Here is a 72089-nt window from a genome sequence, read left to right as displayed (position 1 = left end):
GTGAATCTCCACTCACCTGCAACACTGGAGGCTTGATTATTCCCTCTCTTATTGTGTAGAACTTCATTACAGAAATAAAGCCATTATTTTCTGCAGGATTTCCCATGGCATAACATAATAAACTGCTCAAATATAGGAGGACAATCTGTTTTTTGGATAAATCCTAATTTGCCAAGAAATTAACAAGCACTCAAGAAAGCCCAAATCCTAAAATTAGCTCAAGCTAACCATGAAAGTTTCCAGTCCTAGTGACAGAATAATGTTATGCAATTAAGATTTTGAAAGAAAGTGTCCTATTCATTTTCCCCCAAGAAGAACTTTCTTTTTTTTCCCATTAAATGAAGGCGAGGTTTGGGGTTCTTTTTTACGAGAAAATGATAATTCCATTTTTTTCAATAATTCCACATACAAGTCTCCAGTGAAGTGCAGCAGGGTTTTCCTCCAATCCCTTGAATTCCCTCTTAACAACCACACAATCAGTAAAGCCTCTTAGGCAGCATACTATTTCACTTTAAAGATGTACATATGCATGATCACCTTTAGCTGGAGACTTAAGAGGGGTAGACTGACAAATACTTATTTTCTGCATGCTTGATACATAGGACTCTTCCTGAAGACTCACTCAATGTTTTAATGGAGTATTTAAAGGATGGGGTTGGACTAGATGATCTCCAGAGGTCCCTTCTCACCACAACCATTCTGTGACTTCACAAATGGAATTTTAGAATTCGGCTTCACTTCAGATTGGAACAAAGCATTTCAAAAATTGAAATTCTCTGGCCATACCCAGAGGGTGTTAAGATTAGTGAGTTTGAGAACTCTATGCCTATATATCATCACAGCTGTTTTTATCAGCTAAATTTGTTATCTCATAACAAACAGTATAGGAGTAGTTCAACACAGCTTTTAAAAATCTTTACGAAGCCAGAAAGGCTAAAATTATTATATGGTGATCATTACCCCTAATCTTGAATTCTCTTCTGACTGAAGAGAATTCTCTTCTCTTTCAAGACTCTTCACAGGATGTCAGAGTCCAGCACTCTCTGACCAGGTTCTTTTAGATATTCCATACACAGAGAGCGTAATGATTAATATAAGAGTCTACTTTGAAGATATTTGATGTTACACAGGATTTTTTGATTTAGCAGAGTATTACAACAATATACTGAAATTACAATATAAGTGTATACACTTAGCAAAATATAGCAATTACAATATACAGTTCAATCACAATACCAGTGTGATTCCCCTTACCAGTCTCTATAATATGCTCATTATCACAACACTGGGCGTCGCCAATTGCCAGGAAGGAATATATGGATTGAAGCCAGCTCAGGCCCCTCAAGCTCCCTTCAAAATTCTTTCATTAGTTGTTCAGGTTTTACACTCTATGTTGGGCTGAGCCACGCGTACACTTCCCCCATGCCGGTCTGGCAAATTCAGGGAGACATTCACATTGTTTTGATAAACTCAGGAAGAAACATCTGCACCAGTTGATCCACTTAACAGATACAGCTGCTTAACTAAAACAAAGGTAATACTCTGATCCCCTTTGTGTTGAGATAAAGTCATCTCTCTGTGCAACAGCTGTGGTGAATGAGTCATACACTACATTATTCCTGAGCTTCATAAGCACCTTGCCTTTGCTCATTTCCTCTGAGCCTTCTTCTGTTATAGGGGTTTATTGGTCAGTCACACAGGATCAGTGTATGAATGAACTTTACCAGATTTTCCTATTTATTTTTTAAAATAGTATTTGGATGATACTAGCTTTTTTGCCAGTTCTTCTTGCTTTTCCTAATTCTCCTATGTTTCAAAACTAATATTTATGGTTCAGAGAACTTCTTTGCCAATTCTGATAATACTCCTAGGTATAAGTTAGCTGACATTGCAGATTTAGAAACATTTAGCTTTAATGCTTACTGTTTTACATCACCTGTAGTTATTGATGTGATAGCATATAATTAGTACTGTAAAAAACCAATAAATCACCTTCACTACTAAGTATGTCATTCTGCTGCTTTCCAGCAGAGGACAGAGTTTCCAATAGAGAAAAGAGATATACATTTTTTAAATGTCTGTGTTTTCGAGGACATGGGTGACAAGGCTATTTCATGTGTTCGTGACATATTTAAGACCAAAAAATGTTTTGTACATAGTATTACTAGCCGTATACTTTTCCAGTGATAACTCTTAACAATCGTCTGTTGCTTTGTGTCCCTTGCTTATAGTTTGTTTATTTTTATGATTTCTTAGGTTTTTTAATTTCTGTATTATTAATTTCCTCCCATCTCCCAGTGTCATAATAAGGACATTTTTATTCAAGAAAGGGCATAGGAAGTGTTGTAATCATTTATCAGGTAGTAAACAGTAGTTTTTGGATACATTAGTCAATCAAATCAATATAAATAATAATTAAACCAAGTAGTTGTTCCATTAAATAATTTCTCATTCTTGTTGAGCATATGGGTGGATTAAATTTTTGGATATCTAACCCCTGCTGTAACTGAGTGCCTCTTGAGAGTGGTATATACTTGTTATTTTCTGATGTTGAGATATAAACCCATATTCTTAAAGGGAATTTGGATAAGGATGATTTTGAACAAACCTTAAAGAAGGAAGAAAGTTTATGTTTGGTAGATACTGCTGCCTCTCTGAAGCTTCCTGCCTGCTTCATTTTGGCAGCTTTGCAATGGTCCCAGATTAGTTAGAGCCCAGATTAGAGGGCTGTTTTTGAAGCCATTTTGAAATCAATTCCAGGTATTGTTAAAATCATTCTGGCATGCTCAACAGATCACTACAACCCAAAAATCTGTGAATCTCTCTAGAGGGGGGCTGAACTAGTTCTCCCCTTCTAATCCTTTTGATACTTGCTCTTCTTTTCATAAGTTATGAAAAATAAATGAATTTCAAATTGAGATAACTAATAACCACTGCCAGTCAAAAGGTCATCTGAGGAAATGTCCCATTTGCATTAGCTATATAAGCCAGCTGGCAGTACAGACAACTACTTCACAGCTAACAGACTGTTGTCTGCTCCAGAATGAAAAATAATAAAGCTACCTCTTTCATCAGGTGTTCTCTGAGTCACTTTCTTTCAGCTGAGTTCTTCTCCTCCAGAAATAATAAATAATAAATAACAGTCACCATACTGCTTAGTAAAGCTACTATTTTTAATCTGAAAAGACATTTATTTTTTTTACTTTCTAACTTCCTTTCTGGCCTGTTCGGATTAAAGGTGCCATATAAAGGCAAATTTCATTCATTTATTCATTCATTTATCCAGCTCCAGCTTTGATAAAGATGATAAGATGTCTCAGGGACAGAAGATAGGCTGACTGATTCCATTTCAGATTTAATGGTGTACTAAGAACTTCATGCAAAATTCTGAAGGAGCAAGCCCTTCAACAAAGAGGAGGCACACCGCTGCCATTTCCAACTATGTTTTAACACTAAGCAATGATTTTTTTTTTTGTGGTATATTAAATAAAATCAGATTTTCATAAAACATCATCTACAGATAATCAGGAATACATTTGCTTTTACATCTGTGGTGGATGTTAGTCACAACGAGGTCCTTAAATTCATATCTTTTAAGGAAGAGCCATATAGTACTGATTTTTTTTTTCATTCATGTAAAAAGCCACTGCTTTGTTTCACTGAAGTCTCTATTGGTTAGTTTTCTTTTTTAGCATTCTGACAGAAAGCATTCTCAGGATGTTCCTCATACCATTTGGAAGTTTTCTTAAATGTCCTGTCTAGTAGAATTCTTTTACTAGGGAATTCTTTTATTTTTATTTTTACTTTTATTTTATTTTGCTTTTAAAGATTTATCCTACATAGGCTGTAAATGAGACAAAGGCATCCTTGGAAACAGGTGATTAAGGTACAGAAATCCAGACTGATCTTGTGCTCCTGTAACCCTGCAGTTGCATGACTGAATCTGGACTTTTTTGGAGTTGGTGAAATGTGACTGTTGACTGAGAAAATACCTCATCCAGGTTTAGGTTGAAGCCCAATACAGTTACAACAATTTTGGCCATGAGAGTGGCCACCAGCTGAAACTTGCATTTCAATTTACAAGGAGAAAAACAGGAAAAAAAAAACAACTCTTCAGATCTGTTTGAACTCAGACATTGAAGACAGCATCATTTTCTTGGAAACACTTCTGTCTTAACAAGTTGCAAGATTCCTAGCCTGACCACTGGGTGAACCACCACTTAGTCATTTGTGGAATCTTGCAGAGTGTCCTCATCTCAGATTTTAGGACTCCTGTTTTATCTTTTTTAGAGTGCAAGTCTTTTGTTAAATGGGTTCTTGACCTACAGCACCCTGTGAAGCTGTTGATTTTATCCAGAAGGCCAGAAGAGGTTTGAAGATGTGTGATAAGTACCATACAGGGTGGTAAGAAGTCTCCTTCAAATCAAAGCATCATTTTAGTTACACAAGACAAACAAAGCATTCACAGAAAAGAATTTTTCAAATAATGTTGTACATGCACTTGTATCTTACCAGGTGTCTTATCATTGACTAATGCAACTATGCAGGATTAGCTTCTTCAGGTACTCCCTCTATTTAATTCATCTGATTCTTCCAATGATAGTGCTTCCTTCAGGGAATATGTCTTTTTTACTACTACTAACTTTGATATTTGGATGTCCAGACATCTCACCTAGGCATGGTTTTGTAGACAGTATTTACATGGTCATAGAGAGGAGGCCTTCCTCAAGGCAGTTTTTTAAAAACTCAAGAGCCTTTTAAATTATCTCGCAGCATAATCATATGGTCAACACCTCAATAACCATGTGAATTTTCAGAAAGTCTTACACAGAAGATTATTTTCTGTTGCAGTCTTTACAACTGATACCTGGAGGAAAACACAATAGCATCTTTCTTTGTCTGGTTTGTACTCTTTGGCCTGGGGAGATTCTATTCTGTTGTCAAGGACGGTGAAGATTAAGCCTAAAATCATCAAGCTAAAGTGCAAGATTTCAGCCTCCAGTTCAGTTTTCCATTGGAGATATATACAACATTGAAAATCCACTGGCAATGATGTATTCCAAAAATTTCTGTATCAAACTCCCTTCAAATCTTTGTATAAAGCTACTTGTTTCTTTGGTTCAGTAATAAATATTGCTTAGCATCTCCAAACAATAACTTTTCTATATTATATGATAATGATTGATACCAAATTTACTACAGTATCTTGCTGACCATTTGATGATTATAGAACACTTTTATAACCAGCATCCCTATTGACACTGAAAGCAAATACCAACATCACTGTTTTCAGTGGAAGTTAACTACTTCAGTCCTACTGAAAAGTTCTTATATAGCTGATCGAATTAACTAACAACACCCTCTTACAAAGTAGCTGCACTTATATTTTGAAGACGGTAAGAAATATGGGTATCCGGAAAAGATTTTTGTTTACAGTAGTCTTCTCCACTGGAGAGATTAATGACATTAAAAATCCACTGGCAACACTTTACGCCAAAAGTTTCTGTATTTCTGCTTTGAAATCTTTGCATACAGCTATATCTTTGCTTCTTCTGTCTACCCTAGTTACTCAAGAAAGTCAGGGATGTCCTCTGGCCCTAAAACGTAACTGTCTGTGGTGGGGATCTGCCAGAACTCTCTCTGGCCTGAGCCTGACCCATGCCAGCACTCTCCCAAATGATTTCTGAGAATTGTGTGGCAGTTGTGACAGGGAATGTTTGAAGAAATACTTACTTTGATATGGTCCTCCTGAAAGTCTCACCATCTCATGCCACACTGGATGAACACTCGCAATAAAAAATCAGCTACAGAGCAGACCTCTCCTTCATATGAGAATATAATTATGGCATCACCAGAAACAGTTGGGGTAACATGGTTGTCCCCAGAACAGAGCCATCTTCCCTATGGTTGTTGAGGAGCTACAGAAGCAAGGAGAATTCAGTTCTGGCTGGAATCCCCTTGCCATATACATAAAAATGCAAGAGGACAGAAGAGAGAGCAAGACCCAACGATGTGATGCCCAGCATATGTCAAGACTAGAGACTACAGCTAAAGACATGAAGTATGAAATCGATGACCTGAGGCTGGGGTCACTGGCCTCGTCTTTTTTCTAAGGTATCCTCTATACTGAGAGGGAGCCAGCCGCCTCTGGAATACCAGATGAAGGTAGCAGCGCTCCCAGCTGCCACAGTCATTGCCACCTTATCCTGACTGGTAGCAGAATCCACCCACAGGCCTCATCTAATGAGTGAAAGATGGGTTCTGTGTGTTACCTAGAGGATACAACATAGATGCCTTTTGAGGTTAGAGGCATGGAGAGTATAGGCAATCTACACAGAGCCAGGGAACATGCTGGGAAGGAGTGAAAAGGGAGTCCTACAGCTCCTCAGCTGACAATCTTTCACAAGGGCAGCAGCAAAAGCGGCCAGGGAATATGTCTGCCTGACAACACAGCAGGGCCCTTCCTTCAGACATACAGTTATGGCAAGCACTGCTGGTTTTTTCTGTGTCTCCTAAACGGGACTGACCTTGGAAGACACACATATATGGCCACATATGTCGCTATACATTGGAATCAACCCCTCTAGCAGAGAACAGAGGACTTTCATGTCCCTCCCATGCACTTGTGGAAGCAGCCAACTCAGGCAGCATAACTGAACCTTTCTGAATTTAGAGGGCATCTAGTGTGTGCAGTAACCACCATGATCACTTTCCTTCAGTGTGCCTTTTCTGAGGTGCAACCCACATTACACATCAAAATGATCTCTGTGCAATGGGAAAAAATAGGATTTAATTCAATGAGGAGAAATGCAAGGCCTAAGGAAAGACAGGACTACAAATACAAGATGGATAGTGACATTACAATGGACTAAAACCTGAGCAAGATTTAATACTATGCTGTTGCAGAAAAGAGAAGTACTCAAGTGTAGGTGCCGGAATTGTGCATATAAGACACATGACACTGTCAATAAGAAACTCTTCTCCTGTGCTCTGTTAGTAAGTCCTCCTAATGTATGTTCAGTTTGAGGCACCACAGCTCAAAAAAGCAGACCAGTGGGAGAGAGAGAGCAAGAAGAATGACTGCAGGTCTGGACAATAAGATCAGTCAAGAAAGAATGAAGAAATGGCATTATTGAGAGTGAGGAAAGAAGACTGATAGAAGACAGGGTGACTTTCTTCAAAAGCATAAGTGGAAGCTATAAAGAAGAAGAAAATAAACCTTTCAAAACACACAAGTTAAATAGGAATGGTCTTAAATTATGGAGAAACAGATGAAAAAGGCATCAGAAAACTTTCTAATAGTAAGGATATCCAAGCTTTAGAATGGTGTAATAAGGAGAAGTTTTGAATTCCTCACTTCAGAACTTTTTAAGAATAGGTTGGAAAACATCTCAGGGATACACAAGTATAACTGACCTTGCCTTTGAACAGGGCAATGAGCTGAATGAATTCTCAAGGTCCCTTCTGTTCAGATTCTATGATTTCTTTGAAAGTGTCAAATTTCTAATTTATTTTTCAGCCCAGACAAGTAAGTAAGCAAATATTTTTAAATGTTTTTCTGATACAATGCTCTTCAAGTATGGTAAAATATTTCAAAGTTAAACAATAAATGAAATATGACACGTACATGCACAATATTTCTTTTATAAAATGATCACAAGTTTATCCCTTCTAATTTCCCAGTGCAGCTGTAGATGAAAGAATTAAAATCAATTTCTAGGGTAATATTTAAAGAATGTCTCATCCTAAACTCTCAAACCAAAAAATAAGGCTAGGAAAAAAGTCCACATCCTCAAAGAAAGTATCATTTATGTCAGTAAAATGTGTAGGAACATGGCTGACTTGAGTATCTCTTTCCAAAGCATATGTAAGAAAGCAATTGGCCCTTTCAGAAGATTAAAATAACAAGCCAGGAAATAAGGCTTTCTCTCTCCTGACTTATGTCAGTATCATTTTAAAAATAATCTAAAATGAAGTAGCTTGATCTATCTTGCCAACTGCAAACTGATGAGCACTGAAAGTGTACAAATTATGATAAAATAATATAACACGATGATCTCCAGAATTCTTCTGTGTCTAGGGGAAATATCAGCTTTAAGAGTTAAGAGGAATGGAAAGTTATCCTTTCTCAGCTCTATTGTTTTCAGCTGTCAGAAGACTCTGGCTAATATCAATTCCATGTGAACCATATTTTTAAACTTTTATGTGAATCCACAAGAGACAAAAATTCAGGGAAATTTTTGGCTCCATTCAAATAAAGAGGAATTTGTGTTACTATGTATACAAGCAATCCCACATATTTTTAAACAATGAAAACTGAGATTCTGACCTCAGTATATGACCCAGAGATAGGCATGTCTCCATAGTGCCCATGCCTTAATTTGTCTTGGAGCTCAAGTACTACATTTCAGTGCCAACGATTTATTTATTTTTTTATCAAGACCACATCTTATCTGGTTGAATGTGTTCTATTTTATTATAAATTAGCTTCATGTGCATTAAATGCTTGGACCAGATAGTGTTAGCCTGCTGAAGTAACTCACTTCCAGTAAAAGCAGCAGGCCTTCCTTATGTCACTTCAGAAATATTTAATCGTAAACATTCACAAAGCAAGGCATGTGCCAAGGGGGCATAATTTGGGCACTGACGATTTTCTGGCTCTTATTTCTATTGACTTTGACTGCTCAGGACTATTAGCCAAGCTTATGTAAGAGACATGATGTTCCTTATGGCTGTTCCACTGAAGTTATGCCTGGTTTTATCCACTGAAAAAGCTATTTCACATGCTAATAGTATAGCCATTTCATCACAGAAAACATTCATTAGCATCTCTGGGAGTTTTGTCCAAGAGATAATTCCAAGATCTGACTCTAAAAACACCAATTTGTGTTAAACATCTGTCAGAAAACATTTAAAAAACACAATAATTCCTTTTCTTTTTGGATATTTCTATTAACATCACCTAAAACTATATTCACCTATAAACATAAACCAAGAACATAAAACTTCAGGTTCTAAGTATGCAAACACCACTTCCAAATATTTTCTTGGCCCATCCTTACTGAATAGATATAAGATTTCAATATGTTGAAGTTAATGGCAGTATTTACTGACCTATTGGCTTGAGATCCTAACTACACACAACAGCAGGGAAGACAATTCAAAGGAAACTAGGGTTTTATGAGCTCTTTATGATTCTGTTCTCTGTGCCTGAACTCACATCACCCACCTTTCAGCTTAAGAGTGCTGTGATCTTTTCTGTCACTACTCCCAGTCCTGTCTAAAAATTTTTTGATGAGCAATGTAGTTTCCCAGTCTACAGATTCATTATGAATGAATAAAAATGTTTTATTGAAATCCCATTAGACTTCTCCATGAATGTATCAGTCACCTGTCTTTCCATCATTCTCTTTTTAAAATAAATCATGACACTCAAGGTGCAGTCTTAATCTTATGTCTCAGCTCCGTCTCTGTGACCTGGTCCTTCTTAAAGGAGGTGTTGTACAACTAATAGGGATTTCTTATTCCTGTGATTCTCCTGAGTGGTTCTCTCCCCACAGATAATGCATTGGTGGTCAGTACCACCAACAGAAATGCTGAGTATGTTGTAGCCTACAGCACACGCCCGTAAGAACAGCCCTCCTTTTCGATGATGTTGTTACGCTGTGGCAGGTAACAGGAGTTAGGGGAGGAAAGCAACCTCTATATTCTCCCTGCTATGAATAACTGCCAAAATGCCAGTTTGTCACTGGAAAATACTGACATTTCTAGGCTAGGCCTAATGGGTAGCTTAACAAAGCTTCACACTCTGCTCTCACATATAACTGTCCGTAGCTCATTTACAGATTGAGTTCACAGTCTGAGTTTGTGCAGTCCAGGGACACGGGGCCATCACTCAAGACAAGGGACCTGACTTTCTGTATCACCATGGTGCGGCCAGAAAAAGGAGTCCTAAGGAGCATATCCTTCATACTCATGCTGTGTTCACATGTACTAAATAAGGCCTGCTCATCCTGTTTCTTTTTGTTTGTGGTACCAAGCAATATGAGTATCTGGAAGCCAAGACACCCCCCAACACCTTCCTCCCTCTACTCCCCACCCCATGTTTTAGATCAATAGACTATCACAGTCTTTTCACATGACTGAGTGCAAGTCATTCAGTGTCTTGATAAAACCACACAGGGTATTATGTAGGTAAGACATAAGGAAGAAGAATTGTAGAGTTATTAAAAATGCACAGAACGTTAATTCTGTTTACAAAAAAAACTTTTCCACCAAAATCCCAGTCTTCATTACCCAACCTTATAAATGATATAATTGTCTAATGTCTAATGTTAGACATTGTTAATGTTAATGAAATGTCTAATTTTATTTCATCAGGTTTTCCAAGATTTTCCGTCTTTTCCAGTCTGCATATTTCTAGCTTTACATCTCTTGAAAAATATTTTCTCCCCATCAACCCATTCAAAAAATAACTTAAATATGGAAAAGTTCTTCATTCTCTAACCTCTCCACGAACATGTCCATGAACAAGAGTTTCTCGTTCATTATTATTACCTTGTCATGTACAGCACAGAGTGACCTGAGAAACATGGAGCTTGCTGTCCTCATAAACACCCTGAATACCTGCAGGGAAACAGCATATTCTCCACGATCAGTGAAGAAATCTCTGAGAAGACAATATAATATATAATACACTGGCTGTAGCAAGGAATATGAGGAATGGACACATTTCATGAAAATTAATTTCAAATCACTTAGAAGTCAATATTAGGGATGGTTAAGAACCCAACAGAACATAGTAACCTTGTGGATGTTTTCACCTGTTTTTCAGTGCCTGTCTGGGTTTAGTATAGCATTGCATATGTCAAGGAGGTACACCGTCATTATTAGCCAGAAAAAAGGCTACTGTGGAAATGAGCTTACCTTTGATAGTTCAGACACAAGATTACAGTCCTTGAAAAACAGAAAACCAGCCTGAGAGCTGAATGGCATGTCAATATGGAGGCAGTCCCCATACACTTGTATGAACACAAAGCTATCACTTAGTGTTCCGCTAGAGCTGAAAGGTATAAAATCTGCAGAGAAAACATCTTAAGTTCTTGTTTCACAGCTAACATCAGGATGAGAGGGAATGCCATTACGAAAGACTGAATTTCTTTCTTGTTTTTGGTCAGACTGAAATATTTTCTTTTACTATAGTCTTTGGCTTTATTTAATACTCTATTGATTTCAATTAAGTTCTCTCCAGGTTTGGACCTCCAGCTGAGGGTTTTCTTTTTCCCTAGCCAGTCTGTTTTTTAGACTGTTTTTCAAGGTTTCAAATCCAAGAAAAACCCAAGAGAGCAACAGCAAAAATTGGCTATGTGCTAGGAAATGAACCACCTATAATCTATCACTGTGAGTTTCCATTAAAATCTCTTCCTTCACAGATGAGCAACAGTGAATCTAAAAAGCTGGTTTATGATTCTTACGAAATGTCTTACATTCAAAACTTTTTTGAAAGGTTAATTAAAAAAAGTGTCCTTCTATAAGAAGGTGATAGAGAGAAAAGATCAGGAATTGCACTGCAGCTTCAGGGATATATACTTGGTTAATTTTTGCCACAGACTTCCTGAGACCCTTGAGCAAGACAACTGCTCAGTGCCTCTCCTGTCTGTAAATGCATGATAAGGACTGCCTTGTTTCCTGAGGTTTTGTACAAATAAATTCATTAGTACCATACTGGTGAATGCCTAGGAAGGGTCTGAAAACAGACAGACAGTCAGTTGTGCTTACATAACTGTTTTTTCTAAATCAGCATCAATACTAATAATGACAATATTGTACAAAATCTTTCCTTAGATAACTTAGACCTGCTTTCAAAAAAGGAGAGTTTTTTGACTTTGAGGTAGTTTGTTCTATTGTAAAATTAAATAACCCAAAGCACTTGCACCTCCTCAGAAATCTTGAGAATAGTGATATTCAACTCACTAATTATAAAAATCCCATCTTAATACTTTCTACTACACCATCTGAACATATAAGTCCAACAACTCTTATGTCAAATGTTGAATTTTGATAACTCAATAACTTCTTTAATTGGGAGAAGTCTTCTAGAGGGGAGAACTGAGGAGAGGTTCAGTAAAAGGTAACAGCAAAAATCAAAAAGAAGGCTGGCTGAGTGGGATGCAGGCCAGAGGAATGGCCAGGGCAGATTACAAAGACCTGTAGTTTGATCACTTGTATACTGTGGAAATCTTACAGGGAGACTGCTTGCTTTTTTTCAGTTTTCTACAGCTTCACTGCTTATTTTGATCATCTAATTCCTGTACAGAGTGAAGTCATGAAACACTCAAGTGTTTTATACAGTCACACGGAAAGACCACTGCGAAATACAATTTGAGCCACAGTACAACCAGACTTTTTCCTAACACATTGTCTCTTATAATCTACAAATCTAGGGATTTTGTGTGTGCTATTCATGACTAATGTTAACATTTACTAGTATTAGAATGAGGAGTCTTTGCAGATTTTAAAAATAAAAAATATTTCTTCGTATACTCCCCTATATCTTTCCATCCCATAAAATATTTGCTTCTACAGAAGTTTTCAGATCTATAACTTCATACAACTTGAACTGAAAAACTTATTATGCTAACTAAGATCACTGCAATATTGTTCTTGAAAATGAGCCTGCATGGGAAATGAGTTTCCAAAGAAAAATAATTTAAATGTAAGGAAGATTCCTTAAAAATGTATTTTCTTTTTGCCTTTCCCTCCAACTCATACTCTCTGAAGAGGAAGGGTTTTCCCATCATGAACAATTTATAATTTCTATGTGTGTTCTGTTAGTGGTTGCTAAGGGCGTTCATTAGAGTTTCTGTTTTTTTAACTACAGTCTCAAAGGTTTGGTAAATTACTTGCACAGAGTTTCTTTCTGGCACAAGTCTTTAGCATACAAGACATCAAATAAGGGGCAATAAAGGGCTGCAAGAATTAAAATGAAAAAAAAGAAAAAAGACATTAAATGTCAGAGTTACTGTACTCAGTAGGTTTTTTGTGGCTTTCATGGATATAAATCCCAGTATTCCAATGGATCCAGACAAGGAAAATGCACAAAGAATATTCTCTGAAATTCTCTGAGATTCTGAGTTCTGTGTCTGAGAGCAATTCAATCTATTGGCAAGAACCTACTGATATTCCAGGAATTCCCTGCATTGCCGTTATTCTAACTGTAGGTCACTGACTGATTTATCACTTACCTCTTGCATATGTTCTCTGTGAAACCCTGTAAAAGTAATGAAATATTAGTGAAGGCAAGAAAGGGCAGTCAAGAGTCATTGATTTATAGTCAAATCCTGCTGCAGTTTGCAGAAGTGTTACTGCTGCCTTTGAATTCTGAACACCAGATGAATGATAGATTACTTGAAGTATTTCAGTTATTTAAGAATGTAGAAAGATGTATCTGAGCTCTGATCTCACTTAGCTGAAAAATACTATTCTTTTGTCACTGGAACTGGAAAAGATGTTTAACATGAAGTCCAGAAAAAAAGAAATCAAAAATAGTGTGAATCTATGACCTTGTCAAGTTTAAAGTTTGTAGTTCTCTTGTAGCTCTGCAGTGCTGGATATGGAAGAAGAACCCCATAAGTACTCAGTTCTGATAAAGGACAGGCAGCAGGTTGCAAGCACAAGGGTATCTCAAGACAGTGTAGCACAAATGTAACATGTCATCATCATTATTAACTAAGTAAAGGCATCCTGACTATAGTTTCATGCTAGTTATTCAAGGTCATTTATCATAAGACATTAGTGAAAAAACTTTAAGTAGGACTATGAAATAGAAGATAGTTTTTATGGAGAGTTTAATTTGATTCCATCTTTTTAGTGCTCATTAAAACAAGAGCCAGAAAAGCTTCACTCCCTTTATTCACAGGCACTGGCTAGCCATTAGTCATTCCTCAGATGACAAATTTGCCACTAGCCCTAGACCTATATTCTTCTACTACTCTGTTCTCTGTGCACACCTCTGTAATATTAGCGTGTGTGTTCATAACAAAGAAGAATCAGGCAAGCTGAGAAATATTTTGGTCTACATGGCTTGAGCCAATATACACAAAATTCACTAAGCACATTGGGTCCTTTGATATTACAGAAAAGTAGCAAGACGCTAAAATGGCTGTCTGGAGCCAAAGGTCTGATAATACATCTGCTGAAGTCAATAGCAAATTCCTTCTTGGTTTTAATCAGAGGCGGACACTGGCCAGACCTGATTGTGGTGGGTCTCCATCTATGTGGTTGAAACTACATTGTGTAATACATGCAACAGCTGCAAATGTTAATGAGACACTGTGTGAGGAAGAGCACAGGAACAGGAGGGCAGAGGAAGAAAGCTGAAGTCCTTCAGCTTCTTTCATGTAGTTATATTTGGTTTTGTTGGCACAAGTATTCTCACTGTGCTCCAGAAAAAGAACCATCCCTGTAACAATACTTTACTTAGGAATTTTGCCTTATAACTTCCCCTATTGCAACTTGAGACATACATGTTTGCAAATCTATTTAACTGAAACTAGTGCAGTATATACAAGTGAGACTAATTCATTTTTAATTGCATCTAATAAGCTTATTTAGGTCCAGATGCTACAGATATGAAGTATCATGTGCTTTCATGAAGATAAATGACTATACCGTGAAATGTCTGTAGAACTACTCCTCTGTATTGTATCAGTAAATGTCTAATACAGTGTAAAGGCAAGCTCCATAAAAGAATAGGGCCAAACTCCCAAATCTGGATGTTCAAAAACCCCCAGCCCACTGCCACCCAGCTCTAGAAGCACTTTCTTTCCCTACACATTTATTATTTCACCAGTAAACTTCTCTAGTTTCTCTGCCTGCAGACAGGACTGAGCTGGATAGATAGGAACCTCAGGCTTTTTAGAAGACACAGAATTCTGATCTGACTTGTTAAGAAAATAAAGTCATGTCTTGACCATTTACACCTTTGTGGTGTTCACTGTGCTTGTTCCATTGAACTCACTGGGAAGTCATGGACTACAATTGTAAGTAGATCAGACTTCATATAGCTGGCATTTTCTTGAATAAGTAGAAAATAATGACCAAAATATAACTTTGCAAAAAATAATGTAGAAAAAGTATATTGCCTATATTAATTAATCATTGCAATTTTTGAATGGAGTCACTCATTTGGTCTTCTGTTGCTACTTGGTGATCTATGATCTACTTGATGAAAAGGCTTAAAGCCTCTTTGAAAATATTAGGAATGTTGTCACACTGCCTCTTTAACTAGGACTTTAAGGAATGGTCAAGATCTGTCTGACAACCCTTGATTAAAGGAATAAGGGTGTGGATATAAACTGATAGTAATGAGCTTGTATCCCAGTATGTTAGTGGGTATTAACAGAACACAGAAAAATAGTTTTATGAAAGTCACTTCTCCCTCAGTTAACTAGTTTCTACTCCAGTGTTGTAAATCCACAAGTTCTCCAGTCTTCCATATTCTTCCTGGACAGGCACAACTTGTAATGTAAGAAATAGTGACAAAATTTCAGCATATCCAAATAATGAAGTGGAAAAGAAGACAAAAAAGGAAAAAAAAAACTTTCTAAGTGTCCTTTAATCACTGAAACTGAAACTTCTTGATGTGGGATGTGACCCCATACAGCCTTTCACAAAAGAAGACTATTTTTTAAAATGTTCCAGAATTTCTTTTCATGCAATACCTTACATTGTAAATTTAAAAGCTTTAAGGGCTTCACAGTGTGTCCACGTAAGAGATTAAAGTTCTCCAGTCAAGCTGGTTGCTAAAAGGAAAAAAATCCTAAAGACAGTTTCATTTCTATTGTGAATTACCAGCTACACTAATTGTCTGGTATCTTGAAAAGAAAATCACTTTGTCTTATGTATTTATATATATCTATATCTGTCTATCTATCTATCTAAAGATAAATTTTGACTTAACATTTTTCTCTAATCATTATTTTGTAAAGTATAAATTAATATATGCAGGTTGAGGGAGGTGATTCTCCCCCTCTACTCAGCCCTGGTGAGGCCACATCTGGAGTACTGCGTCCAGTTCTGGGCTCCCCAGTACAAGAGGGATGTGGCACTACTGGAGCAAGTGCAGCGAAGGGCTACAAAGATGATTAGGGGACTGGAGCATCTCTCTTATGAGGAAAGGCTGAGAGAGCTGGGCCTGTTTAGCTTGGAGAAGAGAAGGCTGAGAGGAGATCTTATCAATGTGTACAAGTATCTGAAGGGAGGGTGTCAAGAGGATGGAGCCAGACTCTTTTCAGTGGTGCCCAGTGACAGGACGCAAGGTAACGGGCACAAACTGAAACACAGACGCTTCCATCTGAACATGAGGAAAAACTTTTTCACTGTGAGGGTGACAGAGCACTGGAACAGGTTGCCCAGAGAGGTTGTGGAGTCTCCTTCTCTGGAGATATTCAAAACGCACCTGGATGCAATCCTGTGCAATGTGCTCTAGGTGACCCTGCTTGAGCAGGGGGGTTGGACTAGATGATCTCCAGAGGTCCCTTCCAACCTCAGCGATTCTGTGATTCTGTGATATGAAGTTATTGTACCAAAGGAGTTTTGTTTAGGTACACTTAGTGTCAGTGCCCTTACATATAAATGCTAAAACATAGAAAGGTTTATTTGGTTTGTGTAGTAGCCTCAAATAGCTGATTAAAAACAGTTCATCTCTTCATTTTTATTATCTGGCTCTTTCTATTTATATGGTTATTATCTCTGTTCATTAGGGTCAGTGCGTCTTGTCCAAAATAATCATTTAAATTTTCTCTAAGCATTCCTCATCTCAAGACAGTCTGACCCTGAGTGACTGAGAACTGAGAGAGAAATTAATTAACCTATATGCTGTAAGAACTTTTATAAAGATTCTGATGATAGGATAGGAAAACATGATAGGAAGCTAGGTAGAAATTAGTCCTGATGCAAACACAGATGAAACCTACAGAAACTCCCGTTGTCTTCAGCAGGAACTGGATTCAGGACTAGGAAGTTTTGTAAGAGCACTAAGACTTGCAGGATCACATTTCTATCTCCACTTCCTGAAAGTTTCTCACCCTGTACCTAACAGCTCACTGCAGGTGTTTACGTCCCAGAGCTATCAAACCAGGCTATCAAATAGAATTTAGATATCTTCCCCTTATTCACCCCTCCAGGCATTTATTTTATCATAATGGTCACTGCTGAAGAAAAAAAAAAATCTATGAAGTTGTATGAAAAGGCAGAAGGCCATATGGAACACACAAACTAAAATATTCTCTTCTCTTCCATTTTCACAAACCTGTGTTTAGTGGCCATCCTAATGTGCCATGGCATTTGCATTATATTAATATAACAGGGTGAATTCCATGGTTACATGGAATATGCAAAATGGTAAATTGCTATTATGAAGAAAAGAACTTCTGTGTGAAAATCGAGGGCAACAGCCATACCCCAACCGTAACCAAATGACAACTTAGTCAAGAGGCAGGTAAGTTACAGTCCTGTAACTTTTCATGGAAGTCTTCTGTATTTCAGTCTCTAGACCTCATTTATATCTGTAAATAAAGTCTACACAAACTAGGTGGCTTTAAAGAATACAAGAATTCAGTTAAGAAGTTCATCTGTGATTACTACATGTTAACTCTTCCATGCCACAGTGTCTTATATGTTGAAATTCCAAGAAAAACATAACATTGAACCATTCAAGAGCTCAGCATGTATATTTTTTATCTGAATATTACTTCCAGTGAAATGAGAACAAAACAGTTTCGCTATATAAACTCCAGTCTTGCTGGCTGACTTGGTTTCTCCACTGAATCAGCTTCTAGCTAAGGAAAAAGTTTTCCCCTGTAATGGTCGTAACATCTTCAAGGCGTTCTGGATTAGAATGAGAGAAATGTTGCAAAGTTTCAGGCTCCATCCGGCAGTGACTATGAACAGTGAAAATAGCCTTAAAACAAGCTAAAGTAACACATTTTTTCTCAGTTCCCCATTTGACTGAAGCAGGAAGATCTATGGACAAACTCTTGTAAGATGAAGCAAGACAAAAAGATTGTCTTGCCTACGAAAAGATTTCAAAACTTCAAACCATTTACACTACCTCATTTAAAAGGAGAGATCTGTTATTTCATGTTAGCCTAGAATGGGTCTTTCTGATCATCTACATCAGGTAACGAAGCTCAGGAATACAAATCACATCAGTTCACTGGTAAGATGTTTCCAGTTATGGCAAAATAAGGGATATTTTGTCAACAGAATCATTTTGTACCCCTTGAATTAAGAAAGAAAGAAATAGACCTAGCATAAGCAATATTCCTAGGTAACATTATTCAGCTGTAAACATAGAGGGGGGGGAAGCAAAACACTGGCAGCAAACCCCAAAGAAATTACGTCATTTTCATGTTGATCCACTGTATTTTAGTAAGAGTATTTACAGTTACATAACAGCCCTTCATGGTTAGCAGCAAATGTTGTTGGCTTAAATACAGGAAATTTAATTCACCTCTCCAGAACTGCCCACACCTCTTAAGATAAAAATCTGCAGCCTGACAAAGCATGCATGACAATTACAAATGAGTAAGTAAAGTCCACAGCAGAGCTGGCAGTACTTGTCCTGCACAGAATCCATTTTACTAGAGCAGTTCTTAAGCCACGTATGTCAATTGTGCTATCAATGAGCACAAGACCCTCATCCAACTGCAAGCCACAGAACACAGTCCAAGCCAGGCACAGGCTTGGATGGTGAGGAGTGGGACAACAAAAGGGGCTAAGCTTGTCTCCCTTCACCTGATCCCCATTCTCTACCACATCAGCAATTGATGCAGCTTCCTTCCAGCTCCTTTACTTTACACGTCAGGTCTGGATGCTGGAGCCATCGAGAGCAAACAAACAAGCAAGAGAAGCAGTGGTAGTATGTACCAAGAGAGTATGTACGTTGCTTAATACAGCCTTGTAACATCCCCTCCTATCCCGTGCCCTTTCAAAGGCACCTGGAAGTGCATGAACACAGCTATCACTGTGCCAAGCAAGAGCTAATGAGCCCTGCTGACTGGCCACGGGTATCAACTCCAATTCAGTGCTGCAGGAGCCCTAGCCACACAGCCTTCTTGCAGAGGGCCTTATGCCTTCATGCTCTGGGCAGGGAGACTCGCTGCTAGGGAGGACTACACATCACAGATTGCAAAAAGAGTGAAGCCCCTGATATTTAAAAATCTAAGAGCTCTCTTGTCCTGGCACCTGTTTCCCACAAGTCTAGCAACACAGCAAATGGTTAGTTCCTACTCCATTTTATCCATTTTCTCCTGAAAATCCCTCTTACCTGTTCACCCAACTAGCAGAGAAGCGTATTATTCCTTTTCCTTCTGAGAAAAGATGCTTTGTAACCAAGAGCATGCTGTGAAAGCATCTCTAGGCAATTTGCTTTCAATCACCAATTCACTCAAATCTTCTTCCAAACGTGGTTATAGAAAACACATCTACTATCCGGTGGCATTTGCCTGAAACCTTTCATTTCTATGATTACTTGATAATCACAAAAACAAGTTCTGCTGATCAATTTACCACAAGTCCAAGCCAGTCTTTCCCTTAGAAACATCAAGTCTAATGCAATCAACTCTCTTACCTAATTTCACTTCTCCTTCCCTTACCTCCCCACCCAAGATCTGGAAAACTAAGAGTCAACACAGCAGCTTTTCAGTTTTTAATAAGTATTTCATTGGCTCATAGCCCCATTACTCAGCATTAGGAATTGCTTTGTCTAATTGTTTTTTTCCCTCATAAAAACCAATAATTTCAATCATTCCTATGAAAAAGGCAGTACAGTTTGTATGATGCACCCTGCAGCTCAGTCATCAGTTTTTCTCTGAGTGATGGAGACCTGAGCTTGAATATGTAGTAAAATAGTTAAGTGTTTGCATTCTGGAAGCAACAGTCTAAAACCATTTTAGCTACTGTATTTGTGGCCCCAGAAGAATCTAATGTTTTATGAAGAAAGTGGTCTGCCAATAAAGATTTTCTCTTCTGTTTAATACTATATAATCCAGCACTGATTATTCCAAGCTTGTTTATAATAGAGTGCAGAAATAAAACAATTTATTTGGATTCCTTTTTCACATAATTGCAATCCATTTACTAAACCTGGGGCTCCATTTCTGTTTTTTTCAAGGGCAAGTTTTAGATCTTTCTGGAAATATCCAGATATGCTATGGAACTGGAAGTGTTTCTCAGTTCCTGGATCCAAGTGCAGTCCTCAGTCACACTCCAACTCTACAGAAAGGTCAGATCTGCTGAGATGCTATTCTCTCTTCTCCTTCCATTTGTCTTAATTACTTTAAGTGTTTATTATCTGAATTTATGTAAGTGTTTTCTTGTGAGGAAATAATGAATCTTATAAGATAAAGTCTTATTTCTACATTAGCAAAGTATAGTTTATTATGTTTTCCTCCCAGGACAGACAGCAAATGAACTCGCTCTAATTTTTAATGACACAGGCATTATAAGCATGCTGTTAGACTGCCTCAACAGTGAGTAAAATGCCATAGCTCAAGTTCAGTCTTACAAGTGAAAATTCAGAAACTCCTGAGGAAAATAGTCTCTCCTAACCATCTGGGAAGCTATATATTTTCCTGCCAGAATTATTATTTACTGAAGTGACAGTTAGCACCCAAATTCCTTCCCCCCATCCTGAATACACATGTTCCTATCTATCCTCTCCTTGCAAATGCTTTTCCCAGAAATATTCAGAAAGACTGAATTAAGGAGAGAGAGTCATGCAAGAGTAAAAGGTAACATAATACATCTCTGTCTATCTATGCTCATAGCTCTGCCCATGCAATGCAGAAATAAAGCTAATGCATTCATGGCTTTCCTAAAATATTTATTAGTACTTTAAAATTGTGGTGTCTCCATAGCAACTTTGGGCTTTTACTTAGCCTCAGACTGTGTCAAAATGACAGTATGACTTCTTTCAGTCATTGCAGATCAGAATTATCCAATACAGTTATCAATAGTAGACATACTGGCTCCAATGTCCCAGCAAATACAAAGCTAGGCAGCTATATTCCAGCTATGCAAATTCTCCAAACAGTTGCACTGAATAAAGCATTGTTATTTTTCATCTTAACTAGTTGCACAGTGACTACCTGGCATGTTTCACTGAAGAGGTGACAGAATTTTAAATGTGAATGAAGTGATCCAAATGAATACAGCACTGCTTTTGTGCAATTAGCAAAATAAATAAATAAGCTGTGTACTTCTGTTCTCTCTTTTTGGTGAAAGGCCCTATGTAGGATAGTTATCCAATCTTAAAAGTATAGATGATTATTTTGAGCGCTGACAACAAACAGAAAAATCTGGACTGTTTTTAGCCTGTTAGTACAGCAAGGCTATCACTGATAATACTATAGGGGTCATCCTACAGCTCATTCTTTCCCTATGTGGGTGGCTAGCAATCCTCCAGATCCCAAACCACTAAAATTACTTATCAAAGTAAACAAAAGCAAATGGCCAGCTTTGTGCTCAAAGACCTGCTTTACTTACACTACATTATAATTGTTTCACTGAGTCACCATAATGGTGCCTCTAGTAATATTGATGCATATACAAGGTCTTGTTTTGAAATAGAAATAGCTCCAGAGTTATATGCAGTCCTTGATTTGAAGTTGCTAAATGATTTATACCTTCCTGCACTAAAGCCAAGTGACTTTAGAGCAGTCTTAGAGCATGATGTGTTGTGCCTGTGGTGAGATCCCGTGGCTGAGGATATATACATTTGTCATTTTGAAAAAGAGATTAAATGAACCTGGGGAACAGTCACTTTCACTGTAATAAACTGGAACTGCACACCTCTTTTCTATTCTTCTCCCTTTCCTTCCCCAGATTATTGAAGTAATAGTACGTTTCTTAAAATGCTTGATTACTCTTTTTCTGTAATCTTCTAAGAAGGATATATCTTATCTATCTTGTCAGAAGTGTTGCTAGAGAACATCTGAAAAAATATATAATCTCAGAACTTGACAAAGAAGTGTCCTGAGTTTCATTTTCTCTACTGCTGGGCTCAAACTGGATGCAAGAGGCAGGTGTGGCAAATGGCTCTTTAGCCTGTCATCACTCTCTCTGTCTGGCGTAACTTGTTCAGTGATTTGCCTACAGCCTATTGTAGAATAAATTAAAAGCCTCTAGCTTACCTTTTGCTTCCTGAAGGAATCCCCTCATGGGCTATCTGTGTGGCTGACTAGCCCTTTGAGAGACTGGAAGATTCAGGTCCGAATTTGTTTGCCAAGCTACCAGCGTTTTGTGGAACTCAGAGACTGCATTCAGACTTCACCTGCTGGGACACATGATGGTTCCTCACTGGGTTGTGCACCTTTTTGAGAGAAACCAGATGTACGGTTGAGGAAAGGAGCTCAGACACCCGGGTGTCTTGCCTGTGTGGAATCTTCATGCAGCCAGGGCATGGGAACTTGGAAGTGCTCCTGGATCCTGCATCATCAGATATAGACAGAGAACCTACTTTTGTCCCTACCTTTTTCTTGTAAGATATGAATTTATATGAAATCTCATTTCGGTTCCAAAGTATCCTATCAGAGTTTTCTTCCACTGCAGTGCAAAAATGCTACAACACTGTGCCAGGTACTCTGTGTGATAACTCACAGGAAAAAGGCCTATGTGATTTCCGCTCCTCAGGAAGAATGATACAGCCCTTTGAAATTAGCAGCTGTGTAAAATTAGGAATGTCTTAAATGTCAGTGAAATGCAGGGCTTCCTTGTTTTTCTTGAACTTTTAGCTACCTGCATGCTGTGTAACTTAAATAAAAGGCTTGTCTTCATTAAAAACTACCACAGTCATGACCTGCAGAAAATGCAGTTACTGTGTTTTGTTCAGCAAATGAACCTCACAAGCAGCAGCAAAAGCAAAAGTGACTCAAGGGAATGATGGAATGTATATGACACTTTAGAAAAAAAATGCTCTGGGAGAAAAGCAAATCAATTAGTCAACCGAGAAATCAGGATGTTCTTCAGAGAGCAATTGTGTAGCTCCTTTACTAACAACAGTGATGTGTGGAAGAAAGGATCCATTTAACTACCACTTGTGAAGACATTAGGACAAAAACTGCATCAACAGATCGATCTCTCCCCTGGGTTTCCATACAGCCTTGTGTGTTCATCAATTACCAGCAGCTAATTGAGATTTGTACCGCTCTTCAATCTAAAAAAATTGTTAGAGTTCCATCAAACCTCTCTCTCCTGTGCTAGATCTCAAATGACCCCCCATTGACCGAGCACGTTGCCCTGGAGAAAAGCCTTTGTAAAAACAACCTAGCACTTACATTATCACAATTGTAATTAGATGTTCCTCGTCTGTAAATTGACAAGATAGTTCCTTTAACCAGACCGATGTTATATATAAATTTCTGAACCTTTTACATTTGTGTTCTTGCAAAGTGAACCAAATTAGTATGAAAAGAATCAAGCAGTAAGAATTTTTCAGGTGGCAGGCAGGGTAGTGATGGGAGGAGGACAAATGGACCAAGAGAGAAAGAAATGAAGCAGAAAGCTGGCCTCTATATTAAAAGATATGCTGTATTAGCAATGAGATCTCTAAGGCAAGGAGAGAGAGTGAAACGGGCTAAGGGCAGAGTCCTGTGGAAATCCCACAAACCAGTGGGTAGAGAATATATCAGGCAAAAGGTAACGAGTTGACAGCTGAAAGAGGATGGTCAGAAAAGACAGAGACTAGGACACTGAAGAACAAGAGCACAGTATGGTTCGGTCATAAAGAAAATGGTGGTAAATGCTGTAGGCGGAACTGTTTTGCACTGCCAGCCATTTAATGGTGAAAACTCCATAGCTTCTTATCTCAGAATACTCTTTAGTTCATGTCTTCTGCTACAAATGTAGCCTGGGTGTGTAGTACAGAAAGCTAAACCAGCAAATGTTAAGCTACCTGAGAAGAGCTGAAAATAAAGTTCATTGCAAAGCTTAAAATAAGCAGCTACTCAGGAGGCTGTTCTAGCTGAGTTTGCGGAATGTACTGCAAGTGTGAGTAACATACCTTGCATATTTGAGTTTATTGCTCTGTTTCTGTGTGCAAAGAAAGAGAACTGTTCACTCCTATTAATGAGTTTTAAGATATACTAGGATTTGACTGGGATTTTTTTTTTGGGGGGGGGAGGGTATTTTACTTTGATTTCCTGTCAAAGATAAAGTAGATACGTATGACAACTATTCATGATAACATCAATATGTTCTAGTATGGATTGACAATAGGCTTGAGTATCCATTTTACTAACAGAATATTCATCAAAATGAAACTCCTTTCATCTAAAAATGTTCAGGCTACACTGGAAGAAAAGTTTGATCAAAAAAAGTCAGAAATATATAAATATCTGAAAAAAAACAGAACTGAATTGCTTTTAATATTTCAAAAAGTAATATTTTTATTTAAAGAGTAAGATTACAACAGACCAGCCATTGGAATATAGGTTTGAAGGGGGTCTTCTGAACTAAATGCTTGTCCCTGATATCACCTAGTAGCCTATCCCTTTAATTAATTTTGCAAGATCCAACTTAAAAGTAGATACACTCTTGCTACTTCTTGTCCAAAATCTAATTTCTCTGGTGGTTAGAATGTTCTTCTACATCCCAACATAAACTCATTTATAGTTATTTTATGAATTTTTAGTTTCAGCATTGTCCTTTAGTTTAAACATACTTTTCCTGTTCTTGTGTTTGTCTCCCTTCTGTTGTTCTTCCTCATCTCCATGTGTCCTCCATGACCTAATCCCAGAAACAGTAATCACAACCCTATCAAAGGTTTTGTTTCCCTAGGACAAACAAGATAAACTCTATAAATCTGCTCTTATTAATTGGTATTCCATTCACGTGTTGATTTTTGTAGACCTTATCTGCATCTGTTGCTACACTAATTCATTTTTAACAAGTCTGAGCAGAACAGCATGCATTTTTCCAGATGAGATTTCACCATTTCCTCGCATAACTCATATTAGTATTTTCCAGCTCTATTTAATACATTGTCAAATACCTTTTAGGCATGTATTGTACTTTGCCTCTTTCAGGGCAATTCCCTGTTGGTGGCTCACGTTTAACCTGCATTTGATTAATGAATCACAGTTCTCATCTTTGTTTCCAGCTGCTTAGCTTCCATCTTGTAACAGAAATTCTTATTCATCCCAAAGAGCAAGATTTGTAGACTGCACTGTTGAACTGCACTCCTTTTCTCTTACTGCAATACTAATAGTCATCCAGTTCTCATGCAGGATTTTTTGACCATTATATATTGATGATTCCTTCCACATTTGCATCAACATATCTCAGCAGCACACTTTTGGTTTTTGTTGTTGTTGTTGTTGGTGGTGGTTTTTTTAATAGGTTGCAGACACCATTTGCAGAAGCCTGGAGTTTAAAATATCATCCCAGAGTAACTGCGGTTTTCCTATTTTCTTGGATTAAGCTATTCTCACTCTCCATCTCATATAATATTTTATATAAAATGATACAGCTACAAAAAGAAAACGTGGAGAAAAGCAAGACCCACCTTTCATTATGGTCAGATTGCTCTCCCAGGAGATAAGAAACCAGGATTTATATTCTTATTGATAGGTGAGCAAAGAGTTGGGATTTGTATTTGTCTTTTTCCAGTCTACTGGGAGAGACTCCTTTTTCCCTTCCTTCCAATCCCATCTGTTTTAGGAAAGAAACTTACCATGTGTAGATATAGCTTCTTTGCAGAGTGAAAATCATTTGCTCTCTCAGTAACTTTTAACTGTAAGTTCCTCCCAAAATTTGCTGTCCAGTAGAAATAGATCAAAACTTGTTTAATGAGAAATAGATCCATGTAGTGAGAGCAAGGACATCTGCTTCATAATAAATATGTGCTATTTATGTCTATTTAAATGAATATCTGGAAATCATCTACAGAGAATGCAAAGTAAAATCTAGGAAGTGCAGCCCCTAAAAGGCTTAATCCTAGCCAATGACATGCAAGCTGAGCAACCTTCCTTGTAACAGGGGCCAGAAATTTGCAGAAATTCCAACTGCAATGCTTCTATTTTCAGTCAGTTCAAGACTATGGCATACTATGTGGATATGGCATACTGGCATATCCTTTGGCATACTGGATGGACACCACAGCCTGTTTCATTTATTTTCATACCTTCCTTTTTAGCTTGTCAATATTGAGATGAGAGATTGAAGAGCTACTTTAGGTAAATTACCTGTTGATATTGTTTTTACGATAGCCTCTTCTATAAACTCTTTATTTGGAGCAAATAACAGTATGGCCTTTTGCTATTGCTGCCACAGGAACAGGAACCTTCTGCTGAAGACCAGTGTGACTGAGGAAGGCACGTTATCTTTTAAACGGTTGCCACTCTTTGGTAAGTGGAACTAAAGCCCTAAAGCTGCGTCAGACCAACAGCTGTGCTGACCAAGGATCTGGCAGCAAGCAATGTGCTTGGCTCTGTGGAAAGTCTGAGGAAGGCACTGGCAGTAAAAAGTCATTTTTGTGTCAGCCAGTACATTTGTCAAGGGCTGTCCACAGCTACAGCTTTCAGGCAGGGTTTTTTCAGATGTTTTAACATTAGGAGATAAGGATGCACAAAAGACAGTCTTTGGAAAGTTTGCTCAAAAATACATACCTTGAGAAAAATCTTGACAGCAACTAAGTTAGAACAAAAGTGGGAAAATAGGATAGAAAGTTGTTATTCTTCAGATTTGAGGAAATATTTTGGATTTTTTGCCATTTTTTAAACTGTCAAATTAATGGCTTTCTGTCCCTCATACAGTAGTTGACTCATTGTTAGTTTAGAACTTGGAACATTGAAAATCATAAAACCTTTATACAATCTGTCATTCCACGACTGCAGGCGGTATTTTACATGGTATCAAAGGAGAAGTAACGTTTAATCTAATCTTATAACTGCTTGAATCCCTAAGGCTACATTTTTTCTTAAGCTCTTATGTTTGAGCTGATTCTCTTTAATTATTAGCTATGGTTGCCTCTCTTTAACTGTTGGCTGTAGCATGCTCTAAAATATCCACTTACTTTACAATACTTACTGTAGGGCTGTGCAGAGTTCAGCATTGTGGGAGAAATAATTATGCTCAGTATATATTTGCATTAATGAGATTGAGCTGCTTTGTCATACTCTAGTGTTTGGAGAAAGAAAGAAAATAAGGAAATTATCTGAACATTTATAGATAATTTGCTATCAGAGGACATACTGAGCTCTCTCTATAAAGAAGATGCAAAACAGAGTTGAGTAGAAACTGAAATTCGTGTTTCCTTGGTACAGTCCCAGCTATTATAATTGTTTTTTTCTTGCAATTCTATACATTTATATAAAATAGAAATGTTCAGACAGATAAGAGATTGGGGGGGGGGGGCAGGTTGAGATCATTTTTGAGGTTATTTGGAAACCTGCAGTTGGTACTATGAAACCCTCACGAATAATGCCTGGCTGGGTCACTGAGTTGACAGTGCCAGCAAGTGTATTTGACAATTGGTGATTTAATGTCTCCCTTTCCCAAATGTGCCAAATGTCCCAATCCAAACAAAATAAGTCAGACTTCTCAACTCAAGAACACTGCCAATCCAAAAGGAGGATGTTCATGTAGTCTGCCTTTACAGAATAAAATACATGATGAAAGAAAGAGACTGACTTCAGAAAGAGATTTTAACTAATCTGATAAAGATGCACTTTCCTTCTAAGATTAACTCTGCATTCCAAATAAAAAGCAGACATTGTGTGGAAATTCATAAAAGCACAGTGTGTTTGCTCTTCTTTTGCACCAAAGTACACAGTACTGCTGGCAAAATGACCGGAAGTAGTTCTCTGCACATTATTTTGTGTCCTGGCCACTGAAAAATTGTCTGAGAGCCATTTGTCAGGCCTGGAGCATGAAACATAGTTCAGTAGAATGGCTGATATGCAGTATAGCGTGACAATTCCCTGCTTCACAGAGAACACCAGAGAAAACCACTGGAATACCCATGGCAATGCTCTAACACACAGACACAGACACATACACACACACAAGGTGTACCAGCCTCATGTCCACAGAATATGAAGCGTACAACATTAACTTAAAATCATCTCTGCTCTCCTATTTTGTATTCAAGAGTGGTAGTTAGGGAGTATCAGACACAGTTATAGCTATTTAGGGTATCCCCATCTCTTTAGTACCACAGATTCCCTTGTCTTTAAGAGTCAGTCTGGAAAATAAAAGTGTGTGTGCTTAATGTATTATCATGCTACTGTAAAGAAATATCAACTTTTCCAAGGATTTAGGCCCAGATATTTGTGAATACCACCTCCTAAATTATACCCTGAATCCTGTCTGCTGGAACTCAACAGAAACTTATCACTGACTTCAGTGTATGTGAGATCAATTCTGACCCAGTGCCACACTATATGATTATTTAGCATTTGTATATATTTTTGTATCTTATTTACAGAATATAGTTCTTCTGAATGCAGCCATTGTGATTTACCCTTAAGTCACCATTGGACACTATTTGGTCTTTTTATACATCATGGCATTCGAACCTCTTTGAGTGTTTTCTTTCTCATCAAATGCCCTGTCTTGAAAAGCTGTTAAAGGCCCAGATCTGCTGTAGCTGCATGACCATGCAATGAGAAAGGGCAATATTGAGATTGATACTGAGGGTGTGAAGTGTACAGAAATCCCCAGGATCTATGTTTTATGACCATAAATCTTATGAAACCACATTGGGGACAGTTGGCACCATTCCAGCTTGGTGGCACTTTATACTGTCTAAAAAAAAAGACCATGCAGACAAATGTTGCAGAGCTGATAATGATTTATTCTGCTGTTATTTAAGCCTGCCTTAAAAAAAAAAAAAACCTTCATAAATTATCTTGATCCAGACTGTCCCCACTTTTACATCTACCAAAGCCTGTCCTACAACTTTCCAGGGGCTGAGCGATCTCCATTGGCATTGCTTTCCTTGGACACTCCAGACACTGTCTTCCTCTGGAATCAAGGATGTGCCCGGTCAGAGTATTTGGAGATTCAGCAGGCTGACATCAGATTTGGGAAGATGTTGAAAAGCAAGGGAAGGTGGAAAGATCACCTTTTTAGGAGTAATTAGTCAGAAGAGAGAAAACTGTCCTAAGTAGTACTCTCTATTCTTCCTACCATTTCTTCAGTCAGTTCAGTAGGGTCTGGGGTCTCAGTGGATGAGAGTCAAAAGTAAGGCAACTTCAGGACACTGTTGAAGAACTGCACTAGCATGAGAATGCAACCAAAAAACAAAACCCTGGGATACCATGCATGGACTCAAGTAGTACTCCAGAAGAGCTTGTTTCTCCTATAGTTTCTGTATTGTATCTGGCAGCCCTGTGCAGATGTCTTGTGTACCCTGTGTCTCAGACATCACCTACATACATCTGTTCACACTTCTGTGACTCACCCAAATTGATTAGCTCTAGGTATTCCTGATTTAAAACAGAGACAATGTATTGTATGCAAGAGAAAGTGCAAAGCAGAGTTTTCTGGCCAAAGGAGTACTTGTTTTTCTTATACATTCAATGTTCAGATCCAATATTTACTTGCCTTACTGAAGTTTGAGCCAATTTTTTGACAAGGGTCTGGTGCATCCCAATTAACTAATAACTGACTTGCTTCACTGCTGCTGAGTTTCAGTTTTAGTTCAGTGTGGTCATCCACAGAATCTCCAAAATATTTTGGTGCGTTTTCTTCTTTTTTAAAAAGTAAAGCAGTCTGCTCTAGACATAGGACTACCAATGTGGCACTCATTCACATTTTTAAAGCTTCATTAAAGGCATCACCTTCCAATCTTCTGCAAAATTCTGTTGCATTATCACCATTGTGACTCATATTCTGATAGGAGCTAGGTTAGCATGGTTTCATGTACTTTCTGATTATGCTTAAATGTTACCAGGCTGCAGTCTTTGTGCCTTGACGGTTTATACCTAATGATTCTCTTATTGCTGAAAGCCTCAGAGCTGCCCATAGTAATAAATGATGCATTTCTTTTTATTTCATATTTTGGATCATTTACTTAATCACAAACCTAATTAAAAAAAAAGAAAGAAAAAAGGCAGAAAAAGAGAAAAAACAAAGAAGGAGAAAAAAGCAAAGAAAAAAGAAGAAAAAAGGAAAGAAAAAGAAGGAAAGAAAAAGGGAAAGAAAAAAATAAAAAAGAAAAAAGGACAGAAAAAAGAAAGAAAACAAGGAAGGAAATCATGGAAAGAAAAAAAGAAAGAAAAAGGAAAGGGAAATTAAGAAAAGAGAAAAGAAGGTGTCGCGTGAAAGGGAGGGAAGGAAGGCCCTTCCTTATCTTTGTAATTTACGTTTGCCTGCCAGAGGACTTTCCCTGAGTCAGTTTGACAAAGTAAAAAAGAATAAGATTTTATTAAAGCAACAGATACAACAGGTTCAGGAATTGCCATTGATAAATGCACTGGCTGCTACAAATTTTCTTTCTATGACCTCAAACTAACAATTAAGCGCTTTCAATAATAATATATTTTCCCAGGTAACGTCCGACATTTGTCAGAAGCACAAGTCTTACCAAAGAGGTGGTGTCCCTGTTTGGGGGAGGGGAGAAGGAGGCTCGCTCGTCAGCAATCTCCAGTGAACAGGTCGGGGGTTCAGTTTTCTTCCCTTCCAAAAACTTTAGTGAGCTATCCTCTGTTTTATAGTTGCTGAAGGTGGGATGTGGAAGTGCGGCAGACATACTTCATTGGCCAGATTGCCATTTGCGCAGTTGTTGGGGGTATGCCCCCCTTATTTACATATTGTTATGAAGCAAAGGGCATGTTTTTTAATATTTACATGAAATTTAAATTCCTTTAAGAAGATGACAAGTAACACCAAATTTCCTCAGCTGAAGTTAAAATGGATTTAGCTGGAAAACCTCGGCAGAAGCCTTTTAGATTCTATATCCTAACATTACTAGTCAATGTCATGGACCTAAGTCAGTTGACTCCAGTAAAGTTCTGGCCCTAAATACTTGAAGTACAGCTGATTTTGAACCATGGAAAGATCTGACATATCCACAGACTTCTGAGCACATGGTTCCTCCAGTTCTCACTGTTCCCAGTGCCTATATGACACTAGTCTTTTGAAAGGTCAGAGAACATGCCCTACATGTGGTCAGCTTTGTTATTCTGCAAAAGTGTATATCTGGGCAGCCATGACATATTCTGAGATTAATCCACTAGTCTTCAATGTCCATTCTGTAATTATGCGCTTGATGAAACATAATTCTTCCTGGTTGTTTTATATCTGTTGCCTGATATTACTTTCGAGAACTGAGGATATCAGATGATAAATAATCATTTCTTATTTCTATTCTCCATGTAAGCTTTTTTTCTTTTTTTAATATTCTATTTTCTTATGCTCTCTCTACTATCTCTTCAATCTTATCTTATAGAGGAGCCATTCTACAACTCTGATTATCCTTGTTGAGCTTTTCTATACTTTTTACTATCTCTTCCAAATTGAGACAACCAGAACTGTCCGCAATATGCAGTTACAGATTTAATCCTATTTCATATATATCACAACAACAATTGTCTCATATAACTTGTGTGAGAATTTTAAATTGAAAAATTGTCATCTGATAACTAACTGTTCCATTAACAAGTCGTTTATATGAGCTGTCAGCACACATACATTAGTATGAACAAGGCAAAGTCACGGATAGCTGTATTACAAGTGAAAATGAAGTGAACTGAGATCAGCTGAAGACCCTGCTCTTGAGTTTATGTTTTACTTTCATTCAGCATGAATTTGGCTTTCCGGAGTTTACAGATACCAGGAGAGCAGGTGTGCACAGTAACACATGCATTATAAGGCTGTGGCTTTCAGGTGGAATTCTGTCATAATATTGGCAGGCCTTCTCTGCGGTCCTACCTGTGTGCCACAAAGCCATGTATTTGATGTTGCTTTGACACAGCTGTTTGTGATGGTGTGTTACAGGACAGAACGGGGAACTGGTCAGACCCCAAAATCAATATTTTTTGTGCTAATAAATGTTTAGCCAGCTCAACTTCCTTAGCTAAGAGCTAAGCTGCACACAAAGCTCTGTTATCATGACTGAGTAGGTAGTAATAAACTGGGACAAGAGATGGAGAAGAAATGGAAAAACCTAAGCCAGTAATCCAACAAAATAGTATGCAGGACAAATCAAGGCCTAATCTGTTTTAAAATATGTCTGCAGCACTTTGGTGCATCATATATTTTTAATTTTAAATGAAAGTAGTATCTACCACTGTACCTTTTGGAGAGATAAAAGGAGACATTTTACTAATGGCTAAAGGGAAACACAAGACACACAGACTTTAATACTATGTATGTATAGTGTACAATAACACTGAAAAACATTTTTGTCTTAAATGTATAGCAGAACATAAGTAGTTTAGAGAAATGAATGGGCTGTAAGAATGTAAGGATTTATGTCTGAGATGCTTGCCTAGTTTTCCATGTAAGCATGGGATCGAATCATGGAGGTCCCATTTAGCAGGGATGTAGGAGTTTTCTCATGTAGCATGCCAAAGCGTGGAGTTCAATGGGGAGTTAAGCCACCTCTAGACTTGCCTGTAGCAGAGTTTTCACTGAGTATCTTTGTCAGTCTACTAAATACTTCTGGGTGATGTGGGAGGACTGATGTCTTGTTTGAGGTAAACAGACGCTCGCTTACAGTTCTGACTGAGCCACTGAACCTGGAATTATCTAGTAAAATAACCTGGAATGCAAATATATAAATTTTGATGAGATAGAAGTGTTAATGAAGCAGATGAAATGATCATGGATGAAAGACAAAAGATGAGACACTGTGGAAATGGGAGGAGATGGCATCTAGTAAAACCTGTGCTTGCTATGCATAGTCTTATTTTGTAATACATATTCATATGGTATCCATTTTCAACAGAAATATAGTGCTTCTGTTTAATGCCCTTGCGAAATATAACTGCACAAATCACTGCACGTTAAAATAGAAATTCTCACTATGTTTATCTGCATATCTTTTTACTTCATTTTATAATGTGAATTGAGTGCCTTACATTCTTTGAATATAAATCAATGATCTTGAATGAGTTAATATAATATTGCAGCATGCAACGGACAATTACTGTACAAGGGAAAACGTTTTACAGTGCACTATAAATTTGTTATGTGAAAAAGATACTCAGATCTCTAACTGGGGTAGCCTAGCATGCATATCTGTTTAAAAAAATAAAGCCAGTGGGGGAAACGCTAAAACTACCCTAACTCCCACATATAAAAATTAAATACAGTACTGAATAGACACAAAATGAATTCACAAAGCAAAGCTGTAGTTTACTGCAGATGAACAATGCAGTTTTTCTCTGAGAACACAGAAACTCATTACTGCATGGCATTTAATTCATAATGTAAATAAATGAGTGTTATGTTTTCAGGGACATTCTTGATCATGTGCCTCACAATAGCTTCCAGAGCACACTGGAATCAGGACTAGGATTATATCTATGCTGGTGGAAGCTGTGTTGTTTCTTTTTCTCATGCGTCTGGAGAACTTGCTAGTCATGTACATATGTTTGTTTCTGTTTGAAACTCCTATTTTGGTTGATCTGAATGACTTCATCTATTTGGATGAGGAAGAGCTCTTAGCTTTGGGAACTGGGGAGAACGCTGAAGCTTTAGTGCTTAGTTGGGCCCAAAAGTCTTAACAGAAGCAGATCAAACCCCAGGTGGATCTAACTTTGAAGCTGGTCCTGCTTTGGGCAGGGATTGGACCAGGCTACCTCCAGAGGTCCCTTCCAACCTATAGGATCTTGTGATTCTATGTTACATTGCTCATTTTTTAGGAGGCACAGCTTTGGCCCAGTGAGTAATATTATTTGAGAATGGCAGAGGGAAATTCTGATCTAAAGTAATACCTAGGTGAAGAGATAAAATATGCAGAAGCAACTGCAACATAGTCTCTGAAATGCAAAAATGAATACAGCAAATAGAAAAAGGGTTGCTTTCATTTAGCTTCTATCACTTTGGGCCAGATTGCACTGCCATCAGAGAACTTGCCTTATAAATGGTCTATCAGTCAATTGATCTTTGGATTATGTTGCTACTTGGTAAGGATAATGGAATGTGTCCTTACATGACCTGAAGTGAGACTTGACCAACTTTTCAGATTCCTGGACAGTATGGGCAGCATGGGTGATGACATTTAAAGTTCAAGTTGTCCATTAATATCCTGTTAAGATGCTGTTTTCAAGTGCTTATAACTACAGCTATACAGTAGGCAAGTGATTTTTTTTTTTTTTTTTGCCAGATATCTGGCAATTGTTGGAAAAAATCATCTTTGAAAAGCACTCATTTTGAGTTAAATAAAAGGTTTGGCCTCCAATGCAGACCTTTTTCACATTCAAAGAAGCGGCAGAACATTTCTAAGATTTTTTACACTGAAATATTCATTTTGGAAGAGTGGACAGACTTAAAGAAAGTAAGCCCAGAAAGTGTAACGTAGAAAAAGGGAGATATGTCACTACTGAAAGGTAATCTGAAAGCTCACAGAAAGCCTACTGTCTCTAACCACTTCCTTTCTTTACTTTAAAGATCCCTAACATCTTAAATTAGGCATGGCACATGACTAGGACTTCACCAGTCTTATTAAAATTGAGAAAATATTAATTTTTAAATCAGTCTGATAGAGCTGGTCAATTTTGAATACTTTGAGTTACTTTTGAGAAATTTTAAATTTAATATTTTGATCTTAATTTTTTATCCAAACACTGATGATTAAAAATAATCAATAGAAATGAAAGCCCTTAAAGAGCTTTCTCTGGTTGAATCTGCTTTTTTTTTTTCCTGCCAAAGTCGTCATCAAAGAAAAGTGCCCAACTCTGTTTATAATTTTGTCTCCTTGGAGTCACTTCAATTTTTCTATTCTTTTGCCTGCTCTAAGTTGATGTGTTTGGGAAAGTTTGAGCACAACACTATTTTTCAGAGTAAAGATTTTGGAGGCAGAAGAGAAGGGATGGATTTTGTTTGTCTGCTTTAAATTCTTAGAGCCATTTCACTGAGAGCATTTCACTCTGAGACCTAGGTGTGCTGTCAACCTGGTAAATGTGGCTGATTTTTTTACTAATCTTAGCTTAGGTTGTTTACCTCTAAGGGGATGAACACTCCATGAAAAGATCTCTCCTGACAGTGAGATACACTATGGTGGGGAATGTACGTATTGAATTGAGGGGATTTATTTCTCCCTTGCCATTACTCCTTCTTTCTACTTTCTGGTTCCCTTCTCTGACTGCCAGACAGAGCACAGAGCTCATGATGGGGAGACGGACAGGCTTGAGAAGACCAGGTAATCCCTATAGTATTCGTGCCTCATTGGAACCAGTCTCTGGTTCTGAGTCTCAATATCACTTTGGTAGGAAAAACTGTGTGCAAAAAAACCCTACTGTATCTTCCAGGAGTGCTGTCTCATAGAAATGGCAGTCTACTATCAGTTATTCTATTAACTGAAATAGAAGAGGTCTGGTCATTTTAAAACTTCTGATAAATGTTGTGATGGACACTGTGGTTCTACGTGATAGAATTTGTTTCCTTAAGATTAATGCACTTTTATCTGCTGTTTCCTACATTTTTAATAGTAACACTTGCAAAGTCAAACATTCAAAGAGTGAGGGGAAAGTGGATACAGTTTCCCAAGGATGCCTGCAGACAGTGCTCAGAGAACAAACCAGTGCTTCACAGTTAGACATTGTTGTCTACAGAACCTTTGCTTCATCTGGTAGAGAAAATGGAAGGACTGTTGTTAATGAGACAGAAGGCTGTCAGATATGCCTTAACACTGTCCTGTGGACTGGTTTCCATGCTTGTTCCTGCCACACAAATCTGATGGAGATATTGAGCAAGTAATATAAATGACACTATTGAATGTTACTCTTGACAGGTCACTAACGTTGCCTGGAAGCCTGCAGATACAGTCAGTGAGATCTGTAATTGGAGCATATAAAATTAAATGCTAACGTGCCTGAAAAGCCAGTCCTGCAGCATCTCAAACTGGGCATCCTAATTTAATGTGCACTTGTGATATTAATGTCACTTTGCTACATTCCTCTCTGTGGAAAATGGGAATATTGTAATAAAGCAAACATATCCCAGAAAGGTTAAACTCATTTTGAAGCCCTGAGATGCCGCAGGGATGATTCTCAAAGAAAAGACCATGAATAAATTAGTAATTTTGTGTTCAGAGAAATGTTTAACTACCATGCAATAAATAAGCCATGGAGTTGCATGATGAACAAAGGGAGATGATGAAAAGATATCCAACCTACACTAAATGAGCCCGAGTGCCTGTAAAAAGAAAGCATAGCCTCATAAATGTGGTGTCTTGCATAAAGCAGGCAAATTACGGTTGCACAGATAAATGTAAGGAAATGCAAACATGAAGTTGGAGTTCACGACTTTGTAATATCTTAATAGTTTGTAATTAAATTTTGTTGCATGAAATTAAATTTCTCTGTTAACAGAAAGATCAAGAAATTCATGGTGGCCTGAGGCGGTAAAAGCTGCAGTTCCATTAATAGTGGGCAATTGTATAACAAATGAAGAAGCTACAAGTTTATTACACAGGTCATATATGTAATGGTTTGGGGATCTTGCACTTCTTACTGCTGGTCAGTTTGAGGAAAGCAGTAAGGCAATCTTTTCTAAGTCTCTCCGTCTCTCTCTCTCTCTCTCTTTCTCTCTCTTCCCCCCCCCCCTTCTCTCTTTCCAGAAGTTGTCTGCTGCAGCACCTCCATTAGCCCATTACATCTTTGATTTCTCTCACCTTCTAGACTGAAAGGACTGTTAAAAATTGCTCAATTTATTCAAGAATAGATTAAACTACTATGGGTATGTACCTTCTCACAAACACTTAATAAATACCGTGTTCATTTTCAGATATTTCTTCACTGACTCATGCCCAAATTCAGAGTGTAGTGCAGTGTAATATATACATTTATATCCACCTGCACCTTGTTACACTGTGATAAGGAATGATAAAGATGGGGCATAAGCTTAGGATGACCCTTGTATTCATGAGTAAAAGCACAAGCCCAAGGAAGAAAGTTTCAGCATAAACTTAAGTTTTAACAGAGGTTTTCTGTTAAAATTTTATTAGCCAAAGTGCTCCTGTGTGACTGTCTAAAATTTAGCATCTGATATTCATTCAAAGGCTCTAGTCATCTTCAGCACGTCTACCTGAAATAGTTTTTCTTCAAATGAGTAACCTGACTGATGGACCTAAACTTCAGTACGCGTATTTTAAAATGTCATCCTTGACTTCTATATTGAGAATTCCCCACTTGAAACTCCCCAGCTGTCTCAACAACTGTAAGAAAATTAGTATTAAGCTGGCACTTTAAAAGTATACAGAAGTTACATTCGTACAAAATGGTGTTGATTGCAATTGTAATTACCACTATTTTCAACTCTTCAACGGTTCCTGTCTCTTTCATTCTTTTCCCCCTTAGAGTCTTTGCTACGCTTGCAAGCAAATCATTGAAGCAAACCTTTATTATAAGTCTGTTGAATTGCTATTGCAAATTTCATTGCTCTTGATGAGACACAGAGATCCTTTTGCAGAACACATTCCCACTCAGACTACTAGAGCACAGGCTGCATATTTTTCTTGTGGCCAGTACGAAAGTGTTAGTGATGAGCAATTCTTATTCTAATTAGCTGACAGAATCAGGTAAGAAGTGAGACTGTTCTTTTCAATAGGCATATGCTGGTTTTTTTGCTTTTTCAAACTTGGAAATGAGAAAATATAAAAGAGTATTCAAAGAAAGGGTTATAGCATATGAGTGGGATAAAATAGAGAAATCAAGATTTTAGAATATTATTTTTGTTTTAAAACATATAGAAGAGATTCCTTTGTCTTAAGCAAAGGAGGAAACAATTACCAGGAGATTCATTGATTATTACTGAAGTTACTGTTCAGAAAATAAAATTATAACAAGTTCATTCAATTTTTTCTTCAGTCTTCTTCAGCCTTTCAAATTCTTGTCACATAGCTTCAGAAATGGAATCGATAAATACTTATAGAACAAGGATTACAAGGCGATTCCTCATGCATATCACAATGAATAAGAAAGGACCCCCCCCATCAGCACATTTTCTTATAAGCATTCATGTTGTGTGATTGTTGCTTTCCTCAATGTAAAAGGAACAGAAATAAAATTAGTCATCTACTGACACCTTGAAAGGGATTCAGATTCTTAAGAATGAGCTTTTGTGGCCATTTTAGATGCCTTAGGATATCTTCCCTGACCTCCAGTTGCTGCTCCAGCATACTGCAAATCTTCTGGAGTTCTTCTGTCACATCTGCCATCTGATTTCCTAGATATCCCTAGGGCATTTCAAATAGGACCAGTTGCTTAAGTTTAGGCACCTGAATCCCACCATTCAAGTCCGTAGGACTGTGATGCTCTAGCTAGAACAGTGTGTTCTCAGTAGGGAACAGGAAACTTTCTGCTGAAATTATTTTGAGGGACAGATGGGTTTTCACTAAGTGACACTAACTGCAGGAAATGTCAACCTCTCAAAGCAGATTACTTGAACTTTTTAAAATAAATACAAAAGAAAGAGAAAGGAGTATTTTTTGACGGAAGCTTAACAATTTTTAACAAAAAAAGCTAACATTTGCTTTGAAAAAGAAAGCCATTTTAATGGAAAAAATTACTATGCTTTAGTAAGGCAAATGTACTCCTATCGTTATTTACTAATATCCCTGTTAAAGTTAACTGATTTAGATAACCTCTTTCCATAGCCATGTTGTCATAACCAATTGTGAGGGTAAGTGGTACGTGTCCACCAAGGCCAATCAAAAAGCTGTAAATGTTTCCAGCTTTGTTGTAAAACAACCATGACCAAAATCACATGCCTTTGTAGCTTAACAATAACACTGGGACTTGAAGCTATTACTGTGTAGCAGAGATTCAATGTGTCAGACTGCTAAGGAAACAGGAAAAAAACATTCAGCATGACTCTGAGGAGACTAAGAAACATTAGTTAAATAAATGATTTCATAAAAATACATTTGACTGTGATAATCATAGAAAATTAAAGTGATATATATATATATATAAGGAGGGAAATCCCTTCTGTTTGGCAAGAGATTTTGGAGATACCCAGTCTTCAGTGCAGCTAAGGCTTGGATCTCTAGGTTTGCAGAAGTGGTTAGATGGACACGCCCTGTCAGGGATATCAGTGCCATAATCTACATTACCTGGTCCTTCATGTAGAAGTGATTTCTGTTTTTTCTCTACTTTTCTTCTCTTTTTGAGTCTTGAGCAGCTTTCATATTTAGATCCTGCTCTCTCCACTGAGCTGGGCAGAGAAAGGAGAGGAAGACTTTAGTATCCACAGTGTAAAATTTCATGTTGCATTTTTTGCACAGCTTCAAGCATGCATTTATGAAGAGGTGTAGCAAGTCTACAACTGGGTAAATCATATTTTTGATTCACTGGTAATAATAACTGTTTTGTGTAGAGGAAAGATGTTGGTGAATCCTGAGCTTTAATCTCAATTTTAGGTATAGTTCATTTTCGTATCAGCTTAGGAGGATACTTCAGAATCGTTGGGAGCTTTATGTCAAATCGTGAAAATGTTGTTCTTCAACAAAAAAAAGGAATTAATTTTTCTCTTTGTTTTGTTGGTGTTCACTTCCTTCCCAGGATAACAAATACGTCTACCAAACACCTGCTATCAAGGAAGCAACACATTTTGCAGAAAAAAAATGTTGTATGAGAGAACTATGCTCAGTTTTAGGCAAGGCTGGCACTTATGATGCTCACAGTAAGACAATTACAGGGTAATTAAATTTCTTATTCTTAGGATGACCATTCATTTTGTCTAGACTTCCCAGCGAATAACTGGACACACTACTCCAGGTGTGGCCTCATCAGGGCTGAGTAGAGGGGGGGGATCACCTCCCTCGACCTGCTGGCAACGCTCTTCCTAATGCAACCCAGGATACCATTGGCCTTGGCCACAAGAGCACATTACAGGCTCATGGTCAACTTGTTGTCTGCCAGGACACCCAGGTCCTTCTCTGCAGAGCTGCTTTCCAGCAGGTCAGCCCCTAGCCTGTACTGGCACATGAGGTCATTCCTCCCTAAATGCAGGACCCTGCACTTCCCTTTGTTGAACTTCATGAGGTTCCTCTCTGCCCATCTCTCCAGCCTGGTGAGGTCCCTCTGAATGGCAGCACAACCATCTGGTGTATCAACCACTCCTCCCAGTTTTGTATCATCAGCAAACTTGCTGAGAGTGCACTTTGCCCCATCACCCAAGTCACTGATAAAGAAGTGGAACAGGATTGGGCCCGGCATTGACCCCTGGGGTACAATGCTAATTACTGGCATCCAACAAGACTGTTCACCATTGATCACAACCCTCTGAGCTCTGCCATTCAGACACTTTTCAATCCATCTCACTGTCTGCTCCTGCAGCCCTTACTTCCTCAGCTTGTCTGTGGGGATGTTATGGGAGGCAGTGTGGAAATCCTTACTGAAGTCGAGGTAGACAACATGCACTGCTCTCCCCTCCTCGACCCAGCCCACCCTTCCATCGTGGAAGGCTATCAGGTTGCTTACGCATGATTTCCCTGTTGGGAATCCATGCTGACTGCTCCTGATCCCCTTCTTGTCCTTCATCTGCTTGGAAATGGTATCCAGCATCAGCTGCTCCATCACCTTTCCAGGGATCGAGGGGAGGCTGTCTGGCCTGCAGGTCCCTGCATCCTCCTTCTTGCCCTTTGGGAAGACTGGAGTGACACTTGCTTTCTTCCAGTCCTCGGGCTCCTCTTCCAGTCGCCGTGACCTTTCCAAGAGGATGGAGAGTGGCCTTGCAATGACACTGGCCAGCTCCCTCAGCACTCAGGGGTGCACCCCATCAGGGCCCACGCACTTGTGGATGTCCACTTTGCTTAAGCCATCCCTCGCCCCATCCTCCTCCCGCAAGGGAAAGCCTTCCTTTCTCCATAACTTCTCCCTGCTCTCTGGGACCTGGGATTCCTAGCCTTCCCAGCCCTAGCCCTGCACGCTCCAGCAAGGTGCCTCTACTCCTCCCACGTGACCTGTCCCTGCTTCCCCCCTCTGTATGCTCCCTTCTTAGGTCTGAGTTCTGCCACAAGCTCCTCATTCAGCCATGCAGCTCCCCTGCCCCCTTTGCTCAACTTCCTCCTCTTTGCCATGGACCGTCTGGGAGCTTGCAGGAAGTGATCCTTGAACATCAACCAGCTTTCTTGGAGCCCTCTTCCTTCTCGGGCCCTATGCCGGGGCACAGTTCCTCATGGAGCAACACAACCTCGGGCACCAGCGAGCTGCAGGCTCTTGTTCTGCCACACACATCTCAGCCACTTGATTTTGGGGAGCACCTGCAGCAAGAGCCCTTTGGCATCCACTCGAGAGCCAAGCATCAGTGAAGGCTGAGGGAAAGACCATCCCTGCAGGTTTCACTGATGTTTGGGCTGCAACTCCTATGCAGACTGCACACACGGGAATTTCCATTTTGGTATCTGTAGGCAAGCATTGACATGAGCCTGCCTAATCTCCTGCGGAGCCTGCATCGGAGTCTCTGCACACTCCTGGGATGGACCTGAGTGGAGGTGGCATTCAGCTGCCTGAAAGTCGGTGCCTACAGGCATTTGGGTATCACAGGGCACCGCAAGGACTTGTTGAAGGCATCAGCCACTGGCGGATGCCAGTCCTGGTGTTTAGGCAACTGAATCCTTCCCTCAGCTCTTCTCTGACTGTGACTGGAGCAGAGGTCCCCCCTTCACATGGTCATGCCACATTTAGAGGCCTGGAGTGGAGGTCACTCTAATCGAGAGCTGACCACTACCCTGATGGACTGCAGAGGAACCGTGAACCTTGGGATATAGGGCATGGCCTGGGCCCCGGCTCTCTTGCGGGCACGGGCCCTCCTGCTTGCCCCCTGCAAAGCTGGAGTCCTCCTGTGCACTCCAGCAGCAACGGGGGATGTTGCAGCCATGTGGGGAGGCCTGTGCCTTGCGGGGCTTTGCCTGGCACAGAGGCAGCTGCTGAAGCCAGGAGCTCGACCAGCACCAAGCCCATCTCCTGCCTTGTCCCAGGCACCATTCGCCTGGAAACTGTATGGCATCAGAGGCAGGGAGACTCCCCCTTGCACCTGCGCAGCCCCTGGCCTGCACCCCCCCAGTGCTGCCCGGTGGCCCGGCCGGTGCATCACAATGTGCCGCTGTGGCACCCGGGTGGCCCCAGCCACCAGCACCTGCCCGTGCCCCAGTGCGGCGCTGTGCCGGTGCGGGGCAGCAGGGAGACGCAGGCTCCCAGCCCAGCAGCACTTCCTGGCACAGGGACACTGCTCTGAGCTTTGCGCAGGCCTGACCGGCGCCTGGCACTGCACCATGGGACAGGCCGACTGCTGTGGTGCCCGGGGCGCTCCCAGCCCCGCTCGCAGCACGCAGCGACAGCCCCCGGCCCCTGGCCGTGCGGCTCCTCACGCCGGCCTCGGGCTCGTGGCCAGGGGAGCCTCCCGGCCCCCAATGCCACTCGGCGCCTTCGTGTTGCGCAGGAGTCCCCAGCTCCTCCTCTGCGACTGTGCACAGGTGACCCAGCGCCAGCAGATGAGGGACAGGCACCTCCTGCTCTTCCCTGACGCCATCGCCATCTTCAAGTACGCATAGCAACCACAGCCATCCTTGCCCCTGCCGCCACCGCTTCTGCCACCAGCCTCTGGGCACTGCTCCTCCCTGGAGCTGCTCCTGTCCTAACTTGCGTATCCAATGTGTGGGTGCCCTTTGCTCCCGACAAGGACTTGTGGTCCAAATGACCTGCAGTCTCCTGCAGGGGTGTCCCTACGCTGTGGGTAGGGACACTTTTAAACTCGGGGAGGTGCAAGAGGAAAGGGGCAGGCTGCTGCTTTTGCCATCCTGACCGCAGCTCCTGACGAAGCGCCTGCTGGCATCGCTTGGCAGTAGCGACTTTTCAGAAGTGCCCTGTGCGGGTGTGCTGCCACTGAGGCTCCTTTCTCCCGCGCAAGGCTTGGGGTGGCTGCGCCAAGGCTCTGCCCCGGGACATGACTCTGCCCTGGAGGACTGCTGGGGCTGCCCCCACAGTGGCAACCTCCAAGGCGGTGCTTGCTCTTCCTCCCACCAGATGTGGCTCCACCTTCCTGCTGAAGTACCAGGTGCTTCTCAGCGAGCTCTGGGTGCTGTGCAGGAAGGATGAGGCGGTGTGCGGGCGGGAAGATGAGGAGGAGGTTTTGGGCCTGAAATGCACCAGCACCTTCATCCTCGTGTGGCCCCCCAACCTCTGCGTGGTCACTTTTCGGTGAGTCTTGGGGACATGTGCAGGGCCCTTCCGCGGTGCAGGGCACCATGCTCACGTGCAGTCCTCTCTGGGCCTGGCTGGGGCTCAGGGCAGGCTGTGGGAGAGAAAGTAGAGGCCCCGCTTGGGTTTCAGACGCAGCCACAGGCGGCTCCAGGCATGCACAAGCCACCCGCCCCCACCACCTCCCTGCAGCTCTGCTCAGCCCAGGGATGCTGCGGGGGGGGAACACCACCCGGGGGCTTGGTGTATGGCGGTGTGGAGAGGTGCCAAGCGGGCGAGATGTGTCTGGAGGCCTGTGCCTCTCCAGCTGAGGAGGAGGAGCAGCGGGCTCTGAGGCTGCTTCTCCTTTGCACTGCAGGTCGCAGGAGGTGAAGGAGCTGTGGCTCAACGCCCTCCTCAGGTGAGCAATGCTGGGGATTTCAGCCCGCCTGCGGTGGGCGTCACAGCTGCGGGCGGTGCAGAGCTGCCGGGGGAGCTGCCCGCAGCAATGCAGCCGTGGAGTTGGGGCAAAGGGACACCCCTGCGCAGGGCAGCTCCTGGGCTGCACGGCGGCAGCTGCTTCGCCTTGTGATGGCCAACGAACACCAGCACCCTGGAGCTGGCAGCACAGCTCCTCGCTTGCGTGGATGGGGAGCCTGAGCCGCCGCTTCCCCTTTCCACACGCAGGAGGCCCGGAGGCAGCAGAAGCGGGGCCGTTGCAGAGCAGTGCTGCCAGCCAGCGCTGCGGGAAGGTCTCCAGTGTCCGGGTGGCAGGGAGGTGCTGAGCTGGTGCCGGGGGAGTGAGCAGAGGGGGCTGGCTGTGACCGAGCTCTGCTTTCGTCCCTGCCCTGTGCCCAGGCAAAGCCGAGGAGCCCAGGAGACCCGGGTCACCCGACTCACCTCCCTTCGGCTCCTCATCAAGGTCGTCGGCTTCTACGGTCCCGTAAGTGTCCCGGGGGTTTCCGCTCTGCCCCCAGCACCACGGGGCTTTGGGGAACAGCCCCAGTGACCAGCTGCTCATGTTGGCTCTTTGCTCTCTTGCCCAGTCGGAGTCGCTGACTGCCCGGACTGTCGAGGCCTTGATTTCGGCGGAGGTGAGCAGGGGCTGCCTCTGCCCCGGCCCTGGCTGGGTTCTTGCGGGAGGCATCCAAGTCTCGGGAGGGAAGGTGGCAGGGCCCAAAGCCCTGGAGACACCGGCCACTGCCTCACGGGGCCACCTGGGAGGAGCTCCCCGGGGCCGGGGGGAGCGTGGGACGACAGCCTGTCCCCCTGGGGCCACCTTTGGGCACCTGGTGCAGGGCTGCGCCTGCTTGGCACCCACCAGCCCCCCCAAAACTGCACGGGTCTGGTGGGGGTGGCCGGCTGCAGCAGCAGCCTTTGCCACGAGCACCCCGGTCAGCAGAGAGGCAGGGCCATTCCCGCACCCAAGCGTCTCCCCCGCAGGCGTCGGACACCCTCGCGTTTTCCCTGGAGCTGCTCACACATTTCTGCATCGCTGAAGCAACTCGCTGGCGGCCTTTGCTGCTGCAGGGCGGCTGTGTAACCTGAAGCCGTTTCTTGCAGGCTGGCACCAAGCAGTGCCCTGTCTCGGTCCCATCGGCTCCTGGAGAGGGACTTTGCCACTCGGCTGGTGAGTTTGTAAGAGAAACTGAGGAGCTGCCTTCTCACCTGGCGCTCAACAGCGGCTGAAAAGCAGCAGCCCCTCCGGCCCCTGTGGCCAGCCCTAGCACGGGGGCATGCTCAGACTGCGCAGCCACAGCTGCTGCCGCTGCAAGCTGCCCAAGCGACACATGTGCCTTGCAGCGGTCCCAGAAACCTCTGCCATGCCTGTAACCGCTGCGCATGTTCAAACACCCCACGGTTCTTGCTGTGTGCCCTGTGTGTTCCCACTTTCTGAGAGGGAACGGTCACTAGATGGTCAAGAAAGCAGGAAAGCTGGTGTGCTCAGAGGGATGGTCCCCGTTTTAGAGCTGAGCTGGTTCTTCCCTCAGCAAGGCCTTTGTTGTCTTTCCGTTTCCCCCGTTGGGGCGGAGTCGCTGTTTCCGCACCCAGCTCTGCTCTTCCTTCGGCCTCCCACGGCACTGCACGCACACAACAGGCAGCAGAGCTCTCTCCCCCTGCCTTTTTCACCCGACTTTTGCTTTCCGCTTGCTTGCAGCAGATGGGACGAAGAAAAGAAAGAGGCTGATCCCTTGGCCGTTTGCTGGGAGACGACTCTCGGCCAGTGGGGATTGCCCAGGGCAGTCAGACTCTGGCCTCAGGAGCCCTCTCTTTGGCCAGCCTCTGGCTGCTCTTTGTGGTGAAGACGAGACCCTGCCCCAGCCAGTCCAGGTAAGCCAGCCTGGCCATGCAGTTAGCCTGTTGCCGGCTTCTCGTGCGACGCAGCACCCCCAGCACTTGGGCCGTGGCTCTCAGCAGACAGGGAATCGAGGGCTTGCCCTCCACATGCACTTCTCACCGGTAAGGCCTCAAGTTGGCATCCCCTTGCACAAGCCAAAGGGCTCAGGACCACGGGTTTGTGCAGCCTGCACAGCTGCTGCGGGAAGGAACTCTGGAGTGGAGACAAGGCCAGAGCAGGAGGAGGAGAAGCACATCTGCTCCCGAGGGGGCACGTAGGTGGTCTTGCAGAAGTCACCGAAAGGAAGCTCTCAGCAGCGTCACCAGCCAGGGGTTTCTGTCTTTCCCTGAAGAAAGGGGTTGAGAGGGTGGCTTGGGGGGCAGCCAGGTTACTCCCCGGCTAATCTACCTGCAGGGAGAACTAGCTGCGAACCCAAGCAAAGCAGAGTGTGCCTGCGCAGCAAAGACTTGCCTCCGTCTGCGAACAAAGGCTCCCCTGGGGCTAAAGGGCCTTTCGGCACCCACGTAACCCTTCTCCCACCACTGCCTGCCTTTTCCCGCAGGATCTCCTGGCCATCTTGTATAGGGAAGGCCCTGCCACGGAGGGCATATTCCACAAAGCTGCGAGTGAGAAAGCCCACAGGGACTTGAAGGAGGACCTCAGCAAAGGAGAGACCGTTGACTTGGCAAGCAGACCTGTGCACCTGCTGGCAGTAGTCTTGAAGGTGAATTCTTGCGGCTGGCAGCTGTGAGAGCACCTTGCAAACCTGCACGGACCTGCTCGAGTGCCTAGGCAGGTCCCGGGGAAACTCAAAGCTGAAAGCACAGCCCAGCCAAACGACGTGTTTTCCCACCCTTGGGAAAGCTTGGCATTTGTGTTTTCCATCTGCTTTTCAGGTGCCCTGCTTCCGCCACTGCTTTCCTGCCTGCCCCTGGGAAACTCACTTCCTCCTCCTCCTCCTGCTCCTCCTGCTCACCAGCACCCTCCTCAAGGAGGAAGCCTGAGATTTCTGGGTGGACTAAAGGCTGCTAGGCACTTGAGCCCAAGTGCCGGGGATGCTCCCTCTGGGCTCAGGGCTGATGTGCAAAGCCTCACCTCCGTATCTCGCCCTTGCAGGACTTCCTCTGAGGTATCCCCTCCCAACTGCTGTCGGCAGCCCTGTTTGAGGACTGGATGCTGGCTCTGGAGAAGCCCAGCAGGGAGGAAAAGATTGACAAACTGAAAAAGTAAGTGCTGTAGCTAGTCCCAGCGTTATGGAGGGGCTGGCAGAGGCCAGGGCCTTCTCTGGAAATGGGCAGGCTCATGCCAAAACCTGTCCTTTTGATGAGCTTGCTAGTGCGCCTGCTCCACCATGCAGCCACAGGCTTTCATGGGCCTTGGCAAAGCCTCCCGGCACGTCTCCTGACAGCCTCGCCTTTTTTCACACTGGCGAGCTACAGAAAAGCAGGGACTGTGCTGAAAGGCTCGCCTTTCAGGCAAGATCTTGTAACTCGGGATCTTGTACTTAACCACAGGCGCAGCTGCCCTCGGGGATTTCTCAGGAGGACTTGTGTAAAGGAGTGAAAGCAAGCCCAAGCGCTCCTCTCTGGGCAGGATGCACCGTTTGTGAGAGTTTGCTTGAGGCTTGCCCACAGCAAGAAGCAGCGGCCGCTGGCCCCTGAATTCATGGGACGTTTTGCTTGTGCTCACTTAGGGTGGCTGCCAAACTGCCCAGGCCAAATCTCCTCCTGCTCAAGCCCTTGCTCGCTGTGCTCCACCGCATCAGCCAAAACGCAGACACCAGCAGGATGGACTCCAGCAACCTGGCGATCTGCGTTGGGCCCAGCATGCTGAGCCCTGGCACTGACAGCACGCTCCCACTGGAAGTGAGGAAAGAGATGAACGACAAGGTATGTTTTGAGCTCACTAGCGAGCTACCTGCTTTGGGGCACAGCCGAGCCCTCCCCACAGACCCCGCGGCCATGGCAAAAGGTAAACAAAGCAGCACCTGGGAGCATTGGGGGTGCCCCTCAGCTGGCCTCTCTGCAATGGGACAGGCCAATCTCATATTGGAGCTGCAGCCACAGAGCTACAGCTTTCGGGACAGAAACATCCGTGAGGTTCGGGAAAGACTGCTGAGCCCATTTCCAGCCCCTTGCACTGACAGCCCTGGTTTTTTGTGTGCAGGTGACGATGCTGGTGGCTTTCCTCACTGAGAACTGCACGGCAATATTTGGGGAGACACGGCCTTGCCTGGCAGCCCCTCGGCCGAGGAGGCCCACGAGCACACGGGCAGCTCCGCAGGTAGGAGGATGCACTGAGCATTGGCACTGAGCAGGGCTGCTGGTTCCAGCTCTTGAGCCGGGTATGGGCAGACATCTGTGGCAATGTAGAGCAGTGCGGGGGCTTCAAAACCTCATGGCAGTGCTTTCCTGCTGCAACCCTTCCCAGAAGTTCCGAATGACACTCCTGAACTCAACAAAAGGCATCCCAGAGCTTCAACATCTGCACAGCTCTGCTCTTCACAGCCTTGCTCCCTCTGGACTCGAACTGCATTCTCCCCGTGAAGGAGATTGCCCCCGCGGGTACTTGTGTCTCCCGAACTGCTCCTCACAGCCATAGGTGCTGCCAAGGGTGTACCTTGCCATCTGCCCGGGCCACGCGGGCCCACCAGGAAAGTCCCCTTTTCCCTTTGGCGAGCCAGTAAAAACTAGCTAAGAGGCTCTTTCTCCCCACAGGACACCCAGGTGCTGCTCAGCAGGACGCTGCTGCTCATGACAGCCCCGAGCCCAAAGATGGATGCGGCCGCCCAACCTCTGAGAGGCAGCAGCCCCGAGGCAGAAGCCCCGGCGGGAGCGGGACATATGCAACATGCACCTCTGCTCCTCCACTGCCTCATGGGAAAAACGATCCCAGCACCTTGCACAGGAGCTACTCAGAGCCAGCGCTGTCCTTGCAGGAGGGCTCCGAAAAGAGCAGAAGGCACCAGAAAGGCAGCAGAAGTGCGGGCAATGTTGCCGCTGGGCGGCAAGAGCTGAGCTTGGAGAAGGCAGCCCTGGAACAAGCGCCCGCCATCGTGCCTGAACAATCGTCCGGTGGCTCTGCCCCACAAAGGCCCTGCAGCTGCTGCCTGGAGCTCTGCCATCCTGCTTCGCAGGGCCCCTCCGTAATTGCCCTGGGACCTGCTGCCGTTGCCTCTTCCTGCTTGTGGGCCGCCAGAACCATCTGAGCAGCCAGCAGCATCACTGTTGCATGCTGAGCCTGGGGCAGGAGGCATCAGAGCCCCACAGGGTCGTCGTGGGCAGGTATTGAGGCAGATTGGGCTGGCCGGAGGTGCTTTGAGTGTAAGAAACAGGGTGGGCTGGGGGGCAAGGATCAGGAGCTTCAGGCTTGCTTGCATGAGCCAAAAAGAGATCAAGCCTGCAAGGAAACATCCGGGGTTCCTTTCTGAAACAGCTAACCATGGAATGAATGCAAAAAGAAATAGCCGGTGAAAAAGGGAAGGAAGGAAAGAAAGGAAAGGAAAAGGAAAGAAAAAGGAAAGAAAAGAAAGAAAGGAATGAAAGGAAAAAAAGAGAGAAAAAAAGAAAAGGTAAAGAGGGTAAGGTAGGAAAAAAGAAAGAAGGAGAGAGAAAAAAGAAATAACCAAGAAAAGGGGAGAAAGCAAAGGGAACGAAGGGAAAGCAAAAGAAGAGACAAAATGAAAGAGAAGAATGCAAGGGTGGGAACAGGAAAGAGGAGTGAAAAAAGGGAAGAGCAAAAAGGAAAGAGCCAAAAGAAAGAGAAGGAAGGACAAAGGAAGAGAAAAAAGAAAGGAAAGAAAAAGGAGGAAAGAGAAAGAAAGACTGGAGAGAGAAGAAAGGAAGACAAAGGAAAGAGGAAAAGGAAAAGAGAAAAGGAAAGAAAGGAGGAAAGAGAAGAAAGAGAAGAAAGAAAGAGAAAAAGGAAAAGAGAAAATGAGGAAGATAAAAGAAGGAAAGAGAAAAAAGGGAAGGCAAAAAAGAGGAGAAAAATGGAAAGAGTAAAAGGAAAGAGAAAATAAGTCAAGAGAAAAAGGAAAGGAAAGGAATGAAAAGGGAAAGGAGAGGAAAGAAAAAGGGGAAGAGTAAAAAGGACGGAAAAAAGGAAGGAGGAAAGGAAAGGAAAGGAAAGGAAAGGAAAGGAAAGGAAAGGAAAGGAAAGGAAAGGAAAGGAAAAGGGCAGAAAAAGAAAAGGGAAATGGAATGAGAAAAAAGGAAAGTGGAAAAGAGAAAAAGAAGAAAAAGAAACAAGAAACAAGAAAGAAAGAAGGGAAAAAGGAGAAAAAAGAAATGAAGACTGGAAAGAGAAAAAGGAAGACAAAAAATATAAAGAGAAAAAAGGATGGGAAAAAAGGAAAGGGAAAATGAAAGAGAAAAGAGGCAAGAGAAAAAAGGGAAAGGGAAAAGGGAAAGAGAAAAAATGGCTCAAAAAGAAGGAGAGAAAAAAAAAGGAAAGAGAAAAAATGGCAAATAACCCCCCCACACACACACATACACACATGGCCGAAGAAAAGGAAGGAGGAGAAAGAAGAAGGAAAGAGTAAAAAGAGAAGAAAAGAAATAGTGAGGACAGAAGAAAAAATGAAAGGACAAAAAGGAAAGGGAAATACTAAAGAAAAAAGGAGAGAGGAAGAGGAAAGAGAAAAAAGAGAAAAAGGAAAAGAGAAGGAAGGCACAGCATAGAAAGAAAAAAGGAAAATGAAAGAAAATAGAGAAAAGTAGGAAGAAAAAAGGAGAGACAAGAAAGAATCAAAGAGGAACGAAAAAAGGAGAGGCAAAAAGGAAAGAGAAGAAAGAAAGGGAGAAAAGAAAAAGGAAAAAGAAGAGAAAATCGGAAAGAAAAAGGAAAGAGAAAATAAGGCAAGAGAAAAAGGAAAGCAAAAGGAAAGGAATGAAAAGGAAAAGGGGAAAAAGGATAGAAACAAGGACAGAAAAAGAAAAGACAATGAAAGAGAAAAAGGAAAGAAAAGAAGAAGAGAGCAAATAGGGAAGGAGAAAATGGGAAGAAAAGGGGATGATGAAAAAAGGAAAGAAAAAAAGAAGAAAAAGGCAAGAGAAGAAGCAAAAGAGAAAAAGGAAAGGTATGAAAAGGAAAGGAAAGAGAAAAAGGAAAGCAACAAGTAAAGAGAAAAAAGGACAGGGAAAAAGGAAGGAAGGAAAAGGGGACAGAAAAGGGAAAGCAAAAAGGAAACAGAAAACAAAGAGGATAAAGAAAGGGGGGAAAGACGAAAGAAAAAGGGCAAGAAAAGAGGAAAGAAAAAAGGAAAGAAGGTAAGAAACTAGGGAAAGAGAAACAAGCAAATGAAGAGAAGGAATGAGAACAAAAGGAAAGAAAAAGTGGAGAGACCAAAAAAAGGAAAGGGAAAAAAGGAAAGGGAAAAAAGAAAGAAAAAAGGAAAAAGGAAAGAGAAATAGGGAAAGAGGACTATGGAAAGAGAAAAAATGGAAAGAGAAAAAGGAAAGCTAAAAAGGAGAAAAAGGAAAGGAAAGGAGAGTAAAGAAAAAAGGCAGGAGAAAGAGAAAAGGAAAGAGCAAAAAGGAAGCTTAGAAAAAGAAAGGGAAAGAAGGAAAGAGAAAATCAGCAAAGAGAATAAAGAAAAGGGGGGAAAGGATGAAAGAAGAAAAAGAAGAGAGAAAAAAAGGTTTGAGAAAAAAAGGTTTGAGAAAGCATGGAAAGACCAAGAGAGGAAAGAGAAAAAAGGAAAAGGATAAAAAGGAAAGAGAAAAAAAAGAAAAGGAAAGAGGGTGGCGAAAATAAGGGAAGAAAGAATACGAAGGCAAAACAAGGGAAGACAAAAAAAGAAGAAAAAGGAAGAAGGAAAAAAGGAAGACAGAAAAAGGAAAGGGAAATTAAGGAAAGGGCGCAAAAGGAAAGAACAGCAAAGGAAAAAAGGAAAGAACGGAACAGGAAAGAAAGAGTGAAAGAGGGAAAGAAAGAAAAGAAAGAGAAAGAAAGAAAAAGAGAAAGAAGGAAGGAAGGAAGATAAAGAAAGAAAGGCCCTGAACCAGGAGCAGGAGGACTCTTCATTCACTCCCGCCCAACTTCCCTACAATAAAGCACTTTTCTGCACCACTAGTGCACTGCTCTGTGTCTCTCTTTCCAACACTCAGGCACTCCAGGTCTTGCGGCTACTTTCATGCAATTCTGTGGGCACGGCAGGTCTGCTTGATTGCCCTGGCACACTGACGACGGAGCGGGAGGGCAAGAGATTGAGCAGCAGCAGCAGCAGCAGCAGCACCACCACCACCACCACCACCACCACCACCACCACAGTTGCTGTTGTGGGAGACTGCAAGCTGGATCTGGGGGAGAAATGCCTCCCTGTCGGGGAATCAAGGGCCACCCCCAGACAGCAGCAGGGACCTGTGATGGGGGCAGAGAAGCTGCCGAGAGGTGGTGCTGCTCGCAAAGGGGCTGGGGAGAAAAGGAGCACAGAGGCATGGCAGGTGTGCTGTTTGTTTCCTGGGTGCAGCTGTTCCCATTGGGGACATGTTGGATTTTGGGTCTTTTTTCAAAGATTCCCAAGATAAAGACTCCTTTAGAAGTAGTGCTTGCTGTTATTGATAGATTCTTCACATGCTTTGTTGCACTCATTTGGGGAGTAAGGCCTAATGCTGATGAATCCTTGTTTTCACGGGCATGAGTCTCACTAACTGGGTGTTCTGGAGAGGTATGAAGAATCCCAAAGCACCCTTTCACTGCACTGAAATCAGTACTTTTGAAGCCAGCATGTAATCATAAGTGTATAAACGAGCCATTGTCTCTGTGTCTAAGCCATACCAAGGGCAGGATGGAATCATGGATCTGGGCATCCAGTAAAACATCATCCAGTCTTCACAGCCCCTTTTCTTTCCAAATCACACAGGATATGGCCACATTGTAGAATTTGTCCAAACATTTTTTTTTTCAGCATGAGTATGAATGATATATTTGAAGTTATGACATCTCCCTTTAGTCAGTTTTAGAGAGCTATTTTTAGTGAAAAGTCAGAGTAAGTTTTTGTGGGATACATAAGGTAACTTATGATCCAGTGGGGACGATTACCTTGGATGGATTTCATTTATTTGCTCCTCTGTTTTTGAAAGAAGTTTGAAGGACCATTTTTTCCATTGTTTGAAGATGTGGGAAGAATAAATTTTTCCCAGTAAAAACAATTGCTGTTGCAATCATTTGTTACTTTAGACTGGTTTATTATAAAGAACAGTCCAAATTTTCTCCAGAGACAATTACTAGAGAATCCCTTGACTTGGACATTTCCATTCCCTTCCTTTTTTATCTGCCTCATACAATTCAGAGTATAAAGAATAAAAGAAAAATGGCAGCACACAGCTAATCAATTTATTTTCAGGAACTTCACTTTCTAAAGTGATAAAAACCATAGCTCCTTTTGAACTCAGAAGCACTTGTTATTGTCTAGGGAGAGAGGGAAACTGTGGGGATGAGCCAGCAGTGTAAGGGAGATAGAAGCCTTAGCTGGAAAGTTTCCTCTGAAAAGTCACAAAAACATAAGCAAAGGCCAGCATATCTCGGCTGCATGAAACAGAGGCAGTATTAGTATCAACACAGGTTTCAGAGTGGAGTTTATAATTCTGTACTAATAATGTGATACAAGCAGGGTTGTCTGTGCTTAGATTTCAGACTCTGGTTTCATAGGGAAATATCAAGTGGGAGAAACTTTTATACTAAGCCTAGTGTCAGAGCAAAAAATGTTGGGGAGCCTGGATTTGTAGTGTTTATGAATGCTATAATTTCTGTTTCTGTTCTCTTATTACCATAGTTACCTCTTCTGTGTCAGCTGAAGTCAATCTAGATGTGTGTGTTTGTTTTAGGACTTAAAAATCCCATTACCTCTTGTAACTCTAGAGAGAACATAGTGAAAACATTTAATACCCCTTTTTGGTTTCTGTGTCAGAATAGTGACTGAGAACAGGTGCTTTTAAATGGTATGTGCTCAAGGTGACAGACCCTTGAATATCTGAGAACTTGTCAAAACAATTCCTCAAGAACTGGTGGTTTGAGAAAGCATAGTGAGTTCCCACAGTACCACAGAAGAGAAACATACAGACTGTCTTAAGTGACAGATCAGAAAAATCATGAAACAGATGATTTAGCTATTGGTATAAACCACAGACATGGCAAAGTAATAAGAGACAAACACTGCAGATTTATCAAGGCAAATCATATCAACATCTCCTTGGACAGGATAGCTGGTCTATTATATAGAAAGGAGAACTTCAGAGTGTATATAAATAGATTTTAGTATCTTCACAGACCTATGGAAAAACAATCTACATGAAATCCCCATAAAATGGGTGCTGATTTAAAAAAAAAAAGGTCATTCACTGAGCAGCACTCTGAGGTTCCTTAGGGCATTTTAAACAGGGTTCTGTGCAAGAAACTAATCAATATTTTAATTAATAACTTAGCTGGTGGAATGACAAAATATACAGATGAAATTCCTGAGTGGTGCTGAACTGGGGGGTGGCACCAACTTCATTATTCAAGCTGAGCAATGTGAGAATTACTCTACAATCAGTAGTATTCAGCTTATTAGAGGTAAGATGAAAGTGCCATGCCTGGGAGAAATCGAATGCTGAGAGGCAAAATGGACAATAATGGAATAAGCAGAAGTGTTGCATCTGGAGTTATAATATTAGGCTAGGAACTGAACATGCATCAACAATGCAATGGTGATGCAGAAAAAGTATTCTGGAATGTATAAAACACTAAAGGAATATCTAAGACATAAGCTGCAATTATTCTCCTTCGCTAGTAGTGATGTGACCTCAGGCACTGAACTGTGGCCAGTTTTAAGGAGTTCTGGGCACTGTATATTAGAAAAGGTCCACATCTTTTTCCCTCCGCAAAAAAGTGAGAAGAATGATCACAGGTCTAGAAAACAGGACTTTTAAGGAAAAATTACAAGAACTGCATTTATGTAAATAGAAAAGAGAAGGCTGAGCTGGAAATATGATACTAATTCTCCATGGCAGGTAGGCAACTGTTCTGCAGGTCCTCAGAGAGCATAATGCAATGCAATTAGATTAGCTTAAAGTAACAGAGATTTACTTTAGATATTAGGAAAAATATTTTAAATACAAAGAGAGTTAAGCACTATACAAAAATGTCTGGGACTTTGGCCACTGGGAGTCTTTATGAATAAGCTACACAAACGGCTGTGAGAGGTGATCTAAACGCACTTCATCCCTTTCAGAGAAGGGGAGCTACTTCCTGAGGTTTCTTCCAGCTCCCCATTCCCTAGATATTATGATTTCTTTATTCATTTCTAATATTTTTTATCAAATGTTTATTTTGGACCATATTTCTTCAGATTACATTAATTATTTTAAACAATACTTTAGTATTTATTTTCAAAGGCAAGATGCAGCTTCTAGGTCTTTGTAGTGCTGTCATGGATGGCTACGTGCTTTTTAGGAAAGACAGGCCAGGAAAGCGAGGTGGTGGAGTTGCTCTTTATGTGAGAGAGCAACTGGAATGTATGGAGCTGTGCCTAGGGGTGGATGAAGAGCGAGTCGAGAGCTTATGGGTAAGGATTAAAGGGCAGGTTAACATGGGTGACACTGTTGTGGGTGTTTACTACAGGCCACCTGATCAGGATGAGGAAGTCGATGAGGCCTTCTACAGACAACTGGAAGTAGCCTCACGATCCCAGGCCCTGGTTCTCATGGGGGACTTCAACCACCCCGATATCTGCTGGAAAGACAACACAGCTAGGCACAAACAGTCCTGGAGGTTCCTGCAGAGCACTGGTGACAACTTCTTGACACAGGTGGTGGAGGAGCCAACAAGGAGAGGTGTGCTGCTGGACCTCGTACTAACAAACAAAGAAGGACTGGTGGAAGATGTGAAGGTCAGGGGCTGCCTTTGCTGCAGTGACCATGAGATGGTGGAGTTCAGGATCCTGCAAGGAGGAAGCAGGGCAATAAGTAGGATCACAACCCCGGACTTCAGGAGAGCAAACTTTGGCCTCTTCAGGGACCTACTTGGAGGAATCCCATGGGTTAGGGCCCTAGAAGGAAGGGGTGTTCAAGAGAGCTGGTTAATATTCAAACACCACTTCCTCCAGGCTCAAGAGCGGTGCATCCCTATGAGTAGGAAGTCAAGCAAAGGAGGTAGGAGACCTGCACGGATGAGCAAGGAGCTCCTGGCAAAAGTCAACCAGAAGAAGGAAGTATACAGAAAGTGGAAAGGGGGACAGGCCACTTGGGAGGAATATAGGAACGTTGTCAGAGTATGCAGGGATGCGACGAGGAAGGCTAAGGCCCGTTTGGAATTAAATCTGGCTAGAGACGTCAAGGACAAAAAGAAGGGCTTCTTCAAATACATCAGTAGCAAGAGGAAGACTAGGGAAAATGTGGGGCCTTTGCTGAATGGGGTGGGTGCCCTGGTGACGAAGGATGCAAAGAAGGCAGAGTTACTGAATGCCGCCTTTGCCTCAGTCTTTACTGCTCAGGCCAGCCCTCAGGAACCCCAGACCCTGGAGGCAAGAGAGAAAGTCTGGAGAAAGGAAGACTTTCCCTTGGTGGAGGAGGATCGGGTTAGAGATCATTTAAGCAAACTTGACACCCACAAATCCATGGGCCCTGATGGGATGCACCCACGAGTGCTGAGGGAGCTGGCAGATGTCATTGCTAGGCTACTCTCCATCATCTTGGAAAGGTCATGGAGAACAGGAGAGGTGCCTGAAGACTGGAAGAAAGCCAATGTCACCCCAGTCTTCAAAAAGGACAAGAAGGAGGACTTGGGAAACTACAGGCCAGTCAGCCTCACCTGCATCCCTGGAAAGGTGATGGAGCAGCTCATCCTGGAGGCCATCTCCAAGCATGTGGAGGACAAGAAGGTGATCGGGAGTAGTCAGCATGGCTTCACCAAGGGGAAATCATGCCTAACCAATCTGATAGCCTTCTATGATGGAATGACTGGCTGGGTAGATGAGGGGAGAGCGGTGGATGTTGTCTGCCTTGACTTCAGCAAGGCTTTCGAGACTGTCTCCCATAACATCCTCATAGGCAAGCTCAGGAAGTGTGGGCTAGATGAGAGGACAGTGAGGTGGATTGAGAACTGGCTGAATGGCAGAGCTCAGAGGGTTGTGATCAGTGGCACAAAGTCTAGTTGGAGGCCTGTAGCTAGTGGTGTTCCCCAGGGGTCAGTACTGGGTCCAGTCTTGTTCAATTTCTTCATCAATGACCTGGATGAAGGGACAGAGTGCACCCTCAGCAAGTTTGCTGATGATACAAAACTGGAAGGAGTGGCGGATACACCAGAGGGCTGTGCTGCCATTCAGAGAGACCTGGCCAGGCTGGAGAGGTGGGCGGAGAGGAACCTCATGAAGTTCAATAAAGGCAAGTGCAGGGTCCTGCACCTAGGGAGGAATAAACCCAGGCACCAGTACAGGCTGGAGGCTGACCTGCTGGAAAGCAGCTCTGCGGAGAAGGACCTGGGAGTGCTGGTGGACACCAAGTTAAGCATGAGGCAGCAATGTGCCCTTGTGGCCAAGAAGGCCAATGGGATCCTGGAGTGCATCAGGAAGAGTGTTGCCAGCAGGTTGAGGGAGGTGATCCTCCCCCTCTACTCAGCCCTGGTGAGGCCACATCTGGAGTAGTGTGTCCAGTTCTGGGCTCCCCAGTACAAGAGAGACGTGGAGCTCCTGAAGCAAGTCCAGCAAAGGGCACAAAGATCATTAGGGGACTGGAGCATCTTTCCTTTGAGGAAAGGCTGAGAGAGCTGGGCCTGTTTAGCCTGGAGAAGAGAAGGCTGAGAGGAGATCTTATCAACGTGTACAAGTATCTGAAGAGAGGGTGTCAAGAGGATGGGGCCAGACTCTTTTCAGTGGTGCCCAGTGACAGGACGCAAGGCAACGGGCACAAACTGAAACACAAACAGTTCCATCTGAACATGAGGAAAAACTTTTTCACTGTGAGGGTGACAGAGCACTGGAACAGGTTGCCCAGAGAGGTTGTGGAGTCTCCTTCTCTGGAGATATTCAAAACGTGCCTGGATGCAATCCTGTGCAATGTGCTCTAGGTGACCCTGCCTGAGCAGGGGGGTTGGACTAGATGATCTCCAGAGGTTCCTTCCAACCTCAATCACTCTGTGATTCTGTGATTCTGTGATTCTATGGTCTCTGTTCTCTTTCGGACAACTTCTTATGTATTAGAAAAAAAACTGTTCCCTTTTCTGGACTAACCCAGGTCTTTTGACTTTTCTTCTTAGGTCACACACTGTAAAACTCTCATATTTGGGTTTGCCTACAAATATGGCAGACCTACTCTAGGTAGATTACAATATTTATTACTGTGATGTCTAGGGAGCCACTAGTGACAATGAGAAATATGAAAGAACTGAGGGAGGGGAAATCAGACCAGAAGGAGGTTTTTAAAGGGGAAGCCTCCAGATCTTGCTGCAAAAGGAGGTCATCTTTAAACACATCAGCAAAGACACAGGTAAGTCAGTTAACTCAGGAGCATCAATCTGATAAATGACAGCAAAAGGGGCCAGACAGAGGTTACTACCTACAGGTATAGCCTGGTTTAGAGAAGAAGATATGAGACATAATCAACAGAGGAGCTGGATTGCAATCTGATATTGGAAGAGCTGGTTGACTTTGCTAGAAGAATAAAAGTGGTGCAAAATGTAATAGTGCAAGATATAAAATCATGCCTATAAGGACTAATAACAATAATTGTAAGCTCTGATCTTACTAGCTGGAATGAAAGGAGGAGAAAGATCTGGATGACTTGAACAGCCGTGAAAAAGAAATGTGATCCTGGCACATCTGGCTGAAATATATTTAGGAGCAACTGGGATACATTAATGCCATGGTGTAAAGACATCGTAATTCTGTGCCTGTCTGGGTTCACATCACACACCAGTGCAATCCCTATGGGCAGCTGGTTGCCTCAGGAATATCAGTCAGGTACAGACCTAATCATTTTTATTTCAATACAGCTTGGTCCCCACAAGATATATGAGTCTTATCCACCAGTATTAAGCAAATTTCTTACTTCCTTAGCACCTTCCCCTTTTTAAATCCTGATCTTTTACCGTTAGGAGTTCCAGGCAGATATTTTGATCTGTTTCTCTAGTCAGGTATGACCAGCTACGTGCCTATTGGGAATATCAAATTTTGTCAAGGTTCCGTATTTCAGAGAATATATTGTAATAGAAAGTGTTGTAAAAGTATCCTCATGTCTAGGATTGTCTCCTTGTCCTGTCTCTACAGGACAACCGAATTTCTACCTGCCTTTGCTTCTCAGATCTCAGACCTCTCGGAGTTAATTGGGAAGTAGATTCCTGTATATCCATTAAGCTCTTGATTATAAAGGTACATAGCATTCTTTGTTTTCTAGGTTACTTGATTTGAAACCATAAAAAAAATATATCAGATGTCTGATCTATAGAATAAGCCTTTTTACATAAAATGCAGAGTAGGTTTATGCAGTTATGATAAGGCAATTAAAAATATGGAAAAATTTTAATACTAACTTTGTTTCTCTGAGTCAGATGAAAAAAATTGCAGCAAATAGATGTGTTTGGGCCCTCCAGGGTAAACATTCTGCAAAAATAATTGCTCTCTTTCATCTCCATCTAAAACTCAGACAAGTAGTAATGTCCATAATAATTATTAGTGGGTTAGTCATCCACAAACACTTCTGGCAATCAGAGCTGAAGTTACTAAGAAACAGTTGGAATCTCCCTTGGCTCTCTCCTTCTAGATGGGGAAACAGCTGCTCCAATTGTCAAACATCTCTAGGGACCCCACTGATAAGTGAATAGGAGTTAATGCAGCTTCCAATACTAGAAAGACAGTCGGGACAACCTGATCTTTCCCAAAGAAGAAACTAGCAGCTATGTTCATGCACTCCCTGTCACTACTTGGGAGCAATTCAGCACAGGGTCCCTTCCTTCCTCTGCCTGCAAATACAGGATTCTTCCCAGCAATACCTATGCCTGCCTTCCAGAAGAGACATGACTTGACATGTACTGAGCTTAGTTTAAGTCCAGTGCCCCTTGAACACAGTAGTCACAGTTCATGCTCTAGAGTATTATGTATTCTTGTCTAGCATCAGAAGTCATTCCTTGTGACACATTAATGAAACATTTATATGAAGCTGATTACAGCCATGTCAGTGCCAAACCCTTACCTCATAAAGCAACCGAGATTATTCACATATAAAGGATATTCCAGCTTCAGCTATAGAACACCAGAAGGCTTGGTATACAAAATAAAGGATGAGAAGATTCATAAATCACAGGAAAATGCAGCTCTGGGATATCATCAATATTTAAAGTATGTGACAATTTTTCTTGTAGCCATGGTAAATCTTCTGTACAGAAAAGAACTATTTAAATACTTGAACTGATGGGGATTCTTAATTTATTTCCATTACAATGCTTAAAGTTTTAACTGCTGATAGAACTGACGGGATCTTTAATGATGGGTTTCATGGCAGAATCAAAACTTTACCCAGGAACAACTTGATTTCAAAACACTTTAGAGGGAAAAATAGAAATTTTTAATATGACTTTCTTGTTTTACATGCTCACATACACATTTCATATTTAAACACAAAATGACACATCCTGAAAATTCCGTATTTTAACTTTTCAGAAATGTTATTCCACAGGAAACGTGGACATCTCACTCTAGTTCGGAAAAGTCTCGCAGAATAAAACTTTCAAAAGCTTTAAAGTTACCACTAGTTCAAGCTACAAGGAACAAAGATCACAGTACTTTTTAAACTACTGGTTAACCATTTATTGAAATGATTGTAATAATCAGTAAATGCTAACTACAGACATTGCATGTATGTAGACCTGTGCTTGTGTGTGAAACATCCTCATTCAGCTGAAGCATGTTGTTAAGGACTGTGGCCTCAAAAGGTTGCTAAATTCAACCTATGTCCCTTTATAGATCTAGCCACAAACATCCACAATTTACAGTGAAATACTGGAATGACAAGAGCAAGTAACAACCCTGCCCCAAAGACCTGCACTTCCACTGTTACTGATCAGTTTTCCTGCTTTTGTCTTAACTATCCCAGTGTTACTAGCCTAGCCATTGCTATTTGTGGAACAAAAAAGAACACGCCTGAAACTGGGATCATCAGTGCTCTTTTGAGGAAGATTTTACCAATAATGTGCCAACTTTCTTAACTTTTTCATGTCTAGTTTTGAAAAGATATCTGCCTGTCTAGGACAAGAGAAGGGAAATTTGACTTTATACAGTAAATTAACTATTTTTTTTCTACAATATTCAAAACAAGGTCTGAGTCTCAGCATAAAGCACATCTTAAAAAAAAATTACTTTAAAAGCAAAGTTTAAAAATTCCCAATAGGGGAAAAAAACAAGCTGGAAAACCATGATCCTTTTTCTTCCTGAGAGGAACACATCAGAAGGAAGAGCTTAGCTTTGTACTCTGCTGCAAGGTGGAGAAAGCATGTCTTCATCGGTATTGCTTAGGACTAAGGGGAATGCTGCTAGATAAAATTGGCTCATGACAGGTGTGGCCTCCTGCCTGGATGTATGATTTCTATGTGTGGGCACGAACAACAGGTACAAACTGTAAACAGCCTTAGAGCATTTGGACATTTATAAGCTCTGAACTATTCTGGCCTGCTCTGCCAATATGCAAACATTAATACCTCCTTGCTTCTGTTCTGTGTCTATCCATACAGACGTCTCGTACAGAAACAGAATTGTGTCCTGAGCAAGCAATATGCCTGGTATTTTCTGATTTTCCATTTTGCCTAAAATAGCCCCTTTTTCTTTTTCAGACAGAGTAATTTTCTAATCCCTCTTCTCATTTTTCTTCCCTTAAGGTAGCTCAGAGGAAGCATGAGAAAGCAATTTTTCCTTTGGGAGACTAATTTTTTGTTGCTCATGAAAAATTTTGCATTCTAAAGCTGTATCAAAATCTGTTGAGCAAACTAGGGCAAACAGCTTGCTCTTTGGTTTTAAAGGGAGTTTATTCTCCAAGTGGAGAAGAAGGAAAATGAAGCTTATAGCATTGTTCCAGTGACTGAGCCAGACTGCAATCCAGGATATCTTCATTTAATTCTGGTTTGTACTACCAACTTCCTCTGTGACCCCGGACAAATCATTTTCTCTTTCTCCCTTCTTTTCTTAGCTATAATACTAAGTTACTCTAGGGCTAATTGTAATGCCAGGTTGCTCCTGTTCATTATCTATCTCACCTACTCAGACTGTCATGAATTACAGGTCGTGATTTTTTGTATTGTGTACCTATTTGCAACCTACTCATCACTGGGATGCAGGGATAATAATTATCTATTAGCTACTTGGAATATGAATTTGGAGTCCATTTCTGGAAAAAGTTATCTTTAAGTTTCAGAAGGTATCCTTCTGTGCAGAAGAATAACTACAGAAACTATTGTTACTTTTCTGAGAATTCAAACAATTTCATCTGAGATATTATCCCTGGATTTTAATCTAAGCTTAAGTAAGATGCCAAATCTTCATCAGTTTGGTTTCATATATTTTCTCACTGCATAGTGAGAACACTAAGGCTTTATAGAGTATCCATATTGCTTTCAGAAAACATTATCTGTTTTCCCCTAAGGCGTGTCAAGAAAATTAATGTTTTCTTAGGAAAAACAAAAAACAAAAAAGCTAATCTCTTCCCTGTCATTCACATGCAGACAAGTATTTTTTAAATGCCTCCTAAAGAGGAAAAATTAGCTAGTCTAATTATTTTTTAGCAGTTTTGTCAAATCTCCAGCCTGGCATTAAGCAGCTGTGAATCAACATTAAAATAACTTCAGATTTTTTTCTACACAAATTGAGTAAACATATACGTGTGTATTTCACATCTACAAGAAAAGAGAGTTAAGTCTCAGTCTTGAGAGAGTAATCTATCAATTTTTTTCTAAAAGATAATTAACATCGAAGTAATGCATTTTTTCCAGGTATTTGTAAAAACAACATTTTTCTTGTGCATTTTTAAATGAACCAGTGATCTGAAACTAGCCACTAGCCCTTGGGTGTTCACAGCTTGCATTATATAGCTGAGGTATGTTTGAGTCATAACTCCAAAGCTATCTCACAAGAAAAAAAAGATTAGTTTCCTTTGCTTTCTTCTAATTCACCTGTTATTACTAAAATGCACTTTTTTCCCCCAAGAACATAGTTTAAGTCAGTTCAGAATGTTTCATAGCTTTTGGCCCATGAGGCTTACCCTATGGCCTATCTTTACAAACATTTTGCAGCAAAACACAGCACAGCTAGTGAATTTGCTGTTTCTGTTAACCTGGTGCCCCAGAATTCTTAAGTTCTTTCTGTACCTCTCCTGAAAATCCTCCTTTTTCAGGAAAATAGTGCTCTTCCACATCACATAGCTCTGTATTAGAGTGTCCTTCTACAGTTCCTATTCTTTTTATAAAAAACAGATATTGATACAATACAGATGCCTGAAAATAAATATGTGGGGATTCTCAAAGCCTCTTCCTGCCTTCTACAGTGAAAAGATGTCAAGAAATCAAATCACCTAAATAATTTATGTTCTGTGCTCATGACACTTTCTTAAAACTCTGAAAGTGGGGTGTTTACCTTTATTAGTATTTGAGCACTCACCAAACACTGTTGTGTAAGAACAGTTTGAATGACATATAATTTTTGCTTGACTTGAAATCTAAACACCTATGAGTGCATGTATTATTCTCCTGATACCTTTCCTTGCCTTAATTTTCTATTGTTAGGTCTGTACTAGAACTTCTGAAATATCTTCTTCAAGATGAGCCTTTTATTTGTGTGTTATTGGGGACTTTTCATTTAAACAAGAAGATGAAGAATGCTAAACAGCTTGGTAGGTACTAAAGAGCACAGGAGAGGATGACAGTAGTTTTGCATAAAAAAGGGATCTATTATCAGTACCTTTAAAATAAGACAGAGGGAAAAGGGTTCCCCCCACCGTCCGTTTGTAACTTGATTTGACAAGTGTATCTACAATCTATGATTTCTCATAGAAATTCTGTCATTATTACAATACGCCAAATTAAAATTTGCCACATTATTACAGTATAATTGACAATATGCTTCTCAGTGAACATGGAACCTTGAATGCCAATAGGGCTATAGGATAGTCCAGCTACACTGCCCACAGGGAGGGGCAACTGACTGGTAGGTTTGTTGTCCAAAACGCTTGTTGAGGATGTAGGCCAGAGCTGGGAGAAGCCACCAGGAAAAAATGAAGGCAGTATAGCAAAGGAGCTATATTTTGGCAAGCAGACATGGAAACATCTGGGAAAGAAAGACAACTTTGGTAGGAGAGAGACTTTTTTAACAGGATGCCTGTTTTAGGTGAGGAACCAATGATGGAACAAGCAACCTGAGATGGGAAGACACTGTCTTTCAGAAGAAAAGCCAGGAGCTGCAGAAGAGTTGTAGATAAACCCAAAGGACCAAATGATTCAAAATGATGAGGAAAATTGAGGAATGAAAAGTAATGGGAAAGTGTCATCTTTTGGTCTGGATCTGTGTATTAAACTACAAAAATGAAGAAGAGTTGTATATTTCAACCCTGTGCAATGTATTTTGAAACCTCAGTGCTTCTAAGGAGGTTGACCTATAGATGTTTCATAACTTTAGCAGGAGGAGCAAAAGATTGCTGTAGAGAAAAGGGCTTGGATGTAAGAGTATTCATTTGGGGATTTAAGGTCTTTGACAAGAATCCTCACAGGAAAAAGCAGTGTCATACCTGGCGTGACTACCTGCACACCCAAAGCCAGGAACAGTGTTTCCCTTCTACTCAGTGCCAGCAAGCTCACATGGAGAGATTGCTTAGCACTCTATTTAGGAGCAATATAAATGTTTGGGGGGCACTGAGGTAAGCTAATTTTTTTGCGGGAGTTTTAAGAGTACATTATCATGAACCGCAAATTCTTAGAGAAAGAAAACTTTTCCAGGCTAAACTGAATTCTACACAGTATTTCTTAGGTCATGAAAAGCAAAATAACTCTTAAATTGGTGGAAAAAGGTACTTTTATTTTCTCAAGTAATTTTTTGGTGGTCCTGCTTTCACTAGTTCCGTAACAATAGGATGCTGTGTTACAGTCAAATAACAACTATAATAGCAACCTTATAATGAAAAATTACTTTGTAAACTAGCACAATCCTCCAATCATCCCTCTTCAGGCAGGACAATGGAAACGCTCTAAACATAAAGATAAAATGGATCATGATTTCTCTTTGGTGTTTGTCAAGTCAAAAATCAAGCAGCAATAATGAAAAACATCAATTAAAGAAAATGGTTTGTGGGAGGGAATGAAAAGAAAGCAAGAGGAAACATACACTAAGAAGTGAAACTGTAAAATTTACCAGTACAAAGACGTCTAACATTAGAAATACTGATGCATATTATAACAATTCCACTCAAAAGATGTAGCCAAGAAATGCTTGAAACAATTTAGAAAAATCTTAAAGACAGAAACAACATTTTAAAAACAAAAGAACAAAAGAATGAAATGGAGACTGGAAAACAGGGAAAGAGAAATCCCATTTATGCTCCATGAATTTATTTATTTGAAAATGTACAGTAAGATAATAAATAACCGGCCCTGATAGCTTACATTTTTGGAGAGTAGAGGGATTCAGCTTTCAGAGCTGCCTTACACAAATAACATATATGTTATTCAGAGGCCCTCTATCTTCTCAGAATAGGAAAAGTCCAATCAGACGCTGTCATAAACTTGTCCCTAAAATTAACCATGTCTGGAGACAAAAGGGTAAATAGGTAGGATGGGGTTAATTATTTAAAAAGATTATGAGCAGTGAGCTGCAGGGTTCCTGCTGGGAAGTCATGAGGTGGTGTAACAATATGCTGGAAGATACTAGAAATGGAAAGTCTTGTTTGCCATTGAAATTGCTAAATAGTGATTGATGCTGTGAGAACCAAAACTAGCAGCACTTCTTCCTGGACATTAGAGGAAGGAAGAGAGATAGATGTGGCTTGAAGACTGGGTAACGTCAGAATGACAGCATTACGAGTGGATGAAAGCAGCAAGCTTTGTCATCAGGGCTGTAATCTTACCAGGTTCACTGCCACCTCCCAGGAGATTCTTCATCATGGTCTTGAGTCTTCTCCTGCCCAGGGCACACAGAGCCAAGGACATCATCATGCTTCCTTCAGCCTAAGCCCTCACTGATGTGACTTCAGCTTGGAAAGGCCAGACCTGCTTTCCACCCTTGCCAGCCCTCCCATCCCTTTCTCAGAGGCTGAACCCTGACTCCAGTGGCTCTGCTGCCCCTGTAACAACAGGGACAATAACCAAAACCCAACTAGTGCTAATTCATTTGAGTGCCCAGCTACAACTTGCTCAGCTGTTACCTTCTGGCTAGCTCAAACATCCCAAAGTAGAGGAGGAAACCTCTGACAGCAAAATAGGGTGGGCAGCTGAGGGCAGCAGCTATTACAGTCTTCCTGCTTACCTGTTAAGGGGCAGAGATTTCTTGCACTGCTTTCTGTTTTACCCATCCCTCCTTCTCTTCTCTCTTTACATGAGTTTTCCTTTCCATTCTCTACATTATTTTTTTCTCTCTCTCTTTCTGAGAGAAATAAGAAGCTGCTTTGGCTAACCTATACAATCTACCAAAATAGTTTTGAGGTTATGAGTGTAGATGCAGCTAAAACACTGAAGTGATCCATATCTGGTAAGAGAATGGGCTGTGCTTCCGGCAGTTAAGTTGACGTAAAAGTCAGCACCTATGTGATTTTTTTTTTTAATAGAGAAAATAATTCCATTGAAGAAAAGAACATATTCTTTCTTCTTTTATGCCCATTTGTTTTCAAAGATTTAGGAATTCAATTCAAATCAAAACAGTAGCCCTAAAGCATCTAAAATAACTTTTCTTTTTTTGCAATAAAGACTGCTAGTACCATTTAAAAGACTGTCAAATGATGAATTTTTCTTTAAAGATGTTTTGCACCTCAAGGTGAATGGATATTGTTAACATGAAAAAAAGTTAATAATTTATATTTCAAATGCTTTGCTGTTTTTTTCTCCTTTAGCTCTAAGAGCAGTGTTAAGCAAGCCAAAATTGCTGTTCTCAAAGACACTGAAAGTTTTAACTATTTGATGTTGTGCAGGTCATGACAAAAATTTTTAACAGCCCCATTATAATTTGTTTCATCAATCTGAAAAGAAGCATCCCTGCTCAAATGACCATTCCACTATATTTGTCTAGAAAACATACACCAGTGTTCTGGGGATTTACTGCATGGAGAGGCTTGACAGCTTTCTTTGACTCAAATAATACTACAACTATGGTTAAATATATAAAATGATAAACATAACCCCTCTGAATCTTCAACAAATATTCTCATATGAAGCCCAATTTCTTCTTTTAGTGACATTAATGCTTTTTTTTCTTTCTTGTATGGGTGTGCTCAGACAAGCAAAATTCTAATTGAGGATAAGCTTAGGTAAATCTCTGTGTCATACAGAGGAACTGATTCCCCTGGATTTTCAAAAATGTAAGCATCATTTATCAATGTGGGGTGACAAGGACTATATTTCTCGCTATTAAGATAATTCCTCTAGGCTTTTCTACCTACTTCCTAATCAAGGGTTTTTGAAGCCCAACAATACTTTCTTTTGGAGGGTGTATGCTTTAATAATCCTTAGCTTTTTAAGATGGTGTAATCCTTCTCCTGTATCCCCTGATGCAACAGCTATTTTTTGTATTTACTTAGAAGGAACTTCTTTTCCAAGGGTTTATGTGACCCACAATGTTTTTTCAGATGTATTACTCTAATAAAAGGCATATTTTCTTGCAAGATCCTGACTACTACAGTAACAATAATACTGTGCAATGACACAGTTAAGCTTTGATAACCACGCTACTGATTCATTATGTGTTGAACTCAAGCCATATTCTTAAGCCATGCTGACTTAAACTGAACTTTCCATATAGCATATTCAGAAGAGATAAGTTTAAACATTTTCCTCAGACAGGGACTTAGAAAGAAAAAAGTTTTACCTCAGCACTGGCTGTGCTTAGTGTATACCTCAAGTCACTTTTGTTGCTATTTACATTTTAAAGTTTTTTGTTATGTACTAGTCCTTCAGACAGCTGGCAGTTTCCAGAATGCATGAAATCTTATGATTTGTATTCAGCTAATGACATAAAAAAAATGAAAAACAAAGAAAACCAAGAGCACCTGAAGCCTTAGGAAGCTCCCTGCAAGGCCTTTGCACAGCAGCACTGGTCCGTGCTGCAGAGTGGCTTGTGGTCCCGCTCGCCAGCTGGCTCGGAGCTGAATGTGCAAGAAGGACCTGCAGCGCCTTGCAGCCGCTGCCAGGGTAGACTGTGTCCCAGGTGCACACCCAGATTTAGGAAAGGCTCGCGAGTTAAGGGATTTAAACTGATGGGAAAGCTCTCACTGAGGTTGAAGAGACCTAGATTTTAATCAAAAAACTGTGAAGCTGACTTCTGATTATGCTGTCCCATTTTCAGAAAAACCCCTCAGTGACGATATCTTTCAACAGCTCATTATTCAAAATTAGTGTTGAGATGGCAGGATAAGACACATTGTGCTCATCATACTTTCTGCATTTATCATGACATTTGACTATGTGTCTTTCAGATACCTGTGGAACATTGTCGTACACAGTGATATAAATTAAATAAGCAGTGATCAGCTCCTAGAATCCTAGTCAGGTCAGATTCTAAGTAATTTCTTGCAATATGTGTAGACTTGGCTCATTCATTCGCATTTAGACCAGAATATAAAGAAATCTGAAATACATCAGGAACTGTATCTATTTAACCATCATTTTCTCCTGCTGTTGTAAATGGCAGCTCAGCATCATTAAATGCCTCTCTCACAGCTTCTCTGTATTTTTACTGTTTTTTTTAGTATTAGTCTTACTTTTACTACTGATGGTTGCAGGAAAAAATATTTTTTGGATTGAAAAGGAGGTAATTTAATATAATTCAAAAATTTTAATTAAGGCTTTTCTGACTTTTCCCTTTACTCTACCTAGCTTTATCTAAACATATTCTGTAATTCCTTAAGTGCTTGGAGCTTCCCAATGAAATTTTTAATTTTCAGTTACTTCTTTTGTGTTCCCACTAAATGCAGTGTCTTTCCTTGTATTTCTGTGAAACATCAGCCTCCTCATAATGCAGATGTTTCTGTAATATTCGAAATCAGCAGATGGGAATAGGGCAATTGGGTTTTGTCAGGTAATAGGTTTTGTCATGTAATAACCCTAGCACTTGGGGTACACCACATATTGTATTTTCTCACAGTTAAAACAATATTGCATTTCAAGAGCAGATGAATCAAGCATCTAGCCTGTAGGCTCTAGGAAAGAGGCAAACACTGTCCTTATAAGCCTGCCATGACACTGAGATTCTAATCTCTCCCCATATAATGGTGTTAGCACAATGATTTCCTTTGTCACCTCAGTGCATACAGCAGAAAATCTGTCTCTTTGTATCATGATGTTTCTAACCTAGATTCTTCCCATGAAACAACTTTCCAACAGTTTTGATGTAGATAATCTTAAGAGTCTCACCTTACCTGAGATAAAACTTCATATCAGCAGGCAACAGCAATTAAAAAAACATCCTCTTTGAAAAAGTTCCAACTGAACTTATCATCCAGATTGGTTCTTTGAACTAGAGACAATTTCTTGAAAATCATTGTAAAATAAATACTTTTTTCCTTCTCTTGTAACTGATTTATACTTCAGTGAAGCCTGCGCTGTGGCAGGATTTGAGGCTCCACAATCACAACTCCGAAACAGGCCTCCAAGGATACAGTTCAGTCTTTCTTATACCTATGAAAACAGCCATCTTCCAACATGTTGTTCTTTACAAAACATTGTCACTATCTACTTTAACCAGGAAAGATACTTTTCTATCCCACAGTCTCTATGGCCCTTGCATGAGGAATATGAATTTGCTATTAACCAGTTTTTCTGCTTGTAAAACATACAAGCTTCATTTACCTTATTCTTCCATCAGCACAAACTTTACCCTATCCTCATTCAGTGGTATTCTGGGAGCAGAATAAACACTTTAATACTGTAATCTACAGGATCACTGTAAAATTTTTTCATGGAGGATAGAAGCAAAGAAATCTTTGCAGCTTGGTGCTGATGTTTTAGTTTATTTACTCCTAAACTCTAAGTAAAATGAACCTGATTGATTCCTTAATTTTTGGCCTGGCAAATGAAAATAAAATGTTTGAGGTGTTGATTTGTACATTGCCAGTGGCTGAGAAGTTCTGGTCTTTCTTTGACTAGTCCCAAATGGAGGTGTGAGGCCAACGCTGCCTGAACAAGCAGGTAGCAATTGCTGGCTGCCTGCCACCCTGCATAAGCATCATGAGAAGAAGAGTTTCTCATTAGATTAGCTCCATCAGGGACAGGGCATAGAAAAATATGTTTGGGATCTAGCAATTTCTCTTTCAAAAAGGATGATGAGGTTGACTGTAAGCTATACAATGATTCTTTTCTTCTGGGATGTGAAACAGCAACTTATCTTTGCAAATGCTTTTGCAAAGTGAAGGAACTGGCACATCTGTCAATGGCATTTGTTCCTCTCTTGCCTTTATGTAACAAAGCAGTATGCAGGAACAGCCTCTGTAAAAGCTCGCTCACAAGCCCACAGTTCAGCGGTAAGAACTTTGGACTTGGTGGTGCTCCCCCATAAAACTCCTTGGGTTTCCCAGTCTTGGTCAAAGGACTGCCAGGAGGGAGGGTGGGGAAGTGAGAGAGCAGATTGCACCCTGCAGTAGCAAAATATTATTGCTGCAGTAGCAAAAAATTATTGCTGTGTCTTGCAGTGCTACACCATAAAATACAAGGGATGAGGCTAGGAAAGACAACAGTCTTTCAGTTATCCATCTTCAAAGCAAGTTGCTCAGATTTATACAGATGTAAATGAGAGTGAGACTGGTGCTTGGTGCCGTGGGCTCAAGAGGTAGGATCTAGAGAAGTGTCATATGCTAAATGCAATTACCTAAAGGCACTCAGCTCTATACACTTGATCATTTGAGCAGCTGTTCAAGAAACTAGAAAAGCCCATGAATACTGCAGTTCACGTGCATGTGCCTTTCCCCCAGCTGTCACAGCTGCCTTTCTCATGAAAGACACACTGGGAGCTCTCCTGCATTCTTTACTCATATTTCTAAAGCACATATTCTACTATAAATGCAACATTTCTTTGTAACAGAGACCAAATCACTGCTCCAGTCAATTATGCTTCACACAAAGATGTTCCTTCCCTATCTTTTCTCCATCCAGTGCCTGCACCACTTTTGTGCAACATATAAATAGACTCTTTTCTTTATGCATACATGTTCTGGTACTTCAGCTAAACTAATGTGTACTGACTACATTATTGCTCATTAACTTCCTTTCTATCTTAATTAGGTATCATCAAGCTTAAAATCTCTCTCTAAATATCATACCTACCAATGACAAGGAAAACAGCATAAAATAGTGATTCTGGGACAAGCCACTCTGATAGCTTAATGAGCAGAGTGACTAGGGAATACCTCCCCCTGTCGCCTTGGTCTCTCAGTCAGTCCCAAGTAATGTAATGCATTTTAGTCAAAGATTTGTCTGTAAATTATTTTAGTATTTCTGAACCACAGTTTTCAATAAAGTATGAAGAAAGGGAGGTTCTACAGGGATTTGCAACTAGTGAATTGAAGCCCACCGCTTTTTATAATTCTAGTGTGAAAAACTTGAGTCCTTAATTTAGGGACTTTTCTCTGTGTGTGTGTGTGTGTGTGTGTGTGTGTGTGCACGTGTGTGTGCACCTCACTTCGGGACTTGGAAGCCTAAGCCAATCCAGGCAATTTCTTTGGACCCAGACACGCCCCAACAGTAAAATGCTCAGGATTATACATATTTATTTTTGCAACATATTTCACAGTCATAAGATAAAAAGAAACCAATATAGAATGCTATTATTACTGCATTATTCCATGCTATTTGCCTGTTTTTGGAAAACATTCCAGGCAAGCTTTCTAAAGTCTTTTTTTATTATAATTGCACAGAAGTGATTTTGCTGTTCTTCAAAATATCTCATAGTGGTCTCTGCTGTGACTTTATCACTTAATTAGTGACAAGCTATTACAGTTTCTTACAAAGGAAGTCCTTCCTAATAAGTAGAATAAACCTTCTATTACTCAAGCAATTAACCAAACAGTAATTATCTCAGCTATTTCTTCCCCCACTATTTGATATTCTGAAATTATTTTCAGCCAGTAGCTCTTGCAGTGTAAATTAAAACTAGTAAGTATGGCTTAGTGTGTTACAGTTTTTGACAAAAATATTTTATTTTTTGATAGCCTTTAAGGATCTCTCCTTGATTGAAAGAATTGTCTGTTAAAATA

The 72089-nt window shown here is 41.2% G+C and overlaps 1 protein-coding gene and 1 long non-coding RNA gene across 2 annotated transcripts; both read left to right on the top strand.

Moving 5' to 3' along the window:
- The first annotated feature begins 44259 nt into the window (after positions 1–44259).
- Positions 44260–44968, top strand: LOC136991674 (uncharacterized). Its single transcript, XR_010883886.1, has 3 exons — positions 44260–44298; positions 44402–44449; positions 44919–44968. It is a non-coding gene; the product is annotated as an uncharacterized lncRNA (long non-coding RNA).
- Positions 44969–45656: 688 nt separating this feature from the next.
- Positions 45657–49394, top strand: LOC136991673 (rho GTPase-activating protein 35-like). Its single transcript, XM_067294762.1, has 5 exons — positions 45657–45686; positions 46810–46919; positions 47387–47582; positions 47860–47976; positions 48411–49394. Exons 2-5 carry the CDS (start codon positions 46867–46869, stop codon positions 48708–48710), a joined length of 666 nt encoding a protein of 221 aa, XP_067150863.1. The 5' UTR covers positions 45657–45686; positions 46810–46866; the 3' UTR covers positions 48711–49394.
- Positions 49395–72089: the final 22695 nt, after the last annotated feature.

This window comes from Apteryx mantelli, chromosome 3 (assembly GCF_036417845.1).
Source record: "Apteryx mantelli isolate bAptMan1 chromosome 3, bAptMan1.hap1, whole genome shotgun sequence".
NCBI lineage: Eukaryota > Metazoa > Chordata > Aves > Apterygiformes > Apterygidae > Apteryx > Apteryx mantelli.
This window is presented reverse-complemented; position numbering and strand designations above follow the sequence as displayed.

Bases quoted from the DNA above. Each gene is read 5' to 3' on its own strand.
- LOC136991673 (XM_067294762.1), top strand. From the start codon at position 46,867: ATGCTGGCTCTGGAGAAGCCCAGCAGGGAGGAAAAGATTGACAAACTG. The intron at 46,920-47,386 runs GTAAGTGCTGTA...GTGCTCACTTAG, and splicing joins AAGATTGACAAACTGAAAAA to GGTGGCTGCCAAACTGCCCA. The intron at 47,583-47,859 runs GTATGTTTTGAG...TTTTGTGTGCAG, and splicing joins GGAAAGAGATGAACGACAAG to GTGACGATGCTGGTGGCTTT.